The sequence below is a fragment of the Mastigoproctus giganteus genome, chromosome 4 (assembly GCF_048544385.1).
Source record: "Mastigoproctus giganteus isolate SK-2022 chromosome 4, ASM4854438v1, whole genome shotgun sequence".
NCBI classification, from domain to species: domain Eukaryota; kingdom Metazoa; phylum Arthropoda; class Arachnida; order Uropygi; family Thelyphonidae; genus Mastigoproctus; species Mastigoproctus giganteus.
The window spans coordinates 47,586,285-47,658,373 of NC_143578.1; the positions used below are offsets into that span (position 1 = coordinate 47,586,285).

Sequence of the window (72,089 nt, forward strand, 5' to 3'; positions counted from 1 at the left end):
AGCTTACACCTCCGCAAAACAGGATGCTAATGATCGTGCACACCCTTCCAACGCCGTATTTTTATTATTAAAATCAGTTTATAGAAACGGTACCTTGCAATTACTGTCTGATGCAATAGACGCGTTATCTGAAGCAATATCTTTGCTTTGTGACAAACAAAATGACTAAAATCAAACAATATCTTATACGTTTCACTATAAACGTTACTTTTTTTAAGGCGACGCAGTTTTTTGTCCGCCACTGTATTAGCGAGTAAGTCTCCTTTTACCTTTAAGAATAACTTGTATTCTTCATCGAATGCACTCAATGGGGTGCGAAAAGCATACCACACGGTTGCTAGTCCATGTTGATTTAACTGCTTTCCGTAGTTTTGCGCTTCCTGTCTTAGCATTGAAGGAATGAGACAGATCGGAAGAAATTTCCAGGTAACTATGGCATCCAAAGGTTGCTCCACTGGCATGAGACTCAATGAGCACCCATTTCGACCGTTGATGATCCTGCTCAGATAGCAAATAAACTGAATGTGTATTTTGCATCTACATTCACACATGAGGAGTTATTAAGGTTTGAAAATGGCAGAAGGTTATCAAATTATAGCAGGGTGCTTAATGATTTTGTAATAACTGAGAGCAAAGTGGAGAAGAAATTGTTGAAGTTAAACATAAGAAAGGCACCTGGGGTGGATGGGATCTATCCAGTTATATTAAAGGAGGCAGCAAAGCAACTAAGCAAACCTTTAGCCATAATTATGAGAGCATCCTTGGTGTCAACTGAACTCCCCTGTTGGACTCAGGGGAGGTCCCCACGGACTGGAGATGTGCAAATGTATCCCCAATTCACAAAGGGGGATCGAAGGTGGTGACACGACTAATTACAGACCAGTTAGTTTAACTTCTGTTCCGGGTAAAATAATGGAGTCACTGATTAAAGATGCATTGCAAGATCATCTTGACAAGACTGCAGCAATAATTCAGACACAGCATGAGTTTATTAAGGGAAAGCCTTGACTGACAAATTTGATAGGATATTATGATGTGGTTACAAAGGAACTGGATGCAAAAAATAATTTTGATATCATATATTTGGATTTCAGGAAAGCTTTTGACACTGTTGCGCATGGAAGACTATTATACAAATTGGAGCAGAATGGTATTAAAGGTAAGTTGCTACAATGGATAAAAGGATGGTTGAATGAGAGAAGACAGAGGGTGGTAATCAATGGGTGCTGCTCTTCTTGGGCTAATGTTATTAATGGAGTCCCACAGGGTTCGGTGTTGGGTCCACTGTTGTTTTGTATATTTATCAATGATATTGATGAAGCTATATCAGACTTAGTGTCGAAGTTTGCAGATGATAAAGGTTGGCAGGGTTGTTAATGACAGTAATGGCAGTGTGCTACTGCAACAAGACCTAAAAAATTTGGGCAGATGGGCTAAGAAGTGACAACTGAAGTTTAACCCTGACAAATGCAAAGTACTGCATATGGGTAGAAGTAACCCCAGAGAAACGTACCAACTGTGTGGTACTACACTTAAGGTGGTAGAAAATGAAAAAGACCTGGGAGTAATTGTGCAGTTAGATATGAAGTTTTCTGAGCAATGCAGACAGGCTGCCAGTTCAGGTCATGGGGTTTTGTCAGCGATATATAGGAATTTTGCTAGCAGGGAAAAGGAGGAGATTGTCCCTCTGTATAAGGCAATGGTCAGGCCACGCCTTGAGTACTGCGTACAGGTCTGGAGGCCTCATTTTAGGAAGGATGTAGATTTGCTTGAGCGTGTACAGAGAAGGGCAACAAGATTGGTGAGGGGAATGAAGGGATCCTCTTACCAAGAAAGGCTTAAGTTCTGCAAATTGCAGTGGCTGGAGACTTGGCACCTGCGCGGTGATCTGATTGAGGTGTATTGCTCGAACAAACTTCCATCTGTCGTTGTGGAAATTGATAGGTTAAATAAATTTAAGGAGGAACTGGACAGGCATTTGGAGGGAATGGTGTGATTTTTTTTTTTTTTTGGTTGACGCTGCATAAGCTCATATACTTGCTTTATTGCATTACATGCCACTGCTACTACTACTACTACCAAGAAAACACTGCACACACCATTACACTGCCACTTCCAGTCTGCAGAGGATCGCATTTGGATAGATGTTATTTGACTATTGGAGCAATCTCGATTCACCCAAACACTGTCGTATGTAAAAACCTAGAAGCACCCAATTTTCGACATACTTGTAACTCATGCCGGCGCCTCTGCGCTGATTTCAAAATCACTTAAATTTTTCGTCCTACTTGTTCTGTCATTAAACTGCATATATGCAGCATCCCAACGTATCCACTCTCCTGCTTGATAACGTATCGTAGGAACATGCTATTACTGAAGGCACGCTCCATTTCATGAGAAGGGTAGGTGTACCTAATGCACGTGTGACACATCACTTGAAGTGTCATATACTGCATCTAGTAGAATCATTCCAAGAGACCATAATAGTATGAACAAGTCGAAATCAAAGCCATCCGCTTATTAGAGAATTGAGCCTGTGACTTGTTAAAAATAATTGTTTGTATTTTATATTTTTGTAGAACACAAACCCTGGCCCAAAGATAGAATTCGGAAATTTATTTAAAAAACGCCATCATTTTAAATTGGGACTGATTGGGTTAAAATTTTGTACAAAATTTTTCTGACTTACCAATTAATTTGATTCAAGAGTTGTCACATGGAAAAGCATATTTTCTTAAAACTAATTTGTAATTTTACCAGGTAATACCCTTCTCAAATCCAAATACACGGTTTTTCAACAAAAGAATAGCTCCAGAATTTATAAAAACAAAAAACAGCTTGCTTTTCAAATATTTCACAGTAATCAGTAGCGTAATCAGGGGATGCAGGGGTGCATTTGTACCTACAAGAAATTCTTATATTTTACTATTATCAGTTAAAATAATTATTATAAATGTCCAACTGTAGTTTTATTACTGTCCACTCTAAGATGCTATCAAGCAACAACACGAAACTACACTTAGTTTTCTAAGTTAAAATACAAGTTGATTCTTTCGTATGTGCAATAACAGATACACTGAGTGGACAGAAATCATGGGATACCTATGATTTCTGTCCACTCAGTAGGTCCACATTTCGCTCTGATAAGGGCAGTCACACGCGAGGCATTGAGTCCACTAGTTCACGAAAGCGTTCCACAGAAATTTCCATCCAAGCTTGCTGCACAGCTGTCCATAATTCCGTCGCATTCCTGGGTGGAAGATCCAAAGCTCGAGCGGACCATTCCGCATCCCAAAGATGCTCCACAGGGTTCATGTCCGGTGAACGGGGAAGGCCATTCCATAGTAGTAAAATATGCAGAATGCTCTTCGAACCATGTTCTAGTCACCACGGCTCTGTGGGGAGGCTCATTGTCCTGCTGGAAGAGTTCATTGCCTCATCAGACCAGGAAACCCGTCTCCAATCATTCAATGTCCAGTACCGATGCTCTTTAGCCCAGTTGAGGCATAGAGTCATGTGTCGTGGTGTTAACAATGGGATTCTGATGGATCGGCGGCTCCCATATCCTATTGCGGCCAATGATCGCCTGATGGCCTTAGTGGATACGTTTCTGGCACCTCCTTCGTTAAAGTTGGCGGTGATTTGTGCCACTGTTGCTTTCCAGTTGGCTGAAACAATGCGAGACAGATGTCCACGGCCACGTTCATTCACCACCTTTCTCCGCCCACAGCGCTGTCTACGATGAGACGTTATTCTGTAAATGGCATATTCCCGATACACTTTTGATACACGTCGAACGGGGCTAGTGCAATTTCTGTACCACCTCCACGCGGGTAGCACAGTGGTATCGTCACCGCCTCCCCACACCGGGTGGAAAAGGCCTGGGTTCGAATCCCGTCGATGACGCGAGGAACTTTAATGGGCTTTTTTCACTCCGTGGCTCAGTTAGTCGGTCTCAGGCGTAGATAGCAAGGTTTTTCTCCCCAGTAACTGGGGTTTTTTCGTCCAGCAAAAACAGGCAAATCGACCATAGAACGCAATTTACAGACACAAATACGGGTTAATGTATTTAATTACGGGCAACCCTAAAATAATAATTTGATTTTTTTTTGTACCACCTCCACGATAGAGTGACCTATGCGTCGGGCATCCACTATCATCCTCTTTCAAAGTTGGTTAACTCACGACGTTTATCCATATTAACATCGAATTATCGTGTACGTGAATGCAGTGATGTAGTGTACCTATATACCTGCCAAGCAAGCGGTTGGTTCTTCCAATGGCGAGAGGAATGACAGCATCGTGTTTCCCCAAATAAAACAACCAGGTGTCCCATGAATTCTGTCCTTTCAGGGTATATTAATACACCAAATATCCACACTGCGTCCCCAAATATGAGTTTATGCCCAATATGAATTCCTATTTGCACTTCCCCAACTTCCCCAACAGTAACAGTCCAACGTAATTTCTTGCCTTCTGTATAACTCGATCCCAAACTTGACGGAGATGTCTGATACTATCCGCAATCTATTTATTGCAGAGTAGCGAAGGAGAGATCAACTGTAGGTGCGTTGGGGGAGGATTCGGAGAGGAAAGAGGAACTGGAAGGGAATGATAGGCCTGGTAATGCTATTTTCACGTGACCCATGTTGGATCTCAATACTCCTGGTCAGCTGTTCGCAGTATGCCTTTATGTTGTCTAAAAATCATGGACCTTTGTGTGGCTCCTTCATCTTATTGAAAAAATCAAAGCCTCAATGATTCATGTTTGGAGAATAGGAGGTCTTCTCTTTACTGCTCTTGTAGTAACACGTTTACCTCAACAGCCACGTTACAATTTGCATTGTTCGAGCAAAATAATTAGTGCTGCCTCTAGGAATTGGCTGCGCTTCCTTCGCATTGCTGGGTCCACCCTATGCAACTTCGACCATTATCCAAGAGTGGTATCTTGCTTCATATACATTGTAACTCAGAGCACTTAAGTCACTCACTTACTCTTCTTTGTGCAGCAAAACAACTTTTCCCCCTTTACGTACAATTATGAATTTACCGCTATTTTACAACTGTGTGTAATTTGGTAGGCTGAAGGTTGTGAGAGGAAATCATATAATCTGACACAAGATTCCTGACTCCCCAACAGCTTTCAAGTATTAGTTTGTTTTTTAATACTTAATAATATCATTAAAGGCTCTTTTTTTTTAAATTTGATGTTCTGTTAACGTTAAATCGTTTCATATTTTTGCTTCAATTTTCTGAACTTGATATTGCACAAAATGGAGTATTCTATAATTAATTTCATATGTTTTCTCTTACGTCCGATAGATGGCACTGATGATCGGAATGCTATTTCATTTCCTGTAAAATATCTGTTCACTGCAGGTTTCTGAAGCCTAAATAAGTTTATAGACATTGCTAGAATTCCAGTTTATTAGATGAAAACAGATAGTTATTTGATAAATTAAAAATTGTTTCAAAGTTACGTTATATTGGTTTTAATATTAAGTTAAGAATTCTTTCAAAAGGCTATACAAATATGACACACACACACATATCCAGACAAAATCCAGTAAAAATTCTAAAATCAAAAATAAAAAAAAATTCCTGATTTAAATTTATATAACTTTTACTGCTTATATTTCAATTATCCGCATTTTCACGATTCGATTAGCTGTGTTTTCACCTTGTCAAACAGTTCAAATATTTTGTTCTCAGAAAAATTAAAATAAAAGTAATAATCGTTTTGAATTGTTTCTCATAAGAAAATGTAGTGTTTGTAGAGTGCATTAAAGTGCAAAAATATACCTGAAGTGACAAGCTGATTTATTAATCTAATAATCTGTGCTGTAGTCCTAAAAACATAGTACCCCAGGGCTTGAAAGGCTGGAGGAAAAGAATTTGTTTTATTAGACATTTACTAATTAAAAATAATAATAATAAAGCACATTTTAATTAATTCGAAACTGTTAATTAAGATTCTAATGCCACGTTCATCGTGATCGTCAATAATGTTGTAATTAGATCTAGGATTAAGGCTAGCTGTGGTTCTTGGGTTACTTACCTGGTCACTAATACGCACTTAAGCTATGTTATCTGAGCCCTGTTCAAATTAGCATTCATAACAATGACACTGTAAACGCCTCTGGCTTTAAAAAGCATTTTTAACTTGAAAAGTATAAAAATAAGGAAACGATTTTTTTCTGCTTAATTGACTTCATCACTATTATAATGAAAAATGTCAGTTAAAAACTGTTTTAAAAAGGCACTGTCACGAAAAAACTCTGTACAAATAAGTACAAGATTTGCCCGTATTTTTATTTATGTAACTACATTGGTTCGTTTTATTTTTTTTATTTCAGCTATTACATTATTCATATTTTTTTATACGAGTGGCAGGCCATAACTGTTTACCCTCACCCTGAAATATTTTATTTAGGGGTTTTAAATTATGTATATACATTATTAGTAAGTCTCATAACTTAATGTATATTCATTTGTTTTTCTAGATACATCGATTACTGAATTAGAGCCACGAATATAGCGAAAGGTGGTATGCTGGAGGAAGTCCAATCCGTTTTAAAATTTCTTTTGATTTACAAGGCAAAGAAGCATAAATCCATAAGGAGTTGGAAACTGTGTTATGGGGAGGATTGCCCCTCATATGAGACTGTGAAAAATTGGAAAAGACAGTTCGGATTTCTGCAAAGCAATGTGCACGATGATCCAAGTGAAGGTAGACATATCTCAGCCACAGCACTTGCTAAACAGAACAGCTAGTCCTTGAAGACAGAGGCATAACTATAAATTATACAGAAAATGAAGTAAGTATTAGCCATAGGTCTGTTTGCTCCATAATGCATGAGTTCCTGCACATGTCTAAGGTGGTAGCCGAGATTGTTGACATCTCAAAAGCTCCATAGGAAAGAGTGTTCCTGCCATTGTTGGAGCTTTGTAGAAAGAATTTTGAAGATTTTTTGACCGAATTGTGATGATGGATACAAGAATGCGTACAGATAAGTAAAGAATGGACGCACTCATCTTACCTAACCCCACTAAAAGCCAAGCTTCAGTTGTCTGCAATAAAGTCATGTACTGTAGTCAGTCTTCTGAAGCTCTAAAGGTATCATCTTTAGAGATTACTTCCCAAAAGGCAACAGTTTCACTGGGGAATAATACAGAAATCTCCTGAGAAAGTTAAGAGAGGCTATCAAGTTGAAGAGATGCAAGAAGCTATACAAAGGTGTTCGCCTCCTAGCTGAAAATATCCCTGATCACAAGGCTGCTCTCACAGTGGACTTTGTAATCAAGTGTGGCTTTGAAAATTTGGAGTAACCACCTTATTGTCCTAATATATCACCTTCAGACTTCGTCTTCTTTCCTAAAATTAAGGAACCGTTACGGAGCCGCAGATTTCAAACTGATGAGGAGGTGATTCATTAAGTGGAAGCCTAGTTTTCTGCTCAAAGGGAGAAGTTCTATTCAAGGGGCCTAGAAGAGCTTATTCAAAGATAGGAGAAATGTATAACTTTAGAAGGTAGTACGTAGAGAAGGATGAAATTGCCAGCCAAATTTCAAATGTCTAACTCAAATATTTTTAGGTGAAGGTAAATACTTATTGATCTCCCTCGTATTTCTTCTGAAACGGATATTTCCTAACTTGTATCTGCAAACTACCTTATAAAATATGCAATTTACAGTCGGGACCTATTGTACAATACTACATACCATTGGACCTTGATTGCTTTATCGCTTACGTTAAACACAACAAAAACAAAAATGAAGGATAAAAGGCAGGGTGTGTCTTTTTTGTTTAAAAAAAAAAATCTGACAATATTCTGGCATTCCCTAGCTCAATTACACTCCTGCCAATTAAATTAGAAAATGTTCAAATCTCCTATAAATAAAATTAATGTGAGTAGTAGAAGTAATGTCAAACGTTGCACCATCACTTTCTGTTATTGGTTATAATTACCATTAAGGTGATGTAGTGTAAATCGAAAGAAACGCAAATTAGGGAGTTGAAGCCATTTTTTTCTTATTAAACACGAAGTATTCCTCACAGCCATTAATGTATGCCCTATATTGGGATGTAGGTGAACTTCGCCTTGAGCACCCACCCTGACTGCAACACATGAAGAACCAAGTTCAATGGGTGTGGTGGTGGTTACCCTACAGGAGAGTACTACTATTACATTAAACCTGTATCCTTGAAGTTTCGTCACGTTTTCCCTTTCGCCAACTCCCCTACTACAATAGATGTCCTTACAAGAACGGTGTTATCTTTAATGTACAGCTGAAGTCTGTCTAATGATACCAGGGCGGCAAAGCCACAAGAATGTTCATTATGAATGTCTGTTGGTTTCTTAAAAGCTTCGGGCGGGCATTTGGTATTTCGAGGATCGACCGCTTTTACCAAATCTCTTCCAGAATACATTTGATCAACTATGGTCAAGATAACATTTTGTTTAAAAGGCCATCGTAACAGTTTGTCATGTTTACCCCGATATAAAGTGAGATACAGTCCGACCACATATTCCTCTTTATGGTTTGCCAGTGAATGGAAAGGAGGTGTTACTAAATTTAATGCCAAACTCACCCGCATTGCATAACCCTGATTACTAGTATAAAACGTAGAGCTCTCCACTTTGTTGAGTTCTTGGTTCTTCAAAAGAGTAATTTTGTCCATGGCCCTTTCAATAAGCCATGAATATTCGGAAGCAACCATATTTTGATGGAAGTTCATGGTAGCTATACGTGTGGCCAGTTCCTCCAGAAATACAGTGATCTTGACTTTGATGTGGCCATCTTTCTTATATCCTTGGGTATTTAGTGTGTCATGACTAACCATTCTGCCTTCACCACAACTCCATTCAGCAAGTTCTTGCTCTGGCTTCTTAAAGGCTACATCAGGACATCCACTGGTTGATGTAGAAGGGTAAGTAGTCCGAGATATATCCGATCTGGGTCCCTTGTCAAGCTGATCCATAACAGTCAACTGGTATTTATATCTAAACGGCCATTCTAAATCTTTATCGTAAACCCCTTTAGTAAGCACAGCATACAGCCCAATGTAGCCCGCTGTTTTTTCTGGATATAACCTTAACATCATTCGGTAGCCATTATTACACAGATAAAACTTCTCGCTGTCAATAAACTGAACCTCTCCTCGCTTTGCTTGTAGTATTTTGTCTTCTATGTCTGGTATTAACCAATCGTAGACAGCTGAAAGATTATCCTCTTCGACTGATAATGTAGCAAAGCGTGGTGGTTGAATTTCATCCATAAATACTGTTACTTTAACTAACATGGCTCCATAACGAATATATTTTCTGCTATACAGACTATCGTAACCGATGGTGCTTGAAGAACCGCATGCATCGTTCCTACCAACTGGCCTCCAGAATGATCCAACACATGCTTCATTAGTAATGTAGGGATTACGAGGATCAATTGACACCACTATATCTCTACCATTACCTGATGGCTGTTGATCAATAATTACCAGCTCGAATTTTTTGACAAAGGGCCAGTCGAGTAGGGCATCATATTCTCCTTCTAGTAAGGTCAAATAAAGACCAATATAACCTTTTGTTTGATTCTGGAATTTTAATTGTAGTTGCATCAGATATCCTTGGTCGGTGGTGTAGAAACGCTCGCTTAATAAATTATTCAGTCTTCCTGTTCTAGCCAGTTGTACTTTGCGTTCTATGTTTGGAATGCGCCAGGAGTATTCGGCAACTAAGTGATTGTCCTTCACGGACATGGAAGCAAAGTTGGGCATTTTATCCAGTATGGCTGTGAACTTCACTAGAATGTTACCATTTTTCTTGAAGTTTTTGCTGTCTAAGAGATTGAAACTAATAAGTCTTCGAAAACCACATGGAACATTAGGTTGATACTGAGGTTTTGTGAAAGAATTCAAAGAGCATATACCAGAAGTTGGATCCACAATTCCTTTCCGATCAAGAGTTAAGTAACCAGGAGATTGATCGACAATAGATAGTTCAAAGGTGTATGCAAAAGGCCATTCTAACGTATCGTCGAAATCGCCGGGAACAAGGGTAGCAAATAGTCCGAGATGTTCGTCCTCCGAATTAATAGTCATCTGTAGAACCATCAAGTAGCTTTCACTATTTACATAAAAGAGGTCGCTAGTCACATAATTGAGAACTCCTTCACGAGCTTGCTGTAGTTTGTTTTCTACATCCTGGATCTCCCAAAGAAATTCTGATACTAACTGGTGCCCTCTCATGTATGCTTTGGCTCTTTTTGGAATGGATCCTCGGTCCTCCAGGAAGATAGTTACTCGGACTAGGATGCTGTTATTCACAACATAGCGGCTATGGTTTAAAAGTTTGTTGTGCGAAACAAAGAAGGCTTTCCCACAACCATCTCCTTCACGTTTTTCTGTCCGAGGTCGAAGAAATTGCTTTAAGAGACGACATATGGCAGTCATAGGGTTCATGGACAAGTGCACATGCTCTAGTTCAGGATCGAACGACTGGTCCACAAGTGTTAAATTGAACTTGTATTGAAATGGCCACTCAACTACATCGTCGAATTTGCCCTGTACAAGAGTGAACCATACTCCGACGTATGGTAATTGATCGGCAGGATTGATTCTTCCAGCTGTTAGACTTAGTCGAACCTTGTAACCGGGTTGGCCCGTATAGAACTCAGGTCCAGGTATGGTGTCGCCATGAGGTGAACGGGATAACTCCAAAAGATGGTATATGTTTGCAATCCTCCATTCATATTCTGCAACCAAAGACTCGTTATTCATTTCCTTTAGATGGGCAAAATGATCAGTCTCATCTGAAAGAGAAAAACATAAATAAAAAAAACAAATTCAAACTCGCTGGTTTTGCTAATTAATACAATGCAGGGCAGCTGCAAGGGTATTAGGCATTCTAGTCGAATATCCTTGCCACTACTAATATTAATACTAATAGCCAACGTCTTCAACAATCAACTTGTGAAGATCAATATCGTTTACTTTGTTGTACAATTTTCAAGACTACAAGAAATTCTCATTAGAAGTTCACTTTGCGCTTTCAGTTGAGCAAATGTTAAAACGTGTCTCTTTAGGTTAGTTTTTTGTGCAATATCATGTATTTTGACGAGAATAACGGAACTAATTTTAATTTAAACGTCTGAACTTTTTCAATATTGCCATTCCTGCTTGGCAATGGAGACCATTAAAAACGAGAACCTCTTGTGTTGTGTATGACCGGAGAAATATATGATTTAGTATCCACTTGGCAGAAGTATAGCCGATTCGTCGCTTTAGGAAATTCTCCACTTCACAGAATGGAGAAATTTCTAAAAGTCTCTTCACTTCAACCTCTTGCGAAGGTAACAGAGAACCCTCCAGTAAATTAGACCATACCAACTTGCTAGGCCTTGTTGTAGCTTCGCTACAACAAGGCCTAGCAAGTTGGTATGGTCTAATTGCCAGGCCAGGAGTGACATGAGAACGAACGGATAAAGATATAATAAATGTTGGATTTCTATTGTTCCGATTTTAATGAAATTTGGAACAGCTGAACAAATCTTTCCAGAAGGCTCAAATACAAAATTTTATGAAAATCCATCTACTGAGAGTCCAATTTTTACATGACGACGGATGGATGGACATAGTAAAGACAACAGGCGCATTATGCATATAATGGTCTTAATAAGCTCTTGCCTCAAAAAAGTCCAGGTTAATTACTTCCTGACTAAAGGCAAATTTTCTTACATCCAATCTACAGTTATCTTTCCTTAATTTGAAATTTTGTCCTATGCAAAGTATTCATTAAGTTAATTATTATCTAAATTACCACGCATTTCTAATATATTCTAGAAATATATTAGAAAATAGTTAAGTAAATAAAAGTAACCGTGTAAGTTACCTGGAAAACTGTACTTGATCAAATTTGACTATGTACTTTAAATAAATTTCTCTCCATAGACTCCAAAAGATCTGGTTTCGAGATCGGCTTGGATAGTTTGAGAAGAATAATTGGATTGGTGCATACTTGAAAATATACACTTCTATACCTTTTCCCTTCGATCAAATGAAGGATAATAGCTCAAATAATAATTTTGGCATATTATCAGTTTAAAAAAAAAGCAATAAATCCACAAATTACAAAATTTCAGGAGATTTTGGTCTCCCAACAAGCCTACCAAGAATCCCTGAATTGATTCCAGGAGAATTCCTGAACTTCGGGAGAGGAGGCAATCCTAGTCTTTATATTTCATAAGCCAGAGTGAAAAAATGCAACAACTTAGACATTCAACAATTTAACTTGATATTAAGCTCATTGAAGTTTTTTCTTTTTATCTCAATAATACTTTAGAACTGTAACGGATAAACACATTGCCTCTTGGTACTGCCCTCTATGTTATAAATCATTTTCATAATGATAATGTGCAATGCACAAACATCCGAAAGAGCCTTCTTTAGTGAAACAGTTACTGATACTTAGCTGTCAAGATAAGCAAAAGAAATTTGAAAAGCGAGCCAGGTGTCAGTCGGAGTGTGATTTTCAGATCAAAACAAGTTATTGACACTGATTATTGTTTGATGCAGGTGACTGATTTTCTCAACTATGGTCGAAAAAAGGGCAAAAAACAGGTTACGGGGTCGAAAAGCCGTGTAATCTGAGAATAAGAATAAAGGTCGAGAACCTGACACTCGACAAATTCACATTATAGGTTGCATTTAAGTTTATTTTTTAATAAAAGAAAAAAAACACAAGGTGTCGCTAAATAACTTGGAAAAATTTTGACTATTTCGTATTCAATTCTAACGTTAGGCTTATTTACCAATACGAACAGTTTATTCTGAAGGATTTACGAAAAAATTAACTTCTGAAATTTTCTAAACTCATACGTTTTTATTGATCTCTCTATATATTATTTTTTTACTCACTTATTTATTCATTATTGCTTCGTGGATAGATTTTAAAACTAAACTTTATTTCCTAGGCCACTAACTCCTTATACTTTGATTTATCGCTAAAGTTTGATAAGCTCGCGTGTCGAAATCGGCCCTCTGGTGTCGTAAACTGTCTGATTATTATTTGTAATGTTTAAAAGCGTGATTTATTTTCTAAGATTATACGTGTGAGATTTCCCTTCGATACATATTATGCAAACTGTGATCACGAGGCATGAAATGGCGAGCAGGTACGCCCCAAAACAAAAGCAAGTACAGTTTGGTTTCGTACAATGAAGGTAATAATAGAAGCATTAATCTTTATATCTATTTATGTGTGATATATGTGGGTTAATGGTGCATGGCCAAAAGTTGTATCACAGATTCGCATGTAGGATTATAATAATAGTCCTGGAAAAAAGTGTAGTTGGTCATCCTGAGCACCAGTTATAAAGAAATAATATCAGTCTATTCTTGATTATTGTATATACTGCATAAAGGTTATCTGCCATTCATACAGGGATATAATCTACTGCGGGAAGGTTTCATTTATGCTTATCTTTAAGTGGTAAGGCAGCATAACGTTCAATGGAAGAGGAAATGCCCTAATTTGAAATAAATCTGTGGCTTTCTCAAGCATTACAGGTTTCGTGAAAACTTGTCTACTTCAATAGCTTTTTATTTAACCTCAGTAAATCAATAAAGAACTTGACAGGCGCTTTTAGCGTAATGAAATTATAAATTTAATTAAAGTCTGACCAACAGAAACTCGGAAATTATAATTTCATTTTTTTTCTTTTTTTATCCTCATGTATTAATAATTCGTCTACCAGTGGATATATTTAGGTCTTTTAGAAAGATATACCTAGCCATCCGAAATTTCATTAAAATTGGACCAATCTGGCTATTATTATTATTATTATTATTTATTATTTTTTTTGTATAATTTCTAATTTTTCATAGTTCTGTTATACTATACTTTCTATTGTTAATTTTCTACTCACTATGTATCCTTCTTGTATACATTGTAATTTTGGTTATTCGTGTAATGTATGTAATGAACAATAAATTATTTTATTTGCTTGCATATATGTCTGTTGAATGATATCAAAAATAATTTTTAATATCACATACTTGGATTTCAGGAAAGCTTTTGATACCGTTGCGCATGGAACACTACTGTACAAATTGGAGCAGTATGGTATTAAGGGCAAGTTGCTATAATGGATAAAAGGATGGTTGGGTGGGAGAGAATTTAGGTAATTTAGCTAATAGAAAGTGGTAATCAATGGACGTTGCTATTCTTGGACGGGCTCCACTAATAACATCTTCCCAAAATGAGCCACGAAGTGGCTCATTTTGGGAAGATGTTATTAGTGGAGTCCCCCAGGGTTCGGTGTTGTGCCCACTGTTGTTATGTATATTTATCAATGATATTGATGAATCATTGTATATCAGGCTTAATGTATGCAGATAATAATACGAAGGTTGGCAGGGTTGTTAGTGACAGTAATGGCAGTGTGCTACTGCAACCGGATTTAGAAAAGTTGGGCAGATGGGCTGAGAAGTGGCGACTGAAGTTTAACATTGACAAAGTACTTCATATGGGTAGAAGTAACTCCAGAGAAACGTACCAACTGTGTGGTACTACACTTAGGCTGGTAGAAAACGAAAAGACCTGGGAGTAATTGTGCAGTCAAATATGAAGTTTTCTGAACAGTGCAGACAGGCTGCCAGAGCAGGTCATGAAGTATTGTCAATGATATACAGGAATTTCGCTAGTAGGGAAAACGAGGTGTTATCCCTTTGTATAACGCAGTACTCAACGTGTGGCCTGACCACGCCTTGAGTCAGTACAGGTCTGGAGGCCTCATTTTGGGAAGATGTAGAGTTGCTTGAGCGAATACACAGAAGAGCAACGAGATTGGTGAGGGGAACGAAGGGGTGGTCTTACTAAGAAAGGCTTAAGTTCTGCAAATTGCAGCGGTTGGAGATTAGCCACCTGCGAGATGATCTGATTGAGGTGTATAAGGCCTTGAATGGGTTGAGCACGCTGAATTCTGATGGGATTCTTCCGCTTGCTCAGATTACGAACTTGAGGTGACATACATTCAAATTGAGGAAAGACAGTTGTAGAATAGATGTGCGGAAATTTGCGTTTAGCCAGGGTTAGTTGATTGCTCGAACAAACTTCCATCTGTCGTTGTGGAAGCTTAAATAAAGTCAAACTTTTATAGGGAATGGATGTGTGAAATTGTTTTTATTTATTTATTTATTTTATTATTTATTATTATTATTTTTTGGCTGATACTACATAAGCTTGGTGCTATTACTACTACTGCTTCTGCGTCACGCGTCATGCGTTTCGGGAGGGTAAGCAGTAAATACCAGCCAAGCTGTGTATATTTATCCTCAAAATTAGGAAGCATTGTCTGTCGTCATAGGCGGTAATAAACGCTAATTTTGTCTTGTGTTTTTAAAAATTAAGAACAATACGCATCCTATTGACTGACGAACAATGTGTAAAGTCCGATTTTAATAAAAGGTATGCATGCTTGCTTTCATTATGTGACTTTTTTTTTTTTTTTATTAAAGGTTTAGTGTTAGTATTATCTTAAAGCGGATAGGAATAAAAACTAACAGTGGGACGTATGTTATAATTTGAATCGATAACAGTGAAATATTTTTAAATTTCACGGACAGGGTAAAATGCACCCTTATACCCTAGATAAAATGAGTTTTATTATAATAATATTGTGATAATATTTAAATTTTCATGAAATAAACAACTCCTATGGAAGTTTTGTTAGTTTAATATAGAATAATTTTAATTAAAATATATTTAAATATATATTAATTTTAATATTCTAATATAATATTTTAATTTCATTATTTAAATGATAAATTTTAATGATAAATGATAAATAATAAATAAATTTTATTATTAAAATTATATTTTAATTTTATAATATATTTAAATATATTATAAATTTTAAAAAACACTACAAGACAACACGAAAATCGCACGATCAATACATTACAGGAAGTTACGAAAGTTAATTTTAATTAAACATCAAAAACCGGAAAAGTTCGTAAATTTTTTACATCTCGAATAATCATTTATTAAATGACAAATCAAAATAATAAGAATCACATATTATCCGGCTTGTTTGATAACAGCCTGCCCTAAGTGAGATTGTTACCTAAATATACAGTCGAGTGTTTAATTTAATTATCTTAAATAGTTTCCTTGTAGTACTTCCACAGTATGCAATCATAACTGTCTACAACTTCTACCAAGTATAAACAAACAAGTTTTTATTTAAAGGAGATAATTAGCTACTTGTGCAACAAATTTTATTTATTTTTCGTAAGTACTACTGCTGGATAGACAATTTGTCGCCATTTGTCAATGAAAAAAATTTTTTTTTTCTTTAGGGGAACCTCTGATCTATATATTATCACGCAGCTTTCCATCCCCTCTTGAAGTTTTAGAAGGATTGAAAAGGATTCATTTTTTTTGTATTATGTGCCGTCATCGATCCCGAAACGGGATTATCGTGAAGTTTATGGACTTCCTGATCACCCTCAGTCCCAGGAGAAATACTGCATTTATCTTTGAAAGTTTTCTAATTCTGTTTTTAAATTTTCCTATTTGATAGGTGCAAGTTAAGATAATATTGATGCACTTTAAATACTTTAAGTGCAGTAAGCAAAACTCAGAGTACTACAGTACATTACCAAAAGTATTGGGACACTGGGAGTAAGAAAACAACTCCCTACAGATCAAATTTCTTCCATGTTAGGTTTTTTTTTTAAATTGATAATCAAATTACATGAGCTGTGCATTATCGATAAGGATAATAGTAATAATTTTCGAGCTATACGGGAAAAAAAACATAATCGATTACGAAAAATTCTAAAAACTCTATTCAAAACTCTAACACTGCGAGAGAGAGAAAACTTAACCGATTGCAACGAAACAAAAACTGATCTGTACAGGAAAAATCAAGGAACAGCACGATATGAATGCTGTTGACATGCGCAGTAGAAAGGCGTTGGCATTCATTTTAGCCGCACTTTGTATTTGTGTATATAAGACTTTTATTACTATTATTAACTCTTTTATTATTATTATTATTATTATTATTATTGTTAACAGCTACAAAACAGCAAACAAACGTGCCTGAGGGTGCAGCTACAAAGCATTATTACACAGCTTCAAAGCAGAAGCTTGGAGTATACATTTCCCAGTAAAGAGAAAAATAAATGTACAGATAAAATAAAACTAAATAAATAAAAGTAGGACTCATCCGTCCTATTTAAGTGAACAGGTAGGAGTAAGGCAGAGCACTGGTATTTCTTCACACACATTACACAATCAGAGTCTTAGAACTTGCAAGAAGAGTCCATTTTAAGTCAGGTAACGGATGAGGTTAGCAATTTTAGTTGCCTTTTGAAGTGTCCGGGGGTGTCAAATATCTCCATATTTGCTTTGTTCATTGATCTTGCAGTCCTGTTGTAGAAGTTGTAGTATCCATAATTTGTTCTCGCATAGGATGGTTTCAGCAGTGGATGGTTTCTTGATGCTTTTGTCGGTGCGTTGAAATTTATTTGTGAGACGAGATGAGGGCAATTCAGGGTACCATTTAACGGCTGGTTAAGAAGGAGTAAGTCGGCTTTATCTCTTCTTTTTTCCAGCGTTTCGAGTCCAAAGAATACACACCACTCTTGGTAGGATTTTTCATTGTATTCAAGGCCACTTTTAAAGCAAACGTACTGGATTGCTCTTTTTTGAATATTTTCAATTTCTACTTTTTGGTAAGCAACATGTGGGGACCAGACCTGTGAGGCAAATTCTAGGGCTGGCCTAACATAGATTTTGTAAAGAAAGATGAAAAGTGCCAACTGATTGAAGTGTCGGTTAATTCTTTTCAGGAAACCTAGTTTTTTGCTAGCTGCCTTCACAATGTTAGAGACATGAACATCAAAGGAAAATGATTTTTTAATAAAGATACCTAAATTTTTGGCTGTACTAACTTTTTTGATTGCCTTGTTGTTGATACAATAAGAAAAATTAAGTTTGTTTTTCTTGTGTGCATTAGCAAAGCTCATCAGCTCACACTTGTTTTCATTGACTGCCATTTTGTTCTCCTTCAGCCACTGAATAACTCGTTGAAGAGCTTCGTTTAGGATGATGCAGTCATTGGTACTGCGGATTGCTTTATAGATTTTTATGTCGTCTGCAAATATGTTGAGTTTGATTTGGTAGTCTCCATGGGTGCTTGGCAGGTCGTTGATGTAGATAAGAAATAATAGCGGGCCTAAGGATGAACCCTGTGGGACACCAATTTCAAGCTTGAATGGATATGAGGTTTTACCTTTAAATGTCACGGACATTTCTCTACCTTCCAAGTAGTTTTCAATCCAGTTTAGTGCCTGTCCTCTGAGATCATAGTGATGCAGTTTGTTGATTAGTCTCTGATGGACTACCTTGTCGAAGGCTTTGCTTAAATCAAGGCAGATGGAGTCGACTTGTTTTCCTTCTTCAAGCGCCTGGGATATATTCGAAACAAACGAAATCATATCTGTGCAGGTGGAACGACCCTTGATAAATCCGTGAGAGTAATCTGACAAATTAAGTTTCATAAAGTTAAATAGCTGCTTCATTACAATGGATTCAATTATCTTTGACAGTGTATTCAGTTGACAAACTGGTCTGTAATTGTTGGGTGAGGATGGGTCTCCGGGTCTCCTTTTTTTGTAAAGAGGGGTAACAAAGGCCTTTTTCAGTTGAGCTGGATAGATTCCACTCTCAAATACCAATTTTATTAAGTGGAGTAATGGCTTTACAAGTGTGGTTCCACATTTTTTCCATAAGACAGTAGGGATACCGTCCGGGCCTTGTGTGAGGTCCTTTTTCATACTGTGCATTGTGCTCAAAAATTCTGCTTGGTTGATTTCAAATGCTGTTAGTGTATCAATGTAGTTGAGAGGAAAATTTTCGTTACCTTCCATCCCGTCATCTGCTGTATCTGTTTTGTAAATTTCTTCAAAGCTGCTAGCAAAGTAGTCTGCCTCAGACAAAGATGACAATTCACTGGGAATATCTAGCGTGTTTACAGCCGCATTTTGATTTTTTTGCTTTGAAATAGCTGAATATAGGCTTCATATCTTTTGCCTCGAAGACTCTTCTTTCGACAAAGCACAAGTATTTGTTGTAGTCCTGTTTTAATGTCATTTTAACCTGTCTTCTTAAGGAAGAATATTTATTGTAAAGGCATATTTCTTTATTTGTCTTAAACCTACTATGCATTTTTCGTTTTTTTGCCAGTAAGGATTTTAGTTCCTTAGAGAACCAGTGTGGGTAATTTGGATCAGGAACACTATAGCATGGAACAAGGTTGTTAGTTACTTCATTAATGGTTTGGATTAATTTGGATTGGTAAAAGCCGTCCAGTGCTTCTTGAAGATCATTGATTTTTAATAGTAATTCCCAATTACAGTTTTTAAATGCATAATTCATATCAGGCCATTTCACTTTATTGAAATTGAGCTTCTGTTTTTGTTACAAAAGGTACACAATACCCTTCACGGCTACAAGCCAGGGGTTAAAAAAAATCCGTCGAGCCGGAATCGAACCAGCGACCTATGGATATCCGCATCACACAAACTACAGTCCACCGCTCTGCCAACTGAGCTATCGACGGATATATATATATATATCCATTACTAAAATTTGATGAAATAAGTTTCACAGGAATAGTTCATTCTGCCCATTTAAATTGGGCTTTTTTACAGTGGCCTGAGAAAGTGGAATCAAATTCATATTTAAATTTAATACTGTATTATTCCGAACTTTACAATAATAATTAATTCAAATATACGTAAATAATTTTTAGCTAGAGAAAGTACAATCATCGTACTGATCAGGTTAACATTTTTTTTTTTATTTTGTAAAATATTTCCAGGAATAAAATTTCTTCCTTAAATGGCCCTTGACTTAGATTTCCCAGCTGCTGCTGCTGCTGTATCATAATGTGATGATTATACTTGTGGTACAACAAAGAACAACTCTTTGTTGAATGGAACTCTTAGTGAATGGAACAAAGGGTTGTTCTTACGAAGAAAGGCTTAAGTTTTGCAAATTACAGTGTTTGGAGACTAGGCACCGGCGAGGTGATCTGAAGAGGTGTATAAAGCCTTTAATGGTTTGAGCATGCTCAATGCTGATGGGATTCTGCCTCTTGCTCAGAATAATCACCTGAGAGGGCATAAATTCAAATTGAGGAAAGACAGATGTAGGATTGATGTGCGAAAGTTTGCCTTTAGCCAGCGGGTAGTTGGTTGGTGGAACAGGCTTCCATCCCTTGTTGTGAAAGTTAATAGCCTAAATAAATTTAAGGCTCAGCTGGACAGGTATTTCGAACGAACAGAGGGGTAAAGTGAAGGGTTTTTTTTTTTTTTTTTTTTTTTGGCTGATGCTGCATAAGCTTGCTTTCTTGCATCATATGCCTCTACTAATGTTAATGCTAACTCCAGTTTCACTCCTTTGGACCTTTTCTACAAGCCACTGCTTTCCGCATTATTCAAAATTTCTGCTCTTTGCACTTAACTATTTTCCAAAGACAGACGTCCAATTTATTTATAACTACTCCGTATATAACGAGAGATAGTATATTTTAGTTTGGAAAGAAAGGCCTAATTTAGTCATTAGATTAATCCAGCTTTGTCAATAACACCAGACAGTAACTTTTCGCAGATGCTAATGCTTTTCTTGAAGTTGCTGTCGTGATTTTCCAACGTCCCAAAGTGGTAGAATATGCTTAAATGAAATTGTGCTTTGCCGGTCGTGTCAATGCAAGCTGGATCGTTGCCACAAAGAGATTGAATTCCAATTTGATTGGCTGATTCAGTAAAAATGACAGGTTTTTTAGAAAAATACACAATTAGAGTTGTATGGACTAACAATTCCCGTGGAACTATATTTTTAAAATCAAACCACACGGAAGTGTGGTTTGATTTTAAAAACAAGCGGCCAGAATGTTCTGCAAAGTAGAGACTGGAACTTGGTAGGCATGAAGCAAAACATTTTAAAGGAAACTAGACTGACACTCACGAACATCAATATGAGCAGACTATTACGAGTTTTTCTTGCGTCATTTTTCTGGATTGTATCAAACACTAATTAAAATTCTTAATTTCAGTTTTATCTTGGGTACAATCTTGACCCTTTGACGCAGCCTATTGGAATGTCAGACATATTATGCATACCGACTCTATTCCCTTTGGTAAAGCAGTCGTACTTGAGAGAGAGTACCACCAGGTTTTACCTGTTGAACTACACGGTTCAAGGGTATCAACAATAGAAAATTTAATGGAAGGTTTAACAAAAAGGATACAAAAAATATATTGTACTTTGCATCAACTGAATAGCTACTTTTTTGAAGGTACAGTACTGTGTTTTGCGCATTTTATAGAAATACTGTTAAGCTCAGTATAATTATCAAATTCTTCTTTGATTAAACTCGAATTTTACAGTTTTTGTCAATTGTTCATTTAACTTTTTCGAACTTTGGGAGATGGATTCTCCCAAGTTAAATGAAACAATTGTAGCATCAAGTATCCACCCTCTCCTCCCTAAAAAGAGTGACATAAACAAATGTATGTTGACACTTACCAACCTCGTCTACTTCAAAAACATGTGACCAGAAAACACGACTGAATACTTAACCACTCTGCAAATTAACCACAACAAGCTAACCGATTACAAGAAATATAGGAAGCTGTAAGACTTACATCTTAGCATCGTCTTACAGCGAGTCTTGGCTAACATTATGAAGAAAACTTATCTACGATTTGATCAGATGAAGTTCGAAGGATGAAGAAGATCCTAAACTGTTTAATAAGAAACAACGGAAGCAATTCGTGCACTATTAAGGTACATAGTCTGTTTTCTGGTTGATGTCGCCATTTGAAAGGACCTCCAGAAATATTTTTTTCAAGACCAGCCTACGTTTGCACTTTCCAATAAGGACTACATTGTCGAAAACTATTATCTTGTGTTATTTGAAGATAATAAAGCACTCAAACCAACGTTGGTATTAATGTTTGATTCCATTATGTACATATTGTCACTGAAGAAATGGTAAGAAAATACCAGAAAACGTTTGACTCCATTACGTACATATTTCCAAATAGGAAATAAACGTAATAATACCAAAGCTGGCTTGAGTGCATGATTATCTTCAAACAACACGGTTTACATATAAACCTACTCACTATGCCGCTCAAAGAATGCCTTAGATTATCTTGTGTTAATTTTCTATTATGTTGAACTGAGTCATTTCCTCTTAAACAGATGCTAAACTTAATTTGTATTGTCTTGTAAATCCAAACTTAAAGTTTATTGTGAATATATGTGCAAACTTAGCAGTTATTTTCTTATAAAAATATGTTAAACTAAACCTAATTATTTCCTTATAAATATGTAATCTGTTATACTTTTGATGTACACCTCTCTGTCCAGGGGTGAAACCAAGATTAATAAACAGAAACAATAATAAGATGTCGGCATCAAAAAAGTTTGGAAAGCAATGGCCTATCGTTAATTAACTGGGCGCTGTTGTATTGGCTGCCGTAACAATGAAATTGTAAACGTCACATGCTACTGGATGGCTGTTCCGGAGTATATAAATAAACTTTTTCAAACTCTAAAACAATTGGGATAATACACATGGAACATCGTGGCCTACAAAGAGAAGGGATTTTCATCCCTGTGTGCATACCATTGGATAGGTCACTGGAGATATGTTTTTAGTCTGGTTCAACTTACAATTCATATTGACCGTCTCGAACGTACAGCAATACACGTAGTTTTTCTGGTTTTTTTTCTTCTGTTTTTTTTTTTTTTATAAGAGCGAGAAAGACATGCATGTCCTAATTCTTAAACGAGGGGGAAAAATCCAATAAATGCTCTACGGAGTATAGAAAGTGAAGGACACTGTGTGTGTGTGTGCACTTAGAAAGATCGTGAAGCTGTGGATGAAAAGAAAATTAAAGAAAAAAAAAACATAGTGGTACACAGGAAACCAGTCTTTCTTGATTAGCCATCTGGGAAATCAAAAACAATTTTAACCTAATAAGGAAGCTTGAATTGCTTGAGGCGTAAGAACAAGTGTTTTAAAGGTGTGTACTTAAGATGGAGCCATTTCTTGAATCGTAACGACATTTGAAACTTGCCGAAAATATTTTAAGGAAGTCTCCGAGGAAGACACGAAGTTAATAGAAGTGGGCGGAGGGTGTGGATGGAAACCATAGCAACTGTAGTTAGCATTCTCCACGTGTACGAAGGGTAGCAATAGGTTTGGTAAGATGACGCGCAACTAGTCGTGAATACGTTGCTCTGATTTCATTAGAAGAGGGGACTGGGCGTGATACTTCAGGAGGAATACACTGCGTAGAAAAAGTTAGGTTGCACGTTCAGATGCTCTCTTATCTCAGATGGAGTGTTCGAGATAAGAACATCTCCTTAAATCTGGATTGTCCAGAAACCATTAGCTGCTTAAAGATGCGTGAAGTTGGGGTCAGAAGCGAGCTTATCTCATAGTTGGACTACTGTTCTTAAGATGATAAACGTCCTATTCACAGATCGACGAGAAGAATCCTGCTATTGTTTAACTGTCTGTAATTACTTCCTTAAGATGCCGTTATCTGATCTAGAAGTAGGCAGAAGAGTCAATGAAGTCACAGTTCACCGATCGGTACTTTATCATACACGCAAAAGCAAGATATGGTTGCGGGTCAGCTAATCCCTTCAGTACGCCCAGTGAATGTGTCACCTACTTTCTCTCCACCTTCATTTTACTGATGGGTTTGAGATTTCTAATCCGCATTGGTCAATAAAAGAACTTTCACGCACGCTTTGGAGTTGACTGTAGTTCGAACCTACGTGATTGCTAATATTATTGTATTCTCTATCTTGTCAGGTCCTTTAATCCTATTCCTGTCCCGGAATGTAACAGGAAATTAAATTTTTATTTTAAAAGAACTTTCAGTAGGCTTCTGGAAAAAAAAAAAATAATATATGTGATGTACGACAATTTCAGGAATAAGTCTGCAAATGTTGAAACCAAATAATAAATATTTGGTTTCAACATTTGCAGACATTTCCAAAAATTAAACCTAACAATAAGGTCATATTCATGTTGATTATGAAATGTAGATGACCGAATGAGATGTAGCGTTAAACAAGCTAGACGTACAGTGATACCAAAACTGGTCATTTTTGCGCCACTTCTCACCCACTCTTGGAATATAACTGGAGCACTCCCACTTTGAATGCTTCAGCTAACGATGCATTACAACAGTAGCTGGTCAAACTCACAATTCAGTCTAGAGCCGGAATCTCACAATCAGGTAAACCCATAACGAATTACAGCCTACTAGTACCTCTTGTTAGATCGGACTAGTTAGCAAAAGAAGTACATAATGAATTCTTATTATCACTAGCCTCCAATCAGAGTCGGTCCTACGGTTCAGGAGTCCCAAATACAAGAATTAATGTTGGGCTATCCTGTCCTCGCTGAGAAGGTGGCCCCCTTCTAGTTGGGGATCTGGTGTTCAATTTTCCGCACCTCTCCTAAGGACCAGTATCCTGCCAACAATTGAAAAGAAATGGCAGAATAGCATTTCAACGATGATACAAAAAAAATTACATTATTTAGCATCTATGTGAGCTTTATCACAGTTAACTCAAATACGTGTACTACTGTGTCCCTCGCGCTTGCCCAATCAGTTTCGGCCAACAACAGAATAATTAACCAATGCGTTTAATATGAAAAATATCAGAAGACGTCAGCACGATGAGTCTCGATTTATTATTTAGGCTTTACGACATAATAGGATAGAACCATTATGTTATGTACCGACAGTACAGGCTGCTGAAGGAAGAGGTCTAGTGGTGTGGGACATGTTCTTGTGGTGTTCTTTTGCGCCTCTGATCCACTGAAGGGCACTGTAAACACCAGATCATGTCAGAACATCATGGTGGATCAGGTAAACCCTAAATGTTGCATATTAATCCTTATGGACAGGGGTACTTTCAAGATGATAATGCAACCATTCATTGCGCGAAATGTGTGAAAGAGTAGCTTGAATAGCACAAGGAAAACTAGACTTCAAGCGTCTACCCTAGCCCGATCAATCCCTGAATCTCAATCCCATTGAGCATCTGCGGGAAGAACTGGAAAAGCACGTTCGTTAACACAATCCTTTGCTCACGTCATTTCAGGAATCGAGGACAGTTTTGTAACATGAATGGTTCAATATTCCCATGTCTCTTTTCGACATCTCGAAAAATGACACCTTCAACAACTTGACGTCAATCATTGCAGTGTTACTGGGATATACCTTGACATGAGTTGATATGTCTCATTTGGCTACAGAAGGTCTGTTATGGTTAATATTTTATATCGTAAAAGGACGTCGAATTCTGAGCAACAAACATATTCTGTGTGCAATCTGAGAAGCATTACAGAACAGTGAGAGTGGATCAAAAAGCCGTTGGAACATGGAGATGAAACCATCTGAAGAACTCACCTAGGACAAAAGAGCATCCATTTGTTGTTTCTACGCAAGAAAAACTGTCCCATCATTTATGGCATACGTATGTGCTGGAGTTCGGAAACATTTTCATTCTGTCTATCTTTATGCTATTTCTAATTAAAATATGAATTAAAATTCATATTTTAATTATGAATTAAAATTAATGCATAATTAAAATATGAATGAATAAAAAATGAATCCATAAAAATGAATTTTCCAAAGAAATATGAATTGTTTTTTTATGAGATTAGAGACGGAATATAAATTACAAAATATTTTAAATGAATTAGGGATTTTTCGGAAATATAATTTCCAAACTATATTACGATGTGGTAGAGGTGTAGACAATTATAATAATATTGAATAATGATTCATTAATATACAAAAATATTCTTTCAGTTTTTATATTACTTGTGGGAATGGCAAACAAAAAGCCAGATAACTTCTCAATTTTCAAGGTCTGTACTTGAAATACAAAATTCGAAAAAACAACATCAATTATAACAAGATACACTGCTCTACCATTAATATCCGGACACCTGCTTTTAGAAAAAAAAAAAAAAAAAAAGCTTTTACTGTCATTTAATATTTTTGTGCGGAAACCTTTTGCTTTTATGACGGTTCTCAATTTTCGCGGCATACTCTCAACCAGCTTTTTTAAAAATGTCAGATGATATGTTTCTTCACTCGGCATTTAACGCAGCCACCATTTCGGCCTTGTTCTTTGGGCAATCTCTACATGCACGTACCCGACGATCCAATACATTCCAAAGATGCTCGATAGCGTTCAGATCAGTACTCTAGGGTGGCCAATCCAACTTTACACACCCATGTCTTCAAACCACTCTGTTACGACCAGAGAAGTATGGCATGTCGCATTGTCCTGCTGATACAGGTATGGGCCGTCCCCGAAGTATTGCCATAAAGTTGGAAGTGCATAATCGTCCAAGTTGTCCTGGTATTGCACAGCATTCATGGTTTTGTCGATAACGATTAAAGGCCCAAGCCAAACCATGAAAGGAGCCCCATACCATGACACTGCCTCCACCAAACGTATTGTTGGGAGGATACAATCATATTTGATGCGTCCTCCCAAACGTTTTTTTTTACTGTCCATTTTAATGTATTTTTTTTAAAATAATTGTCATATTGGATATGCCAAACACATTATGCATAACATGAAAGTACATTTAATTTAATTCAAAGAATATTACAATAATTTCAGCGACTTTTCTTCAGAAAGTAAAACTGCCTTCAATACCTCGAATATTTTTTAATTATCTATCAACATTTAGTCCCATGGGCTCACATCTGATGAGTATGGGCTTGGCACCCAGGGTTCTGAGCTGGATATCATAATTTCTCTCTCTCTCTCACAGGGTCTCACAGTATTACATACAGCCCTCGTGGGCTGTATGAATAATCTGTTAAACGGTACCTCTTCTAACGAACAAAATTCAAAATTGCAAAGTTCGACGAACTAGTAATGAAAATAACATTGCGTCCTTGAGCAAGATCAATGGCGATTGCAAGGCAGATTTTTCCATCACATAACGCAGACTATCCGACCGCTGTTTAAGTGGAATTCCGCCTTTTAGCCACAGGAAGGTGCTCTGCTGGATGCACTCAAATCAACGTCACTAAGACTTCTTACAGATAGAAAAGAAGGAAGGAGAAACACAACTGTGCCTAGATGCATCTTTTTGGGGTTTTTTTTCTTTCTTTCTTTCTTTTTTTTTTTTTTTTTTTTGTTGGAATCACCTCTTAGTGAATTTACGCGCATAAGTGGTTTTTCCGGCATTATAAATGCGAATGCCTTTTATAATCCCTCGTGGATAACACAATTGGTAAAATCGCCGTCCTCCCCACCCCGAGTGGAAAAGACTTGAGTTCAAGACCCGTCGATGATGAGAGGAACTTTTATGGGTCTTTTTCACAACGTGGCTGAGTTATTCGGTCTCAGACGAGGGTATCACGGTTTTTTTTTTACCGGAAACTCGGTTTTTTTCTTCCAGAAAACAGAAAATCAACGACAGAACACACGCAATTTACAGAGAGTATACACAGAGCAATATGGCCTTGGTTGCTGATGCTCCTAAACCCCTACTACAACAACAACAGCCTTTTATAAAATTGTATAGAGTGTATCTAGTTTGAAATTGATAATGAAAACAGAGATATATAAAAACTGCTGGGAAACCATTATGTCTACAAGGAAAATCGAGACATTTATGCATTCCGAAAAAGAAACTTTCAGGACACTTGAACAAAACATTGAAAACCGAGAGACGTCTGATCACCCTACCCTTGTAATACAGTATATAGGGAACTTCGTCTAAGCTAAAATTTGATGCTTAAACATTATCATGGTCATGTCTCGGTCATATTTCTTCTTGCGAAGGAAAACCTTGGCAGAAAAAAATTAAGGATAAACTTTCATTTCTGGAGACCTTTTAGTCACGTCTTCTCGTACATGACCCGTTTAAACGAGAGGCCGGAATACAGTTGTAAACATCATAATCAGCATTATAAAGACTGAAGCAGTTTCAAAAATAACCACAATGACAGTAGTATGGGTTGGAGCACATATTTAGGTAAAAAATAGTCGCTCGGGAAAATCATAGAGAACAAACGAAGTGGTCTAAATTGGGTCGACCGAAAGAGCTGTCATCTGGTGAGAGTGGGTGAAGCAGGAAGCAACGCAGTTACATAAGTGGAGGCGTAAATCTCCTGCCTCGTGTCAGGTCTGAGTTGTACTTGACGTGATTCAGAAGCTTTTCAATCCAAAAATTTTATAATAAATATACATCGATTATAATAAACGTGGGGCTTACAGTGAATAAATTGCCTCAGTAGGAGAATTCATACGTCTCCGAGAATATAAAAGTGCATATACAGTACATCTAATAATAATAATAAAAGAATTGAGTGACTACAGTGGTCTCAGAGAGTTTTTAAATTCTATACAGTGCGACCAACTGATGATGTTACCAACGGTGAATTCTAAATGGGAGGCCTTAAGGGACTTAATCTTAGAGGGTACTAGGCTTTTCATACCAACCAAGAAATACTGTTCAAGATTTGGGCCTAAATAGATATCAGATGAACTAATGAGACATATGACAGAGAAGAAAAATGCATGGGACGCACATGAATTATCAGGCGACAGGGGCCATAAGGCATCAGCATTTCTCTAAATTGAGTGCATTCTAGTAATATTTTATTTTAGCCTTGCAATATCGCTTGATTAAAGTATCCCTCGCGATAGGCTATCCGATCAAAAAGTAATCGGATACTTGTAGTTATGAACCAAACATGTCTTTACTCGAAGAAATTAATAATATTTTGGCCCACCTATTGACCGTACGACTGATTTAGTGCATTGTGGAAGACTTTCTAATAATTTCTGGCAGAAACTTGGAGGAATTGTGCTCCACTCCTCTTTTAAAACATTCATGTGTGCTCCACAAGCGAAGATGGCTGTTTTGGCTTTGTCATAATTCCGAATTAAAATTCATGTAGCACGTTCAGTTGGATTAAGTTCAGTTCTGTGCTCATCACTGCAACGTTCTGATGTCATTATCTTCAAACTGCATTCACAATTCTTGCTTTGTCATATGGAGCATTGTCTTACTAGAATGTTTGAGATTCCTCCATAAAATTACCACAAATTAGGCACGCAATTATAGACAACATCAAGAATGAATCGCAGAGTTTCTCATGAATTTTGGTAGAATAATGCATAAACAACTGGAGGAATAATTATTCTGCGACAGTCATGGTGAGATCCTAATGTCCACGAACGAAGAAGGCTGTTTAATCAATTTCTTTAAAAATTCTCGTTTAGCACAAATAATCTGTAATTATGGCACTGAAAATAGTCTGTAATTTTTCGAGAATTAATGAACGAAATTAAGTACTATTATTTTTGGTAAAAATTATCAGTGTATAGTGATAAAACTTCACGCGCTCATTTCAGTGTCCTAGAACTAAGCTAACGTTTTGTTATAACAGGAGTTCAAGTCAATACAATGATGAATAAGGTATCATCAAAAAACTTAGCAATCTCTTTATTTTGTTCATATAAATGTTAATCTACTTTACTCTAAATTGTAATAACATTCAATTTAGAGAAAATTTCGAAAGAACCTCGTGAAAAGAAAAATCGCATCTCCCAACAGACTTGCTTAGAAGCCAATATGGAGTACAATTGTTTGGGAGGATTAAACAAATATCGCGCTATCCTATGCTAAATTTGACATTGTTCAACCATGGGCAATACGAGAAATTTCGTTGCTTCACAAGAACCAATTTTAGTCAATGCAAAGTTCTTTAGAGTTTGCTGACAGGTGAAATTCTCTATCCTCCTGTATTCTTGTCATGTTTAATGGGATTTTAGTTGGTGACCTTACTGACTATACCTTTTGGATACTCTTGTCATCAGCTCAGTTCCTATATCAACTGAGCTCTACAGAGAAATGCGTTTTCATCCATAAAAAGAAAATTGAGATCAATATACCCATAAAAATGTCACTTCGGCTGATCGATCTCGTGCATTCCTCTGTATAGCCAGGAAACCTCCATTAAACATATGAACATATCGAATACATATCACTAGGGACTATCATCACTTTGTTATCAGACCAGACAATAACTGGAATCTTACTGAAAGCTCAATTGATACTCATCAAAGAAGAGTCAGTGTGACCGTCAACATACCTTCAAATAACGTTGGTAATATCAAGAACCCGTTTTTCTCCTGAAAACGGGTTGTATGTCCGGAAACAGCAATCCGACCGAAGGATACACTCAATTACAGACATAACGTACTAATACCTCCTAGTATTATGTTGCTTTGGCGTTTAAAAAACGCACCTAATCCTGGGTAAAACTCCTTACTTGGTCATATGGCAACGATTCTCTTCTCTTAAAGTTTCAAAAATGTCGCCACCACCTTTTTGATGTGAAACATCCTTGGGGGGAACCTACAACCGAGTCTGATCGGTAAAGAAAAATGCGCGGCTTCCGTCAGAGGCGCTTCCCACGCTGCCGCCACTAGTCTGTGCTGCCAAGCACTTACTAATAGTGTGATTAGATCGCGTGACGCATTTTTCGTGACAGGTACGATATCTCGAGTTCTAGTGAATCGATTTACAATAGGATGATTGCAACAATACAAGTATTTGTCATATGACAAATACTTGTATTGTTGCGATCAAATGGGTAATTAGGCTAAATAAATACTTTTAAATAAATATTTTGCTGAAATTATGGAAATTTGAGAATGATCATGGGTATTTTACGTAAATCTTCGCGTGTGCTGAGCAGGCGCAAAGGGTGTTTCACATATAACCATCTACCGCGCGTGCTCGGCACACGCGCCACTTTTTTTTGACTTGTTCATCAATCTTACCACCTTATACTGAATCCTCCCTCTTCAAGTTATTCTTACAGATATCCAGATCGTAGAGAATCTCCTAAAGCAGCGTTTCCCTAACTAGGGTCTGCGGATCCTTGGGGGTCGTAGACCAGTTCCATGGGGTCCGCAAACTTTTTTTGATTTTTGAAAGTGTTTGTAGATCTCAGTAGTTTGAGAACCACTGTCCTAAAGGATGATTGCTTGTACGAAACTGTGAGCATGATGCCCTTACGAAGTAATAGCGTTATTACATATTTCAATGATTTGCATTTGCAATTCTCGTAGATCAATTTAGTATCAGTAAGTCCAAATGAGGCAAGGAAGTGAACTTTTCCGCATCAACCAAATAATAATAATAATAATAATAATAATAATAATTAAATAAGACAATCTCCATGCTTTTCCCATTCCCTCACAAGATAATCATTCAAATCTGCTTTGAAGTTAACTAGTCTCACTGCCACTGGAAAGCAACTTATTCGAGTGTTCGACAAACCGGCTGCCGACATGTGAACTTCATGTGATGCAATCCTCTGTTATTCCCTGAGATTTTATATTTCTGTCCTATAGTTCGTGTCTCACCCACAAGGGAAAACAAACCATTCTCATTCATTTTACTCAATCCCTTCAGTTCCTTATACACCTTAATCAGATTTTCCCTTGTCTGGTTGTCAAACTCTGTAGTCCACACGTTTTAAGCAGCTCTTCATATGTGCATTGCTTTGCACTCATCGCTAATCTGGTCGCCTTTCTCTGAATCCTCTCTAGCTATTCGAAATTTTCTTGGATAATTACACGTACAAATGTCAAATGTGATCATATCTAGTGCTCATGCAATCACATCTGGTTTCATAAATTTTATTCCAATTTTACTAGTTCATTTTAAATCACATTGCATTCAGGAATCTGTAAAGATTTGCCATTTTTCATCGACTAACATATTCTAAGATTTTAAATTCTGTTCACATTGACCATACTTCTCTCTCTCTCTCTTTTAACCATCGTGGTTAATTTCTTTTCTAATTCACATTTCGGAAACGAACTCTCGAAATCGAAAATCGATTTCTATACCAGCACACAGAGTTGATATTTCAGTGCATTCAAAGGACCTCGTATGTCATCAACAAAACGTGTTACTGCAATAACTGAAATGTTAAAGGGGACAAGTGAAATAAATTCCATAAGCCAAGAACCACATGAAGCACTTAACAGTGATTTCCATTCTTCTCTTGTTCCTCGTGACATTACTTAAGGCTAGGTAAAAGCTTCCGGATTCTTCACTTCAACGCTCACGGCGTCTTACCAAACAGTCACGTGATTATTTTCTCTTGTCCAGTGGCCTCTTTCTTAGCTTGTTTTCTCCTCCCTCTCCCCTCTTTCCTTTCTTTCTTTTTCTTTTTGCTGCGGTTACTGTCGTTTTCATGTGGGTCATAGAGCAACTTTTGTATCAATAACTGCATAAAACTTCTCATTGCTTTTGCCCGGAAGCAAAATCCTAATCCATTATAATCCTCAGGTTCATAACAAAAACTTGGAATGGAGAATGACTATAGGAATTGTTATTCTTTCTTACCTTTAAGATTGGTTGAATGGGCACCTGTTAATAGCGAACAGTGAATGGTTAAGTACTGAATAGGGGGACACAATGGATATCCCCAATCTTTGAAATCTAGATAATAATTCTTTCGTCATCGTTTTAAAAACATGAATTACAGATTACAGACAGATATATTAGGGGACAAACACAAGATAAGAGAATATTTCAATTAAAAAATAAAAAATAGAGCAACGAACACCTTGCGAATACGTTTACTATTATGTTATTATTGAAAACAGTAATTACAGTACTTGTCATTGGCAACGAACTAACAAACCGGAAGGCATAGAAAAACTGGTTACAGGAAGGTTTAGTTTCCTACAATATGTCATCATCCATCGATCACTTTCTGGAAGAACCGGTGTGGACAGGTACCTGTTCTTCCGGTGAGTTGAGTTCAAATAATCCTCGCAAAACTTGAGACAGCTTTCCAAAGATTAAATACGCATATGAGGGATTAATTTATACTTTTAAGGGTGATAAACAACAAATAATCTCCTCTTCTAACTGTGGATTTAAGAATTGCAACATACAGTCGTTATATTTATTCTCTGGCCTCAATCTCCAATGTTGACTTACCCCGTTATTTGCATTTTAAGACAGGAATTTACGGTCAAATACCCAGAAGTCTGCAAGTCTTAAATGTTCCGTTTTGGTAACACACAAAGTTACTCTGGCTGGAACGAAATAAAATAAATAAATAATATCTATAGATTTGTTTCGCAAATAGGTGAATTACTACATCAGTTGGAACAGGTTTTTTTTTTTGGTGTAGGGAGAATACCGATCTCCCACTTGATATGTTTCGTCATATGAATCCAGGTCAATGTTTTTTTACTTATTTTCCTTGTGTTTGCTAAAAATAAAACTACTAAGTTGTAAAAAGCATATAAAAACATATAAACGGAGAGGCCACCAGACTTGCGTGAAAAACTTCTGTTCGCTACTGTCTTGAATTCAACTGGGCTTTATGGTGCTGTTCATTGTTTGCTACAGAATTTACATTTAACCACATAAGTGCTCAAAAATAAAGCAATAAATCAAATTTCATTGATAATTTCGTAAGTTTTTAAAAAAAGATGAATATAAACATCACTATTGCCGAAAAAATGATTTATTGGCCCGTGTTATAACTGGGAACCAAATGGATTGTTAGATAAAATTCCTGAGTTCAGTCCCTCTTTTGGACTTGTGCGATAGCACAGCTGTGTGATATTTTGCAAACGGCTCCAGGACACAGAAAATCTCACAATGGGCAGTTAAAATACTATGAAATCTCATATGATATTTTGCAAACGGCTCCAGGACACAGAAAATCTCACAATGGGCAGTTAAAATACTATGAAATCTCATATGTCACATTGAACAGTCCAAATAAATACGATGAAATCTCATATGCCACATTGAACAGTCCAAATAAATACAATGAAATACTATTTTAGGATTTTGGAATTATTGGAAACAAAATATTCTAATATTTTTCTTTTATTAATGGTTTGGCTTGGTTTTAATTGCATTAAGGCATAAAGGCGTCGGTATACTATATGTAAATTGTGTGTATCCTATAGATGGTTTGCTTGTTTTGCTGGATGAAAACTCCGAGTTTCTGGAAGTAAAAACATGCAACCTTCGCCTGGATAGCGATTATGACCACTTCTTTAGCCACGAGTACCCCTTTTACTAATGGTTTTGCATCATAAAAAAATCACATTTTTGTTAAAACCGTATTCCGGAAAAGAAATGCAATTTTTCCCTGTTGCCATAATTGTATGATGCCATAGGATACCATTTAAAATGGACGACTCAGAAATAGGGAGAATGGCTATCGGGCTTCAGATCGTTCCAAAGAGACAAGATAAAGATAAAAAAAAAAAAGAAGAAGAGTAACCTTCTCTAGGCCAAAGCAGCGTCTGTAATCCAGGTCACTCCTTAAAACTCAAAATTAGCTGCTTGTGATATCAACATAACATTAGGCTGTCAAAGTTTATTCAATAATCACCAGAGGAATACGGTTGTTGTATGTGATGGCTTCTATACTATGATATCCGCCTTTGGCATAATAAGTTTTGCTCTTCGCAAACAGAATTGAGACTCGTTAAATAATCTTTATTGCATGACTGTAAACTTCAAGTTGTAATCCAATACACTGCAATACCAACCATCACAGCCAATGGCCAGGAATTAAGGCTGTTCAATGTCGTTCATCACGCCATTGTTTTCCGTGATAGTGCAGTGGTTTCTCCACTTGTTATTCGTTTGGAGATAGGCGTCGGTTCGAATCCCTTTGGAGACCAGAGCTAGTCTTAAAGGCCTTTCAATAGACACAGCAGTTAGCAGATTTCGGGAGAATGGAGTAGGGTTTTAGCCTGTAAATTATTCCGGGTTTTTCAAACCGCACAACTCTGTTTTAATACTACTAAAAAATTACAGTGGTGTTCCTCGATACAGGGACGTCATCACGATGATTGAAACTGATTGGCTAAAGAGCAGATATTCACGCCGGATCTCTGCCTTTCAGCCAATTGAGGGATCCGTTGAATATCTGATATTCATGTCAGTCTGTCGGCCCAGGAACTCAGGAGAAAAGTATGTATGCGTTGCACAAAGGTACTCACGCTAAAAGAACTGTACGAAGCCCTTGGCACCTTCCTACAGTTCTTATAGCACGACCCGAACGAGCAACGATTTGCCATACTGAGCCCCAGTATGGCAAATCGCTGAATTTTATGAAGCTTCATAAAACTGAATAATCTGTTATCATTGAAATTCGCTCAGGTGTACATAAAATCTTCAAAGACGTATGGAAAGTATTCTACTCTCTTAGCCAATAACATTTCGCGTTTTCTTGGATACATCACTGCCCAAACGTGTGACAAGCACTAAAACATCCGCACAAAGAATATAAGTGGTCATGTACCCCAACAGTACTGCACTTGACTGTCACCAAACGCTAAAGTTTTATTTTATACATAGAACCATAAATTTCCGAGAAAATAAAATAAATGGCCTTACCTGAATTATCCAATGGTGAATGTCCTGCTGATACGTTTTTGAAAAGAAAAACGGATACAAGTAGAGCCATAGAGAACATCTTCAGTCCTGTGTAAGGAAAAAAAACAATAATAGAACTTGTTTTCTTTTATTGTCGAGTACCTTTAACAAGGCACCTTTTCTACGATAGATATGACCTTAGTTTGTGTTTTGAAACACCTCTGTGCCAACTACTCTTCTTTTTAGGACTAAATATGCACTAATACCCAAAAGTTAAGGAACTAACCGAAAAAAAAAAAACGTAAATAAATCAAAAACCTTTTCACTTTAAACAAATCAAAAAAACTTTTTTTAAAACAAATCAAGTTTATCATTGTAACAAAAGTAAATAAATCAAAACATTTTTACTTTGTAAATAAACCAAATCCATCACTGTAGCAAAAACGTGAATAAATCAGATCTGTCATTGTAACAAAAACGGAAATAATTAAAAAAGTGATTCTGTAAATAAATCAAATTTACCATTATTAAAAACCATAAATAAATAAAATAATTTACTTCGTAAATAAATAAAATTATCATTGTAAAAATAAATCATTTTGATGTCTTAATAGCGTACAGAAACTAGGCAAATTTCGATCTGAAATTATAGAGTTATTAATATTATTTATTTATTTATTTTGGCTTATGAACAAATAGCAGTAATTACTAATATAATATACATAATTAAAATAACACGCTTTTCCAAGTGGAAAAGCTATATTTTATTGGATAGCAAAGAAAAATTTGTTTTAAGAAATTTCCTAACCCTGTACAGTACCAAACTAAAATAATATGACAACGTTTCTGAATTCATCTATGGACTTTTGTCTTCGGGCCGAGATAAGAATGCCTCGTTAACTTAAAGTTTTATATTTTATCAACTACTTTCGAATTTCTCAAATTCCTTTTTAAATCTACGTTAGCTCTTCAACTCTACAAGGAAGGCTAGTGGCAATTTGTTCCAATAGTTGAATACTATTTGATTAAAGATAAATTGTGTACATTCAGTGTGCGATTTATCTTTCCTTAATCGGAATTTTTGACCTTTGTTTGCATCTTTCTAGAAAAAAAAAATGCCTCCATCATTAAGTTTATTCAACATTTGAAATTAAATTAATGAAATTTGTGGAAATTCTAAATAATTTCCACAAATTTCATAGCTATTCTAGAATTCTCTTACAGCATGGCGGATTCACAGCCAAACCTCATTAATATAAGAGCTATTGTCTTAGTGCTACACTCACTATCCAAAAAATTAACACCTTTATTCAACATCAAGTAGGGCCACCGTTTGCCTGAATTACAGCCTGTACGCGTCGTGGCTTGGATTCCACTAGGTGTCTCATGAAGACTGTCTCCGGATTTGATCATTCTTACTAGGATATTTGCCAGCTGCCATATTGTAGTCGGCAGAGAACTGCGAAGCCGAACTGCCCTTTCCAACATATCCCAGGATTTCTTAATCGTATTCAGATCTGGAGGTTAGGCGGCCAGAGTAGATGTTGGAAATCTTAGGAATGTTCCTCGAACCATTCAAATAAAATCTTTTGCACGGTGGATAGTTGTCGTCTTGAAAGAATTCATCGCAATCCAGCCGCTTGAATGGTGGACACAAGACAGTCTGGATGCATGGCTTCATGAGTTTCACGCCACACTTTCACCCGACCATTCGTGCAAAAAGGTGTAAATCGAGACTCGTTGGACCACGTGATCTTTTTCCACTGTTCAGCATTCCAGAGATGGCGTTGGCAGCACCGCTCCAGTCGAATCTTTCATTATTTGAGTGCCAACTTTCTGTCGCATTTGTTCCTTTTAAAGGTGCATTGTGCCATCATCTTCCACTTATAGCATACTTTTGAGATGGCTGCTTCCGAAGCACCAGTGATTTCCTTTTTTTTTCTCAATTGTGGCTCCTGCTAAGCGTGTTCCAACACACATTTCCGAAAATTGGACAGCTCACCTGTCTTCGCCATGACCGGGTCAACTAAGAAGTACCAGGAAAGCGTATATCTGATATCAAGAAACTTCTGATCAAAGCATATGACACTTACATTTGCATACCGTACGTTTAATTATCTGTTGACTGCAATTCCAAAGGGTTTCTAATTTTTTATCTAGTAAGCCTAGTTGCAGTTTATTTTTTTTTCCCCAGACGTTCCCTTTGAAACTCGTTTTCCATTCCAGCAAAACAGAAGCCGGTCCTAGAATACGCGCAATTTTAGGCTCAATACAAAAAAGCTTCATTAATTGTTTTGATGCAAAAATAAACAACAGCAATTTGCAGACATGATACTAACTCCCCGTGTCCTTAACTGCCTAGATTCCTCGTGAAGTTAGTCTAATCACAGTTATCACAGTTGGCATTAATTTTTATGCCAACTGTGATTAGACCAATGGACAATTTCGAGAAATTTTTATGGGCCTTTTTCACTTTGGCTGAGTTAGTTGGTCTCGAGTGAGAGTAGCATGATTTTCTCTCGGAAACTTGGGTTTTTCGCTACATTTTACCAGAAAGAACATTTTAACAAATTTTAAAATGTTCTTTCTGGTAGTAGTTATAATAAGAAATCATTATTAGTACTTTTACAACGTTGTAACAATAAAACCACATTTAAATATTTATTATGTGTTTTAGTTAATACATTGAAACACGTTTCGTTATACAAATTAGTTGTTTTATTAACCTACAATTTTTTTTTCCAAAGTAACTAACCTCGAGGTAGTAACCCTATCTTTGAAACTGTCTATATGTACAGCAATCAGTGCAGTATTTGCACAGATAAAACATAAAAAGGAGAGAAAAAAGAAAGAAAAGAAATCAGGGCTGGATTCTGCGCAAGCAAGTTACAAGGTGAGTGAACTTATAATTTACAGATTACGTATTATGCTGCTTTTTATTACGCATTCGCATGAAAGCATAACAGCATTCTTTAATAAAATTCCGATTTTATCCAATAAAGTGCGTTGACCAGAACTAAAACTGTAAGATAAAAAAAAAATTAAATGGAGAACGTTTCTCAGGTGGCTATCCTCTTTCCTCTTTTTGTGTGTGTGTGTGCACGCGCGAATAATGAAGAAGCGTTTATTTTAACTTGTGGTAGTTGTCAAAAACAAGTTTTGGTGACGCCTTGAAAAACGAAAGGTATTCATATGCTGATTAGGGTTACAACGATGATTACGGAAATGAAATGATGCTTACTTGGGTTAATGTACGGGCACACAAAATAACTTTACTTCCATTTACAATAAAATAGTTAATTTTAGGTCATCATGACAATTAAATTACACTAAAGGAAAGCGAAACACTTTTTGAAGACCAGCTATCCAATTAACCAAGCGGTTGTTCTATTAAATATTCATAGAAAAGCCAGAAATTGGCCATTACTTATTAATAAAGCTGGTTTAAGTTAAAGTGGAAAAAATATATATACATATTATTCACCAATTTTTCCTCTTCAAGTAGACACCATTTTTGTTTTTTTTCTTTTTGTTTTAATAGCAGACGCTTTCCTGTCTTCGTGCGGTCACGAGAACACGTGTTTGAGAAATAAGCACGAGCTCTTATCTAACAGACGACATTAAGAAAATAATATATATTTTGAAATTTTTTTTGTAAATAAAAAACAAAAGTTTTTTAGTAATCTGATAACAGATCTTTAGAGGTAGTATTTTACATTTTTTTTACGATGATATTGTTTATATTATTTTTCTTTCTTTTTTTTTTGCCACCCAACACCACACCAATTACCCGATCACTTTTCTAACAGTATAAAAGAAGTTAACCTAGTGAAGTTTTCCAAATAACCTTAAAGAGCTAATTTTGTATTCTGCAGGAAGAAAAGTTAGACAAGCTTCATCTTTAAGGGCAAGAAGGCAGGAAGGAAGGAAGGAAAGACTACACTGTGCAGGTACTTCGTATGTACGCGCACAGAGCTAATTCATCACAGTTGCGTTTCATGACAGGAACTTATGATTACGTGTAAGAATGTAAATATTGAAAGTAAGATTATTTTATAATTCCAGGATATAAACGGAAATACGGAAAAAACAAGCTACACGACCTTGGTTTAAATGGGATAGCGGTGGCGCATAAGCCAAATATTACCAACCCAACCAGCGGTCTCGCCTTCCTTGATGCAACACCACAAGTGGTCCATGAGGCAGTAAAAATCGGTTATATGAATTGACGAATCTCATTACACTCTATTCTGATCAGATGGGCAGTTGTGGGTGTGGAGGATGTCTATTGCCAGAATGCACTATGCCAACAGTGAAGTTTTGAGAGGAAAACGTTATGGTATGGGACTGTAGCTCATGATATGGCCTAGAACTTTTGGTGGTTGGTGGGGAACTATGAACGATGATGTCTGCTTTAATAATTTGGACATTTCTGTACGCTCTCCAATGTGGTTGTTCTTAGGCAGAGACCCATGTTTCTTTAAATAGGATAATGCCCCACGACATACTGCCAATGCTGTTCGAGAATGATACATGGATATGATTGGTCAAAAGTTGAAATGGTTGGTGCAGAGTCCCAAATTGAAGCCTATAGAACACTTATGGAATGAAGCGGATCTTCAGGGGACAGATCAACCAGTGCCGGATTTACATATAAGCTAAACAGGATATAGCTTAGGGCCTCACATTACAAGGGATCTCGCTCCATCTTAAAAAATCCTTGTTTAATATTTTCAAATGTAAACATTATACAAAATTATGATAATTTCTGTTATGGTTTTGGCTATCACTGATAATCGCTAACTTGCCTTTTTATAATACATATTACATGCCTATTGAAGCATGTTTAATTGTACAGCCCATTTAATTTATTTTCAATTTAAAAATTTTTAATTTATTATTATTTCGTGAAGGGGGGATGGGCCTCATACATGCATAGGGTCACAAGTTTAAATTCGACCCTGAGGCAAACACATCGGTAGCTCGAACGAACACTGTTCTGCAGAAGAAATGGAGGACAATACTCGCTGCAATCCATCGTTCGTTGGTGGAAAGCCTTTGAAAAATACGCGTGCATTTTACTAAAATATTTCTTTGGTGGCACTAATGATGTTCGTTTTCATTGTTCTCGAAGTTTTTCATATTTCCCCTCGTGGGTAAGTAGCACTATGGTTAATACGTCTGTAAATTGCCTATGTTCTGTGGTCCATTGTCGATGACATCAGGAATTTTTATGGGCCTTTTTCATAACGTAGTTGAGTTAGTTGGTCTCAGGCGAGCGTAGCATGATTTTTCTCCTGGAAACTCGGGTTCTTCGTCCTGCAAACAGAAAACTGACTGCAGGACACAAGGAGTTTACGGACAATATGGCCTGAGTTGCTGATGCACCTAAAACCCTACAACAAACTAAACAAAAACCAAACTTAGTTTACAAGAGATAAAGCCATGCTACGCTTGTTCGAGCCCAACTAACTGTGCAACGTTTTACAAAGGACCATAAAAACTGATCGCGTCACTGACGGAATTCGAGCTCAGGTCTTTCACACCCGATGTGGGGAGGACGGCGATTTTACCCACAGGGCTTTTCATCTAGCAAACAGCAAACCGACCAAAGAATACACACAATTAAAACCATAATACATTGAATCCTCATATCCTCAGACACACACACACACACACACCTAACCTAATACTATCTATTTTTATATTAATCACATCCTGATTTATAAAAAAGTTAATGAAACAGATTGATCTGTGAAGATTTCTTGTATTACTCATTAATCGATCTTCATTACTGATTTTAAATATTAATACACTTTGAATTACTACTGAAAATAACGTTTTGTTGCTCTTGTTTTAATCTTTTATTGTTCAATGATATGTTATTAAGAAGTATTCGTAGCTGTGGCTAAAAATGGGAAACTCGTAAAAACAAAAGTTAAAGGAAGCAGTAACTCTTTAAGTGATACCTAATACAGCGTCCCGGAACAGATGCTCCAGATTACCTTGGCTCTTTTAACCCGGCATCGTTAGCATATGTTGATAAACCACCTGATTGGCCTTGTAATCACGTTTAGTCGACTTGTTTTGCATCAGATGAATACGAGATTCTCAAGGAAATCTTCACGTCCAAAGACTGGTGGAATCAACACTTCAAAAATTTATCGAAGAATGAACAAACAGTACGTGACACTTGGACCGGATGAAACAAACGGGCTACCACCAATTACTGGACGGCAATTTGAATTTGTATGGGAGAAAAAGTATTAAATCGGTATTACTCATAAGACAAAAAACAAGCTATTCTCAGAAGCTGCACGGATTACAATCCCAAACTAGGGTTTTATTTAATCCACGTGACTTCATCACTTCTGCATTTCCAGTCGCACGTTTCATTATATCCTATATTCACTATGATAGAAGCGCAATATGGCCTGAGTTGCTGATGCACCTAAAAACCCAACAACAACTTTAAGAGCAAATCAGATATTTACCCCATGTGCTGCGAACAACACCTCGTTTTTTATTAAATCTCCAAATATCTGATAATTTTAAAATCTCGATTTGGGGATTCAAATTGCCACTAATAGCTCAATGGACAAAAATTCTGTTCAGAACATTCTACCATTTGTACGAAAATAAGTAATGCCTTTTGGTGCCTAAACCAATATGTTCGTGTAGGCTTGCCGTTCACTATCTGCAAATATGTTAAAAAATTCATAAATTTGCAAGTTTTCTTTCATTTTGCCAATTATTTGGAGTTTCGATTATTCGTGGAAATTTGTTTCCCATCTACTCTGCATAATTGAGAGTCTACCTTACTGGCTCTTTAAACCAGATAGAGAGGATCTAATCTTGCACTTCTTTCACTAGGAGGTTTCTGTTTCCAAAGATTCAGTTTTGTCATCTATACTGGTGTGCAAAACTTAAGGACCAACACTATTTCTAAAGGTTACAACCATAAAATCTTTACTTAAGGTACTCTTTACTGATGAGAGTAGATTCAGTCTCAGCAGCGAGTCTGGACGTCAGCTAATCTGGCTAGAGGTTGGCAAATGGTATCACCCCGCAAACATCACTGAAAGGGATCGATATGGCGATCGAGGTGTTCTCGTTTGGTGAGGCGTTATCTTGGATGTGCGGACACAGCTCCAGATACTGGAAGGCGGTACTGTAACCAGTGAACGCTACTGTACTGAGTTAATCCTTCCCCGTGTGCGTCTGTTCCGAGGTGCCATTGGCCACGAGTTCGTGTTTATGGATGATAACGCCACACCCCATTACACGGCAGCTGTTGATATGCTTTTGGAAAATGAGGACATTGTTCGTATGGATTGGCCTACCCGTTCCATCAATCTAAATCCCATCGAACACATATGGGACGCTCTGGGTAGACGCCTAGCGGCACGTCCACACCCACCAGAAAATGTTCACTAGCTGAAAATGGCGCTGACAGAGGAATGGACGATGTTACTGCAAGAACAACATTGTTCAAAGTATGGACAGGCGGTGCAAAGCCTGCATCGCCATTAGGGGTGGCCATATCTCCTACTGAGGGCCACCACCTCTTCCCTTTACTCCATCTTTGGCAGCGATGCATCTGTATCATGGCAGCCAGTGCTATGTTGCCATTTTTGAATAAAGTCCCTCTGTACCGTTTTGTTTTCGTTGTTTTGTCGGTGTTGTTTCCTTCATCATTTCTGTACCTCACGAGGTTCCTTTGGTAAGCTTTTCCCATATCCAGGCCACTCCTATAAGAAGCTACAGGTGAAAACCTGACTGGTTCTTAAATTTTGCACACCAGTTTATGTGAATAAAATCAAACTGCAGAACACTCTGGTGTTCTTGTATCTATCCAAGAATAAAATTGTAAAGTTGGCTTCGCGAACCTCCTATATTTAATATTTTGCATATACCAATGAATTGAATCAACACTATGAAATCATTACAATGCCAAAAGATACCCTTATTTTATATAGTAATTAACGTGGCCTGCCTATACAGTGATATGGAATATCGATCATTTCCAATTTATACGGAATTTAGCCAGGAAAGCGAACTTATTCCTCATTCAGTGAATCAGACAATCAAGTCGGGGTTGCCATTAGTTAAGCATGTTAGAAAGGAACCATAAATGTTGGCGTTGGCTATCCACTGGAAGACGTTGGGGTTGATCATTCTCAAGCAGGTGCAACCATATCGCCAAATATTGATCGTGTGATTGTCCAAAGACTTTGGAGTCGGTTACCAAGTGCCCACAACTAGTACCAGAAGACTAAGTGGAGGTACACCGATTAACTGCTGTAATGTAGTCTTTATATGTAGTTGAATATTAATAAATATATTATTAACAGTAAGTTTTGGGTGTCATTTACTACTCTAGTTAATGGTTGGCCGCTATCTGACGATGAATACCTTGCGATTAATGCTCTTGTAGGCTACTGTATGCATCAGTACCCAAATCTCTACTAGAGAATTAATCGAAAACAGGTTAGGCCATATTGCGCAATATATAATATAACTGTAAATTTCGTGTGTTCTGTGGTCGATTTGTTGTTTTCTAGACGAAAAACTCTATTTTCTTGGAGAAAAACCAAGCTACCTTCGCCTGAGACCGACTAACTCAGCTACGTTGTGAAAAAGACCCAGAAAAATTCCTCGCGTCACTGAAGGGATTCGAACCCGAGCCTTTTCCACCCAGTGTGGGTAGGATTGTGATTATACCAACTGTGCTACCCACGTATAGTGTGGCTATCGCGATCTCCAGACTTTGACTTAAAGCATATTCGGATGTATAAGGATGTTGGCTGTTCTGGATTTAGGCAAAAGCCATGGCTTCGGGCCTCTCTATCGGATGGTCTCCTAGTCATTTCCTTTTGTGAAGATAAAAATCCATAATGACATATTTTTAAGCCTCTTCATATACTTTAGCCTAGTGCTTCATCATGTCTAAATGTGGTCCTGCGTACTGGAACCTTCTATCACTTCCACTCTCCAGGAATTTAGAGGTGCTGCCGTGGACCATTTGGCAACATTGACACCTGGGTTTCTTGAATTCCTCATCAACAACATGCAAAGTTGGGAGTGGGGACGCAGTATCGTAATTGGGAGTGGGGACGCAATCCCAATTGAGCAGCAATTCACATATCATCTACAACCTCGCTCCTAACTGTGTCTGTGTTAATCCACAGTATTGACTTAATTTTACCGTCTTACCAAACTGCAGTAGAATATTTTCATGGATTATCGCGATATATTAAGTTTCGGAAACAAATTTAATTGTGTAAGAATAGCAAGCAGTTAGTTGATTCCTGACCTTACAGATGGGATGTACTGGAAATCCATTACAGAGTCTAGACCTATTCCAGTAGAACTAGCATCTATTGATCCTCTGAAGAATTATTAAGGAAACATTTCTCAATAGATGAGAATGAAAGTTACTGTGGAACCGTGATTGAACGCATTATTTTATGTGAGAAACAGTGAACAAATCACACTTATTTCTGCCCAGTTCTGTTTTGGTACATAAGGATAAGTCAAAATAAAAAGAATTACTTTGCTTAGAGTGATATATTTTTCAGTACTTAAACAATTAGGTGTTGAGCCCATTTTTGTTTTCTATATTTATCAATGAAATTGATTAAAGCCTATCACGTTTAATGTCCAAGTTTGCAGATGATACAAAGGTTGGCGGGGTGGTTAATGACAGGAATGATGGTATGCTACTGCAACAGAATCAAGAAAAGTTAGGCAGATGGGCTGAGAAATGGCAATTGAAGTTTAATATTGACAAATGCAAACTAAAGCATATAGGTAGCAGTAACATACCAACTGTATGGTACTGCACTCAGGGTAGGGGAAAATGAAAGAGATCTGGGGATAATTGTGCAGTAGATATGAAGTTAGTTCTCTGAGCAATGCAGACAGGCTGCCAAGACAGCTCATGGCGTTTTGTCAATGAAATACAGGAATTTCGCTAGTAAGGATAAGGAGATAGTTATCCCTTTGTATAAGGCAATGGTCAGGTCACACCTTGAGTACTGCGCACAGGTCTGAAAGTCTCATTTTAGGAAAGATGTAGGGCTTCTGAAACGAGCACTGAGAAGGCAGCAAGACTGGTGAGGGGAACAAAGGGGTGCGCTTACCAAGAAAGGCTTAAGTTCTGCAAATTGCAGCGTCTGGAGACCAGGCACCTGCGAGGTGATCTGACTGAGGCGTTTAAGTCTTTGAATAGATTGAGCAAGCTCAATGCTGATAGGATTCTTCCTCTTGCTCAGACCACACACATGAGGGGGCACAGATTCAAATTGAGGAAGGAACAGATGTGAGAAAGTTTGCGTTTAGCGAGTGGATGGTTGATTACTGGAATAAATTTCCATCTGTTGTAATGGAAGTTGATAGCTTAAATAAATTTAAAGAAGAACTAGGCAACCTATTAGATGGAATGAATAGGCGAAATGGAAAGTGTCGGTTTTATGCTAATGCTAATTAACCAAAATGCAGTTACTTAATTTCGAATCTGATAACCGTTTTTGTGCTACAGTGAACTAATAATGGGTACAGTGGTGTCATCTAGTGTGTTGGAACCAGTTTGGTCTAACCTGTTGTTAAATATTAATGTAACGATTTTATAACTTTTTTTGCAGCAATTAGAACAATTGCATTCAAGTTTTTAATATTGTTGTTGTCTTAAGAAATTTGAGTTATAATTCTGGAACATCATACGATTTCGTATGACATTCTGAATTAATCTGACACAATTGACAAAATGTTCATTTGAAAATGAAAATGAGGAAAAAATTAAAAGAAATTTAGGTAAAAATAAATTTTATCCAATTAATCAATTAAACGTTATTATTCTAACTGCACTAGAGTTGTTACTGATATCCGTTTTGTGAATTATAGTGGCGTGGCTTCAGCAGCCACTTTGCGTGTTGTACGGGCTGAAAAACCCGGCATAACCCAAGGGAAAACTCAATCCTTTCGCCTGAGATCGGCTAACTACAGCCTCGATTGAAGAGGCTTTTAAGAATTCTTTCAATCTCCGACGGGATTCGAACCTAGACCTTTCCAAACGGAGTGGCAAACGACAACATATCGTTCAAAGAGGATTTTCTACAGTCGTCGAAACAATTATAAGATCACTGGACAATCCCTACGGAATCGAATGATACAGTAGATTGTCCAGTGATTCTGGAAAATCTATGGTATCGATATGCATTTCAGCAGCAATGACAGCACACGTTCATGAACCGATATATTCATATGCAAATTACTAAGTTCTGCAACAAATAAAGGCCAAAACTTGCAAAAAAAATTCAAATTCAAATTATTATATTAGGGCCACCCGGAATCACACCAGGCGAAGCAGATTGCCTCAAGGTGGCGGCTATATGGTTGGCCGCCACTTTGAGGCAATCTTTCGATTATCGTAGTGAAAAATCTGAAAATTTTCTTGAATCTATCGCTTGGAGAATTATCGGGAGACTGAAGACAGGACAGTGACAATGCCAAGTTGCGGCAGAGCTGAGTGAGGCACAAAGTGTCATCAGCAGACCGTTTTGAGATGTCCTGGTCAGAGTCGTAGACCATCAACAACACCGAGGTAAAGTTGCTATGTCTCTTTCTCTTTTACCTGTAGCAATCGACGCTTAAACACTATCTAGCTATTCTGATACTTTTCGGCATTGACAGGAACAGAGGTATTAATACAAACCATTCGAAATCGTTTGCATAGATATCGACATTAATGCGACAAGACGTATGATGTGTGTTTCACTGAGCACCAGACTTCGTACAGCCAGTAGAATGGGCTTTCGAACATTGTAATTGAACAGACGAGGAACAGTGCCTTATGCTCTTCACAGGTGAGTCCGAATATATCTCTTTACACTTAGATCAAGTATTCTCCTCTGGTCCTCGTGCGGCGTGAAAAAGGAACCCGAAACAACTCGGTATACGTACAGGAACACAGTCAGCTCGGTGTAGCTAGATTGCTGGTGTCGGATGGGAAGATGAGATCTTGCAACCCATGGTTCTTTCTATGACGGTGCTGTAGATGAAGAGTACATTTTATGAAAGACAACGCTCAATCCCATAGAGCACAACTGGTTAACAATAAGTTGGAAGATGAGGGTGTCATTTGCATGGATTGGCCTGCCTTCTCCCCTGACCTGATTCCCATTGACCATGTCTAGGACACCGCTGGAAGACCTAATAACTCTTCCGGTGTGTCCAGTGACTCTGAATCAGCTGGAAACAGCATTTGCAGAAGATTACGCAACAACTCAACGATGCCTTGATTTTATCGATGCATTGCAGGTGCAAAACACGTCCGACAGTTGCTGAAGGCCGTACACCATACTAAAGTCCGTGCATATGCCGACCACAATGGCGACAAAAACTGTTCCTACAAGCTTAGAGTACTACTGTTCTTCTGATGTCCTATGTTCCAATAAAGCCGCAATTATTGTACACTCTGGATTGCCTTTAACGTTTTCGACATATACCAATCGGAACTTAGCTTCGACTACATGATTGTGTACGTACATCATCATATTTATATTAACATCCTTTGTACATGTTTGCAGTGTTTCTGTAATTGTTTTGATCAGTGTATTTCAAACTAGCAAAGGTACTCCAAATATTCTCCATGAACCACAAAGTAGTGCTTTAAATCATTTATCATTTAATTCCTCACGAATATGTGATTGGGCAAAGTTTATTACATTTTATCAAGATATTTTTAGATATTTCTAAATTTTTTAGATATTTTTTAGATATTTTAGATATTTTATCTAGATATTTCTTAAAAAAATAAAAAAATAATTAGAAATTAAGCTATTCGACTTCGTGATATGATTCTGGACTACCAAGGGTATTGAGTATTTTATTTCTCCCAATAACGCAGAATACCTCATATTGCTTATCAGGAAAGTGAAATACAAACTAATGAGACAGTACAGTAATTATAAAAATCATAATAATAAAAATGAACTTACCTATGAGAAATATGAAACTGTTTCAGTCACCTGAACGCCATTACACTATACATATGGGGTCTGATATAACATAATGGGAAACTTGAAACCGTTTCTATTACCTGAGACTTTGCAATACGAGGCACGAAGCACAGCGGCCTGAATGTTCATATATTCATTAATCATTATCGATCGGTATTTACATTTGTATTTCATATTTGAAAGAGTATTTGCAAATATATTTCGAAGCAAAAATCATTATAACTTCTATGTAATCTTTCAATTTTGTCAACTTTTCCTTGTTCAGGGCTGTATAGAAATGTAATAGTGGTATTGATTAAAATTCTCTTTAAGGGCAAATCGATGGCTCCATATGAGTCGAAAGAGGGTGTTCGTGAAAGAAAAACGAGATAAATTTTCTTAAAATTTTAAGATTTTAAAATTTTCTTAAATCTACAACGAAATTCTTTGTATAAATTTGAAAATATAAATAGACTTTACACACTGTTTGTCAATGATGCTTGCTCTTAGAAAAGTAAAAAGAGTAAGGGATCAGGAGGATAAATCTCCCTACTGTTTCCACTATGAGGCTATACCGGGTATTAAACGAAACTTCTTTAATAGTAAAAAAAATGTAAAAATTTTGTCATCGAGGACTAACTGTACTTAAGGGGGAAAAAAGTCTCGGTATAACAGGTTTCTTTCAAACTTTTTTTCTCATGGTCAAACAGCCACCAAAGCTCTATTCAGTTACTTGTATAACCTTCTAAAAGAAGGCTGCGACGTCAAATGTTCAAATGCTCTGATTCGAGGCTGAGAGAAAGAGCTATGCTTGAAACGCTAGCACCAGATGAGAAAGGCCAGATATCAAGGTTATCCAGTTTCAATTAATATTCATATAATGTCTTGGATGCGTATTAGATCAGCCGTATCTCTGCTGACGGAAAGTATTCCTGAAAGACGAATAGCACAAGGTCATTTGGAATGAACTGTCTTATTTTTAATGTCGAAGTTTACTTTGATGTTGTTTTTGCGACAAAAGACCTAAGGCGTCATAGTATTCTGTCTGTAAATTGCCATTATTCTATGTTCAACTTAGTCGTGTTACTGGATGAAAAACCCTTCCAGGAAGGGGTTTTTCATCCAACATAACCGACAGATTTATTTATCTGCGAGGGCTAGCCACTCTAAAGGAATCTTCTCTGTACAATGGGCACATAAATATTTGAAAAGTAAATAAAAAACTACTATAAATACATTTTTTAGGGTATGCGCACGAATCTTACGAGATTCGATTGTTGTTGCATTACAATTCAATTACTTGTACCAATCAGAGAGCAATGATTACGATTGCATCGTGTGGAAAAGTTCCTATGCGCAATTCCCACCGAACTGGGAACAAGGACCTCTTTCATACGATGATCGATCTCAGGCGAGAGTGGTTATAATCATCGTCCTGCCACACCTGGTAGGAAAGACTAAATCTGAATTCCGTCAATGACGTAAGATTTTTTTAAATTGTTTCACAACGTAGCTGAGTTAGTTAGTCTCGGGAGATGGTTGCATCGTTCGTTTCTTCTCCCAGAAACTTGTTTTTTCATTCAGAAAAACAGTAATGAAACAAAATAATTCATACAATTACAGTTAAAAACTGCTCCTCAATAGCCTTAGTTGCTTTGGCGATTAACACACACACACACACACACACATCAAACACTCCCTAACAGAGAGAGTTGCATTGTATTTTCTTTCAGAAACGGAGGTTTTCATCCCGAAAAATATGCAAACTCTAATTAATACATGGCGTGGCAATATTCTAAAATAACACAGGTTTAAATAATTTTACAGAATCGGTTCTTACTTTTAAAAACAATTAACTGAACTTTCAACAGAATTCGGGCGCGTTAAAATCGTGTCATTAATGCAAATTCTTTTCGAATCTCTAACACTGACAGAAAAGTAATTAATAATTAAAATAATCAAAAGCTACTTACCGTTTTTAAAAACTATAAATATTCCTTCGTTTCTCACATGTTTTGCCATAACTATTCGTGCGCGTGCATTGTACATTAAAATTGACTAGACCATCGCATCCTCCAATATAATTGCCTGAAGGGTAAAAACGGTTTCTTCCTGCTACAGTCTAAGCATTAAATCAAAGTCACGAATAACCCAAATTCAGTCGGCCCATTTCATTAAAAGATGCTACTTCATTGATTTGTCTCTAAGTAAATGATGAACAGTTTGGCAATAGAAGAAACACTGTTTTTCCTCCTGAGGAACCTAAGTTCACCGATGGTCATAAGTGGCTTGTATAACACCAGACAAACATTTCCTTCAGAGCTTCCTGAATTTGCTCCAATGGAACCCATAGTGGTAAGTGGATGGCCAAATATTCATACCGGTGTTAAAAACACTACGCAAATAGGACTTAGCAACATTCTCCAAACACGTGAAATGCTTCGCAATCATACGGGAATATACAGCTCCAGCGTTAGCAACAGAAAATAAAGTTTTCTAAATGTCGGTCACAAACACTTGATTTCAGCTAACTGATCGCCAGCTTTGGGGATTGAAGTAAAACGAGTTTGCTTTTCCCCTAGCTACTCTACCCCTAGTTACACTGGTCTTGGTCAATTAAAGGCGGCCCATAGCCTCAGGCCAGTTGAGGGCCAGTCATATAACCGGTCTGTACAGACATTCTGAACATACACACACATACTGTCCCAGTAGACGGTCCGTGCATGGCATACTAACTTTCATATCTCTGCAAAGGAAAGTAGACTGCTGTCACATTGACTTAGTAACACTTCGGAGTTTTCGGGGGAGATCACTTTCCTTTCGAATTAAAGCTTAACCGAGGGGAAACAGGACGCTGCTGGCTATAGGGAAACTAATCCGATTTACTTCCGAATTAAGCGACTGGTATGTCGCCCTGCGGATGAAAATGGCTGGCCAGCTGTCGGAAATATTATTTTCAGTGTGCGACTTCCTTAATTAAGTTACCCTAATAACAGGATATCATTAACTTTCTTGGCTAATAGCGTGCTAGGTCGTTAGCTGCCTTATTTCTGTTTTCGGCCTTTCAGATGTTAAGTTGAAAAATGTTCTATATGTCTTTAACAGAATTTACTATTTTGAATGATTAGCAGTGTATTTATACTCTGCTTTGATTTGACTAGCAGAGAAAAAGAAATGTTGACTCAGAGTGTTGACACATAGAAAACAATTTACTGAGCATATTTTTTTCGGAACAAAGAAAAACTGTTCTGTTCAGCCTATAATTTTAAAGGTCTTTTCCACAAGGAAAGTGATTAGCTGTTCAAGGATTTTCGCGTTGGCTATAACTGAACCTGATCTTGTTTCGCCAATAACTTCAAGTAACAGATTACTAGAGACATTAAATTTACAAGTAATGCTCTTTATTCACTGACATTACATAATTTTTAACGAAAGACGTCGAAAGTGATCACGATCACAACAGAACTGAGCATGATGAAGCATGTTCTAAAATACTATTCTCGGCGTGTCGGGAGTGATGTCGGAGATATTGTTTTTTCATAAGTGGATGAATTATTTTTTTTGAGGCATTTTCCTGGACACAACTGTTTTTCTTCTATAAAAAGAACTCTAATGGCAACAAATTCGGCGCGAAAGGTGGCCAGACTTGTTCAGCTATCTTGCTGAAATCACTCTTGAACAATCTCCTACTCGGTGAGGTCAGGAATTCATGGATTATGTGAAAGTACCGCTGAGAGTTTATGGTTTCTCTGAAAAACATGAGCCCAATAATGCTCCCATTTTCAGAGGTCGTATGGGAGTTTCTCGTGCTGCATGGGGATTTCCGCACAGCATAGACGACTATTCCGAGAATTTACATACCCAGTCAGATGAAACTTGTCCTCATCAGAGAATAAAGTGTAGTCTAACGTCTGAGGGTCTTCATACACCTTTCCAGTACATTCGCAATAATGACTTTGTTTTCTACAGTCTGGGAGTAAAAGTTATTTCATGAAGTATACTTCGTATGGAAGTATCTTTCATTTCCTCCCCGTAACATGACAACTGATATAAAACATTTCTTCTTTTTGTTATGATACAAGCCTCCATAGCGACTTATGTGGACTTTCACAACTGTCAATGTGCAAATCCGACTTACAACATTCACCTGTCTACTTTCCCTAAACATTTACACAAACTTACACAAAACATGTTCAATAGTTTTAAACAACTCTGTTTTGCGGTACACACACGAACTGGGATGGGGTCCATCGGCGTGTTGCACAAGGTATTTGAACTCATCCTACCAACACATACGTTTCCAGTCCTCCAGTAGTCAAGCAGGGTCTTGTTGACACCACAGCATTCGCTGTCAAGGAGAATTGACCGTTGAATGACGTTAGCATTCGCTATCGACAATGAGCAGCAGTAAAGGGAACGTTTGTTTTGGGTCGTCTGCTGTGGCATACTATACGTCTGAAACGCGGTTTTGGGGGAAACCACTGGCACTGCCTAACAACGACACTATGTCCACTATATACGTCTGAGTGTGCGATGCATCATCATTTGGGATATTGTCCTTACATTCACCGTTGAGCCCGTATAACGCGCTGCACCCTTTTGCTTTCCAAACATCCACTTTGCGTAATCCTTTACAGTACAGTTGTCTGCGAGAGGTACTGTACTTAGTATTAACAGTGGCCACATGGTGCAAGGAAGCCTTGCACCATGTGGCCTCATCTCTACAAGCAATTGTTCGATAAAACGTCGATAGGACACCATGAGCCTTCTTTGCAACCTGTCTACAATGCTCAGAGAGCGTCATGTCTGACTGTATTGTCTGAAAGTCCCTTTCCTCCACTACTGTCTTTTGTTCAACTCCACCAAGTGTATAAGTTATCTTGGGATTACTGTTCCCAAGGTGTAATACCTTACACTTTGCTGGATTAAATCATAGCTGCCATTTTCTGACCATCCCTGGAGTCTATCTAGGTCACTCTAAAGAAGCCCTGCTTGGCGGTGATCATTAACTACTCTACCAATCTTTACATCATCTGAAAATTTAGACATTATGCCTTCTATCCCTTCATCGATGTCATTTATGAAGATCAAAAACAATAGTGGTCCTAATACTGATGCCTTTGATCCTTTCGACACCGTTTTTTGTACACCTTAACCACAGTGGGCCGTGAACAACTGACAAGACTTGTCGTTTCTGATATGGAAGCACCCGACGTACGAGGTCCTACAATCATGCCCTTTTGAAACTCCGTGATATCTTTAACTGTCCCATAACTGCTGCTTTATAACTTTGACTTGCTTGTACGACCAGATGCAAATTATCACTGCACTAGCGTACGATGCGGTTCTATTTTTTATGCTGCAAGCTATGCGGTCCATTACGGATGGGGTAGTAATAATTCAGTGATCACTGATTGTGTATATACATACAGTATAGAACGCATGATTTAAGTAGGAATATTGAGAGCACCACAGACGCTCAGACATATCATAATCGTGCTGCGATAGATGATCTCGCTTTTACCTGACCTAAGAATAGGATAATATCAAACTCCACAGAAATCTCGTTTAACTGTTGAAAAAAGTTTGTAAATACAAGAAATGTGCGAAATTATATTGATCAATTATATCCAGAAGGTAATTCATGGGACATAAACAGTCACCAAATGTTGGCACTGTCAGTTGTGTTCGCCCACGAGACACTTTGCGTAGCAATACATTCATTGGCCCTCAACCACCTGTCAATCAATCACTTTTCCTGTGGTTATATTGCCTGTAAAGTACACTTGTCAATCAATAAGTCTGCTGTACTCTCTCTCTTATCATTTGAACTCATGGTCGCTGTTTCGGGTATAAACAAAAAAATTATCTTTATTTGCCATTACAATATCTGAGGTTAGATTTGAAGGTGTAAGGATTATTCGGTAAATTGCTGATATTAATATTATTCTTCCTTCCGAGCTTTTTTTTTGGGCATACTTTTGTTTTAATACTATCTGGAGTAACTGAATTCTACTTCCATGTTCTGAAATACGTACTAAAAAACTCTTTTATAATACTTCACTATAGAATACGTTGACTATCTTACCACATTGAGAAAGAATGCGTAACTCACTTCGGTTACTGACTTTTGAACAAGCTACGTAAAGGTGACCATGACAAAAGCTTTGCGTACGTGAATCAACAACAACAAATTTTAGTGATTAACCTTGGGTCATACTAATAGTCATTGCAAAACAAACCGCTTCAGGAAATTAAAGACATTGTAATTCAAAAGGGTGATCACAGGAAATTACTTAAATCACGTTTCCTGTTTGGAGTTTCCATTAAAGAAAACATTTGACCGTAAAACTGAAACGTTTTGGGGCTACTTAATTCAGAAATCTTAGTTGAGTAACCCAGATTCATCGAAATGAATATCGAATAAATTAGGTTGGATTAGATTGAGTTGTTTTAGAATATGGGCATCAGTAGATTGAATATGTAAATTCTTTGTTTGTAAATTGCGCGTCTGCATGATGTAGTACGATTGGCTTTTGAGGGATGAAAAACCCGGATTTATGGGAAATTAAACTATGAAATGTTCATTTGAGACGGACTGACATATCCAGAGTATAGCAACAGACCATAAATTACTGTGTATTTTTGCATTCCAATTAATGAGCTCTATAGACAGCAGAATAGTGTAGAATTTATTTTCTAAACCAGCTATATACTTGTTAAAAGTTGAACAGGGATAGTGAAAGTCAAGTTTCTTTACTTTTTCACATAGATAAACTACTTTGAATAACAATATAGAATTATTTAAATTTTATCATATTAAAAACAAGTCACTCGGTTCTCAGGTCATAAAAGGTTGCGTTTCAGGTCAATTTACATGACTGGAAGCGTCATAGGTTAGTTATATCCGGTTGCAAGGCTTAGTGAAAAGCGAATGGAATAGTTAACAAGATCAGAACGAGATTTGTGAGTATGAGAGAATGAAAAGGAACTTCTAGACACGGCATAGGTTCAACACAACTTTGCAGATGTAACCTAGAAAGTACAGATGTGGGTGTCCAGCAATACAATATGCATTTTCTTCTACATCTTGTTTCTGTTCTTTCGTCTCGGTGTCTAAAGGTTACCAGAGTGTCCTTGTAATTACTCTTTGTGAGGGCGGACGTGAAGTAGAGCCGAAGCAGAGAATTAACATGAGATGCGAAGGTGCGGTCTTTTATATTCTTTCCAACAATGGGTGTGTTAAAGCAACTACTCCATTTTCTTGAGATTGTGGGTTGCTACAAGAGATTCTCTTTGTTCTTTGGTTGTTTTTAAAGGGTGTGGTTCACGCATTATGCCTTAGATTTTTGACACGAAAATTATTGCGTATTTTGGTACTTATGCAACGACCTCGCAAACTAATTCGTGTTCCTTTCTGAGGAAGTGTTTGAATGGCAGATAAGAAAACAGAAACACACGACACAGACTGGGATTACTTCCTGTATAGGGAATTGGCTGCTAAGGAAACTTAGAAAACAATACTGACTATGGACCACAGACTACCAGAAAACTAAAATGGCTGTGGTAAGCAATGCACGAAATGTGCTTAAAGCAGAGCATTCGACATTCTCATGCAAGTCTCTCCTGTCTATTTTAAACAGGACAGGCTCCCACGTTGTAATGTACGGAAATAGTCTTATCCACAGGTGGAGCTATATAATTTTGGTGTCTTCACTAATGTTTTACTCTAGGAAAGACACGATTTCATGTAAGTCCTGATTGTGACTGTCCGTGAAAGCATCTTTAAGATTAAACATGTGTCAAAGGAGATGACATATGTACATTACATTAAGGGTTAATCAGTGGCTGTCTACCTGAAGTACGCCCTCTTCACACCGGGCGGAAAAGACCTGAATGCGAGTTCCATCGATGAAGTGAGGTATTTTTATGGGTCTTTTCACATTGTGGTTGAGTTAGTCGATCTCAGACGAGGGTAGCATGGATTTTTCTTCAGGAAACTTGGGTTTTATGTCCAGCAAACAGAAAATCGATCACAGAAAATAAGCAATTTACAGACAGTATACACGGAGCAATATAGCCTTAGTCGCTGATTCTCCTAAAACCTTATTACAACCCGACAAATCCACTGAGAAAAGCGCCAAACAGGCAGGAAGAAGGTACCCATCGGGGTTGAAAACGTGTTTACTGTAATGTAATAAAAAATCGAAACTGAGCAAAATCACGGACACCAGCTAATGCTGGAGGGAAGAAATCTATGTAAATTAGATCCGCGCCTTTACAACTTTGCAAATTCGGTCAATGTGCAGTATTGCACACCACAAGCTTCTCATATGGCATTGTGAGCGGCAATAGTAGTTGTTTTGGAAATGAAACGCAATGTTGTCTGACGAATCCCTTTTTTTTTTTTTTTTTCACAATATTTGGCACCAATAAATACACAAAACTGTCAAGGAAGGCATAAAAAACAAGATCCATAACGTACCACGCTTTCCGTTTGGATAGGAGCCAAAGATGAACTTATGAGCCCGGCTATAAATTCACGTTGGGGGATTGCCTCTCCAAGATAGTTTTTATTAAGTTTTGCTTTCAAGCCGGATTCTTCAACCACCTCAGGTACATGAAAACTTCCTTCTTTTCCAAGCCTGGATTTAGTCATGATAAGGTCCTCTAATACATCATTAGAGGACCTTAAAAGAAACGAAGAGGGGTCCCTCGGATAGCGAGACTACAAGCCATAGCTTATTTGGCTCACTCCTAAATCCCGTACTATTCCTTTCTCACCTATAGCTGTCCTGAGTGTCTCTGCGCGGGTAGCACGGTGGTATCGTCACCGTCCTCCCCACACCGGGTGGAAAAGGCACAGGTTCTAATCCCGTCGATGATGTGAGGAACTTTAATGGGCTTTTTTTCACTCCGTGGCTGAGTTAGTCGGTCTAGCGCGTAGATAGCAAGGTTTTTCTCCCCGGAAACTGGGGGTTTTCATCAAAACAGGCAAATCGATCAGAAAACACACGCAATTTACAGACACAAACACGGGTATATCTAAGAAATTGCCGGATGACCCTAATATAATAGTTTTGTGTTTTTTTGAGTCCTGAGTGTGGATGGTGTTTAGTTATCAAAGCGCTAGTCCTCTCATTATGTTTGAGAGGACTGCTCAGAGAGAGGTTTCAGTTGACGTAGCCAAGTGGTCAGGAGCGAGAGTGCATAGCACGCGTTCCTTGAATGGACCGGAGTTCCAACCCGAGACTACTAAATACGATAAATATTTGTATTGACGATTCATTGTAAACTCTACTGACTTGGTTGTCGTGCCAGAGTATAAACAGAAAATTTTTAGAGAGAGAGAGGCTCTCTCGCCACCCTCAGTATTATTGAGAACCAAGTTCCTGCATTATCGACTTATCCACAGGGTGAAGAAATTCTGTTGTTGTAGGGTTTTAGGCACATCAATAACTTAGGCCGTATTGCCTCAACTCGTATATTATATCTGTAAATTGTGTGTGTTCTGTGGTCGATTTGCTAGGCGAAAAACCCGAGTTTTCGGAAGAAAAATCATGCTACCCTTGCCTGTGACAAAATTAGCCACATTGTGAAAAAAGGACCATAAAATACCCCGCATCATTGACTAGATTCGAACTCAGGTCTTTTCTACCCAGTTTGGGGAGAAAGTTGGAAAAAGACTTGAATTATACTAACTGTGGTACCCACAACGGCAAGAACTTAATAATCTAGGCCTAAGAAGCTCCTTGATGTTCGAAACTGCTGAATTGAAGATTTTCGATGCAATGGGTAGGAATTGGGAGAAGGCATTTCTTGATGTACTGAATCAGTACATCAAGTAGTGTTGTGAAACTACTATCTCCTGTCTTATGTAGTAGTAGTAGTATCTCCTGTCTTATGTAGTAGTAGTAGAATCTCCTGTCTTATGTAGTAGTAGTAGTAATAGTAGTACACTGGTGTGCAAAACTTTAGGACCAGTCAGGTTTTCACCTGTAGCTTCTCATAGGAGTGGCTGGATATGGGAAAAACATACCAAAGGAACCTCGTGAGGTACAGAAATGATGAAGGAAACAACACCGACATAACAACGAAACAAAACGGTACGAAGGGATTTTATTCAAAAATGGCAACATAGCACTGACTGCCATGATACAGATGCCTCACTGCCAAAGATGGAACAAAGGGAAGAGGTGGTCCGCAGTAGGAGATATGGTCCCCCTAATGTCGATGCAGGCTTTGCACCGCCTGTCCATACGTAGAACAATGTTGTTGATAAGTTCTTGCAGTAACATCGCCCGTTCCTCTGTCAGCACTATCTTCAGCTGGTGAACATTTTCTGGTGGGTGTGGACGTGTCGTTAGGCGTCTCCCCAGAGGGTCTTATATGTGTTCGATGGGATTTGCATCGGTGGAATGGGCAGGCAATCCATATGAACAATGTCCTCACTTTCCAAAAGCATATCAACAGCTGCAGTGCGATGGGGTATGGCGTTATCATCCATAAACATGAACTCGGGCCAATGGCACCTCGGAACAGATGCACAAGGAGACGGATTACCTCATTACAGTAGCGTGCACCGGTTACAGTACCGCCTTCCTGTATCTCGAGTTGTGTACGTCCATACAAGATAACGCCTGCCCAGACGAGAACATCTCGACCGCCATATCGATCCCTTTCAGTGATGTTTTCGGGGTGATACCGCGTGCCAACCTCTCGTCAGATTAGCTGACGTCCAGAATGGCTGCGAGACTGAATCTACTCTCATCAGTAAAACGAATCTTATCCCATTGCGCTGCTGTCCAGTTCTTGTGTTCGATGCACCACTGTAAACGGTGTTTCTGATGGGCATGTGATAAAGAGACACAGCGTACTGGCCGTCGGGCAAGCAGTCCACCTTTGTGGAGTCGCCTGGCCACAGTAAACCGCCATACCCTGCGTCCTGTGCAGCTGTTTTGCAATGAATCCCGCTGTCTGGTGTCGGTCCCTCTTGGCCTGTAGGAGTATATAGCGGTCATCATTGGGCGTTGTTTTTCGTGGACGACCACCACTGGTCCTTCGAACAGCTGTACGGTTTGTTCTGAAAGCCCACCACGCACATGAGACGATGCTATGGGCGATACTAAACCGTGCAGCCACACTCCTCGCACTTCGAACTTCCTCGAGCTTCCCAATTATTCGACTCACGGTAAATTCATCCAGATGTTGTCTATTGGCCATTTCGTTGTCTTTAGCACTGTATGACACCAATCGAACGTCTGTAACAATATTGCTCATCATTCGGTAATTTGCACTTAACTGCTGAACCGCTGCTTTTATATGTTTATGTGAACCCTCTCATCACGATTCAAATTTTTGCATGTGCACCAGCGTTCTACTGAACGGCCACATTATGCAAATCGCTACAGGCTGTTTCGTTTGATTTTGTGGTTGTAACCTTTGGAAATAGTGTTGGTCCTTAAGTTTTGCACACCAGTGTAGTAGTAATGGACGCATGTGATGCAAGAAAGCAAGTGTATGAGCTTACGTAGCATCAGCCAAAAAAAAAACCCAATTTCACACATCCATTCCCTCTAAACGTTTGTCCAGTTCCTCCTTAAATTTATTTAAGCTACCAACTTCCACAACGAAAGATGGAAGTTTGTTCCTGCAATTAACCACCCGCTGGATAAAGGAAAATTTCCGCACATCTATTCTACAACTGTTTTTCCTCAATTTGAATTTATGCCCCCTCAAGTTCGTAAACTGAGAAGTGGAAGAATCCCATCGCAATTCAGCGTGTTCAACGCATTCATGCGTTATACACCTCAATCAGATCACCTCGCAGGTGCCTAGTCTCCAGCCGCTGCAATTTGCAGAACTTAAGCCTTTCTTGGTAAGAGGACCCCTTCGTCCCCCTCACCAATCTTGTTGCCCTTCTCTGTACACGCTGAAGCATCTCTGCATCCTTCTTAAAATCAGGCTTCCAAACCTGTACGTGGTACTCAAGGCGTCGGCCTGACCATTGCCTTATACAAAGGGATAATCATCTCCTTTTCCCTACTAGCAATATTCCTGTATATCATTGACAATACCCCATGACCTGCTCTGGCAGCTTGTCTGCATTGCTCACAAAACTTCATATCTGATAGCACAATTACTCCCAGATCTTTTTCATTTTCTACCACCTTAAGTGTAGTACCACACAGTTGGTACATTTTCTCTGCATTTGTGAATGTTAAACTTCAGTTGCCTCTTCTCAGCCCATCTGTCCAAATTTTATAGATCCTGTTGCAGTAGCACACTGCCATTATTGTCATTAACAATCCTATCAGCCTTTGTATCATCTGCAAACTTCGACATTAAGCCTGATATACCTTCATCAATATCATTGATAAATATACAAAACAACAGTGGGACCAACACTGAGCCTTAGGTGACTCCACTAATAACATTAGTCCACAAAGAGCAGCGTTCATTGATTAACACTCTCTGTCTTCTCCCACTCAACCACCCTTTTATCCATTGTAGTCTTCCATGTGCAACAGTGTCAAAATCTTTCATAAAATTCAAGTATATGATATCAAAATTATTTTTTGCATCCAGTTCCTTTGTAACCACATCATAGTATTCAATCAAATTTGTCAGACAAGACTTTCCCTTAACAAACCCATGCTGTGTCTGAATTATTGCAGCAGTCTTGTCTAGATGATCCTGCAATGCATCTTTAACCAGTGGCTCCATTATTTTCCACGGAACGGAAGTTAAACTAACTGGTCTGTAATTACTCGTGTCACCCTTAGATCCAACTTTGTGAATTTGAGATACATTTGCACATCTGCAGTCCGTGGAGATTTCCCCAAGGAAGCTCTCATAATTATGGTTAAGAGTTTGTTTACTTTCTTTACCGCCTCCTTTAATATAAATGGATAGATCCCATCCACTCCAGGTGCCATTCTTATATTTAACTTCAACAATTTCTCCTCCACTGTGCTCTCAGTATGGCTCATTTTGCAGCATTTGTTTTATTGTGGCTTGGGAAGTGGGATTGAAAGCTGAATTCTTGGAACAAAGCAGAGATCGATGTGAGATTATCTTTTTAATATGGTTTTCACTTACCTTTATTTGAACGTTATTTTATTTTATTGAGAATAACAGTTCTACAGTATTTTATGCCTGCTTTCAGATGCCATCTCCATGCAAAACCATAATGTACTTTATAAACATTTAAACTCATGAAAGTGAATTTAAACAGATTGTAAACTTACAAAGGCAGCATGGACAACAAATTAACTGAAGATCATCACAGTACACAAATCTGAGTGTATATTAGTGAAGAAGAAGAAGCAGCAGAAGAAGAAGAAGAAGAAGAAGAAGGGACTCTATAATTCACAAGTACAAATGAATAAAATTGATAAAATTCCATAGGTTAAATAGATAATTTTTAAGATATTAATGATAACCAATATAAATAACAAATAATAATTGACTCATAAACCTAATCTTTATAGTCTGAATAATAAAAATTAGTCCTAACAACCAGTAATACACAAGTGCTGGATCCTTTTTTTCTTTTAAATTATATTTCTCTTATTATTCGATGGCATCATTATGGCATGCTGTGGACCAGGTTCTACCGGTTTATAATATTCCAGTTGGTTCTAAGAACTAATAATAATCTGTTTCATGTATATATAACCTGTAAAATGAGTTTTTTTTTGTTCCCTTCTCATCTGATACATACTTATCAGTTTTAATTTACTTTTCTGACAAGACTAAAATGTTGTTTTCATGGGAAAGATAAAAGAAATTATAACAAGATATATCTTAAATAATCCAGATATATTTATTATAACTAAAACAGTTCGTGTGATTCCTGAATAAGATGATTATGCTCCAAACGTACAAAAAACTAGCCACCATTATTGGGTAGGTTACGTGTTGACCTTAGAGCTACCTGTTCGCCCTCTGTGGGGCAGATAACATCGAAATCGTGTTGTCTAATCTAAATATTTTAGCATCAAATGTTATAATTATGTTGTTAACTGAATATTCATAAATTAATTTTTAAATACGCTTCGGTCAATATAATTTGTTACAGAGATGCTTTTCAAAATTATTTACCATTCAGCATTATTTTCTATAGTGAAATATTATCTACTGTGTTCATGTAATTTTTCTATTTAAAGCTACAAATTAATGTCATTGCCCAAATTTTGATTTCTTTTCCTGATCAAAACGAAAAGGGTATAAGAAAAAAAAAAATAATAATATAGATTATTATAATTGAACCTCACGATCGCTTGGTCAAAAATTATATCTTTTTTAACAAATAATAATAATAATAAAGTTATAAGGAAACGCTGAGGAAACTACAGGAAGACTTCAAGCCTTCCTGCCATCAAAAGATTTATGACTCTATGGAAACTTGTTTTCATTGCGATATGCAATTATATGAAGCAATTACGATGAAACTTGATAGTTCTTCCTATAATAAATTACTCAAATTATCAGGTTGGCTTAGAAATAGTATACAGTATGAATACAGATAACAGAACGTCTGAAAAGGACATATGTTTTGCTCTATACACTCACAAAAAATAGCATAAATAAATATGATTTATTTTCCAAGTCATGTATGAAAGCTTCTTTTGAAAACGACTTGATCTGTATGTTGAGTAGAGTTGACTATACAGGAGCGGCATTAAATGAAAGGTCTTTGGCGTTTCGTGGAGGGAAGAACAAAATCAGCCTTTTATTTTTAACTTACACTAGGGAGGTATAAATCTATAAGGCTTGTTTAATTAAAATATAGAATCATGGAAAGTTGGAAAATCCTATGGACTATACAGACGTTCTACGTGCATGCTCTAGAGATAAAGTAGGAAGTTTTTTATCTCTAGAGCATGCACGAAAAGTCCCGAAAATAAATAACAGCGCTACCATTAATAGTATGAATTTTTCCCGCAAGCTGATAAAGTATACTTTAGTAGTTCACTTCGTTGTATTCTATTCCATGTTGCATTAGTCATGCATGTGAAACTATGTAGTCAACACGCGTGTAACGTGCTGCTCTGCGGTTTTTTCAATAAGCAGTGAAAGAGTTTGGTAAAACAGTTCAGAAATATGTAACACGTTACGAACAGCCTTTTGAGAAGATACTTTCTGAAATGCACAAATATTTCATTAACTGTTATGGATAAGGAAGTGATTATCTCATTGTATAAGGCATGTTGGGTCTCGTTTTAGGAAGCATATGGTACGTTGGAACGAATGCAGAGGAGAGCAATGAGATTAGTGGGAAGAACAAAAGAGTGCTCCTACCAGGAAAGGCTTCAGCTCTAAAAATTGCAGCCTCTGGAAACTAGGCAGAGGAGACTGCAAGATCTGATTAAAATGTTTAAGGGTTTTGAATGAATTAAGTAAGCTCAATGCTGATGAAATCCTTCCTCTTCCTTTTTTTTTTTTTTTTTTTTTTTTTTTGTAGGTTTGCCTTCTTGCATCGTTTGCTATTAATAATATTAATACTAATTATTAGCTGTTTGTCTGACAGTTTCTGAGGAGAAACCAAATTTCACTGTTTCCAAACCGTTGCTCTCCAGGCTTTTTCTCTATGCGTAACTACTCCTGGTTTCCAAAGGTGAAATTGAAGCTCAGAGGCGAGAGATTTAACGATGTCTTGAAGATTCAGCAAAATGCCAAATATTGCTATAGAATGTATGAAGATTCTTAAAGGATGAATGAGGCCCATAATTTTCAGTTCCGCTCCTATGCATACAGTTAATGGAGAGTCATCAGTCGACTGCAGATCTGTCATGAGAAAACATGGAGAAGCACATCTTTCTACTGACTAGGGCCACTTGTTTGCACTGTACGGAAATTTCATGTCTGAACAGTAATCCCTCAGTCTTTTTTCGTACTGAACCACTTTTAACTCTACTCCCTGCCAGCTTGTAAATAATTCCTGTTCCCTAAGTGCAAACTCTTGCATTAGGAGCATTAAACTTCAGTTGCCATTTTCTCCAAAATGATTTATGTCGTTTAATGTTCTGAAAAATGCTAACTGAATTTTTCAGAACATTTGTGCAACCGATCTAAGTCATTTTTAAGCAAAAATGGCTTTTTTTTTTTATGAAAACCCCAAACACGAAAGGTATCAAAACCTATAGTACTTAGTACCGTGCATGGGTTGAAGGAGAAGTATGGGGGGAGGGGGATGCCGGAAACTTTACTCTAGAGACTAAACATGGGTTTCACCACTTCAAGCCTCCAATAAGCAAAGTGGTGGTATTTCACCGGTTGATGAAAGTCATCTACCACCTAACTTGGTTGTGAACGCTTTTTTTGGGGAAGGGGTTTGGGCTTTTCTTTTCAACGTGGATGAGTTAATCGGTCTCAGGCGACGGTACTATGGTTTTATTCCAGTAACCCAGGTTTGTCTTCAGCAAACAGAAAAGCGACCACGGAACACATGCAATTTAGACATATTATATAGCGCAATATGGCTTAAGTTGCTGATGCACACCTCATGCAACAACCGCAGGATTGTAATGCCCACTTGAGACCACAAATGAGATGTATGACGTTGGGCATAGACCAACATGTACAGGAATGCTAATTGGTTGTCAGCCGAAAAAGGTCTCTGTAGAAGAATGGTCAACCGCGAGGGCACAAGATGGCATGCGCTTTGATCGACTGGGGTTCAAGCCAGTGTGACTACTAAATACGGTATAATGTACTTGTATTCTCTCTTTCTTGTCAACTCCTCTGACCTTATGTGGTTGTCCTAGTGTATAAGCAGAAAATTAATTATATAGAGAGCAAGGTTGCTGCTACAGTACGCTAGCTGTAAATCTGGACAGTTTGACAATTGTTTTATACTTCGATATGATCATTAAAGATTAGAGCAGTTTACAATTAATGGTTGATCGTTAATCAAACAATCGATAGTTAAGCAAAGTGCTGTTAACCGTATTTAACAGTCGCGCGAGCTTGAACCACTGTCCACTCAAACGCCCATGCTAATGCATTCTCGCATTTGACCATGCAAACATATACTTTGTAATGCTTTCTCCGGTTACGTAAACACAGGATTTAGTTATTTTAAAAATTACTAAATTAAGTAACTGTTGATCCGATTGAAAAATGTAAATGGCTTCGTGAAACCCCTCTGGTTCTATAATACGACTCGTATTTTCTTTTGTTTTTATTAAAGAATATTGTTGTAATTCCAGTTGATTTCACCTGACCCAGTGAATTCACTGTACAAGAGGAGTTAAGGTGAGGAGGAATCGAAATGCATAACGTGAAAAGCGAATGTAGCCCAATTTCTGTCAGTCATCTACTAATCGTAGATCCTGACATTGGTTATTATTCAATAGCGTTGTATCCTGCTTATTTTCTTTGCTAACTTAGAGCCTATTGGGTATATTTTATGTAAACTCAAGTTTTCTTTTTAGCTATATATATTTATTTTTAATAATTTGTAATTGTATTGAAAGTTTATCCACCTATGTAGTTGTGCTTTAAAGAATATATATGAATAATAGTCCTTTTTATATTTTATATTTAAACAATCAAAACTCGACTATCTTTAATTATTAAGAAATATTCTTTCTAATTGACTTCAGAATTAAGACAATGCATACTCCATTGCACATTTTGCGTATCCATCGTAATGTGTTGGCAGGGTAGTTAACGACAGCATGCTACTGCATTAGGATAAAGAAAAATTAGGCAGATGTGTTAATTCTTAATTACTAGTTCCTACATAATGTCATTAAGAACTTATAAAAGACTTGTGGAAAGGCAATTACTCTGCCTCCCGACAACAGATTGGAACATTCTTTGGATTTGGCGTTTATGGTCTGATGAGAACTACTGTTCACCGCAGTTACTTATTATTATTATTATTATTAGCCATATGGTACATACAAGGAAGCCTGAGGCTTATGCTGCACCAGCCAAAAAAAAATTCTGAATTACCCTGAGAGAGAGAGAGAGAGAGAGAGAGAAGGGAATCACCAAGAAAGGGAAGAATGATGATATCCAGTCGAAGGAGATTTGATCCTCAAATCTCCTTCGACTTTCGTTCACGCCACTGGTTCACTGACAAGTGAGCTTTCGCAAAAATATCTGTATCATAATTGTACAAGTATTGTGTATATAAAGTAAATTTAGCATGCGCTTTATGATCTACATTTTACAGAAATCCTGTAAAAATTCTTAGTGCAAATGAATAATTAAGCGTTAATTATTTTGATTAATCTTGCGATCAAGCAGTACACATTTGTAAATACAAATTCTCGCGCTGCATAGGTGTCACTGGCAAAATAGAAGCAATTGGATCAGTTCCTGTCTTCCTTACAGTTATAAATAAATTAGTTAAATATTAAGATATGACTAACATACAAAATAAAACATCTGATGAGAATGTTCTTAAGATTTTAACTAAGGAGGAAGTACTTCGAAATTATCAAGAATTAAGGGACAGGCAAAACAGCATAATATCAAAAATTACCGAACAAGAACTTGCGCTAAATGATCACAAGTAAGTAATGTTAAAATGGAAATATATATTTGTTTAATATGAAAAGTAACATAAAATGAAAAATATGGGTAATAATTTAAAGAAATTTTAGAATTTATTTAAATTGTTACTCACATTTTTTTTTTGAATATTTTTCGCACTTTTTTTTTTTATAATTCCTAAAACAATATTAAAATTAGCATTTTGTTCGATGCTTATTTTGTACCAGGGGCTCACATCTGGTGAGTATGGGCTTGAACAAGCCCAGGGTCCTGAGCTGGATATTATCATTCCTCTCTTTCTTGGTGATTCCCTTCTACTTCTGACTCTCTCTCTCTCTGTCTCTGAGGGTAACGCTGGAATTTTTTTTTTTTTTTTTTTTTTTCGCCGGTGCAGCATAAGTCTCAGGCTTCCTTGCACCGTATGGCTAATAATAATAATACCATTTGATTTTGATTAACATAAAGGATCAATGATAATATAAAAAACTACATACCAGGCTTGATTTTACAAGTATTTGTCACCTAAATTGATAGTTATGAAATTTGCTTAATTAGTTCTTTACATAGCCTGATGACAGGATTCTGTCATTCCAATAAACTGAAAATAAACGCCTATTTCTGCATGGTATTTTATTTTAAGGGGAGAAATATAGGTTCTGTTAATCAAACGTTTCCTTTTCAGTTCAGTGACCGCTCTATTATTGCACTTTTACAACTATGACCAAAATACTTGTAATTTCATTTTTTAAATAAAAAGTATTGTTTCTATGTTTTAAAACAATAATTCTAATGTATACTGAATACCATCGAACTTATATAACAGCATATATATATTTTTTTTTATATACATACATACATATATCTATTTTTATAAATATATATAATTTTTTTTTTTTTTTTTTTTGCTGATATAGTATAAAGCTTGCTTCTATCATTTGCCACTACTAATGCTATGCATGACCGTTCAAAAGGGGAGGGGATGAATTGGCCGCGAGGCACCTATGGAACCTCACAACAAACAGTGCATGCGGGTTTTCCGACACCATTGTACGGTCCTGCATAAATAACAGATTATAATATTTATATTATGAAATCTTAATGTATTTCCAAGAACTCACACCACTTTCAAGTAAATGTATAAGAAGACTAATTGATTGTTTTTATTTAAAGATTTTGCCAATAGGTTCGATAAAAAAATGAACCGATTTCTAAAAAATCGTATAAACTGCTGCAGAAAGACAAAAATGAAAAAAATCCATAATAATAATATTATTATTAAATTAATAAAATAAAATAAAATTAAATTAAATTATAAAATTAATATTATTAAACACCAATGGCCATCCCCTGAATATAGTCCATGGTTAGCTGTTGCATTTTCTGTCTGTCAACTTGCATAAAGCAGGCAACCTATGTTTACCACGACCCTCAATGACCTGGTGACTGCTCCACTATTCACTATCTGTCCACTCTTGAAACACCTTAACTGCAGTACTGTACTCTGCAAACAGCTCATAAGATTCCTGGTTTCTGTAATAAATAAATTTTCTGTTTATACTCTGGGACAACCAGTTTGAGGAGTTAAAGTAGAGAGAATACAAGAAACAGCACCTTATTTAGCAGTCGGGGGAAGAAATCCCAGTCACTCGAAGCACATGTACTAATGCACCTCCATGCCTGACCAGTTGGCTACATTTGCCACCCTTCAACCAGGACCCAACAATCATAATTTTTCATTCTATCGGATCATGTCCCTTGCCCATGTTTAGCAATTACTTCGTATGGACTGCATGCCATTAACCTGCAGTATCACATTTACCAGTTCTTACTGTGATGTGTGGCAGCAGGTGCAGAGGAACAACCGATTGCTAAAACACAGGGGAGGGTCATAATGTTTTGACTGGATGGTGTATATTTTAAGTGCTTTGATACGTATGACTAGACCAGATTCCCAAATTGTGTTCAGTGGCTTTGGAATGCCATAACTTTCTTCGCGTGTGGGTTGCAAGATTACGAAATGCTCCAATGAGTTCAATAGCAGTCACTCTTTAGGTGTGCCATGAATACAGTTTTTGAATTCTAAGTGTGACTCAAATGACAAATGTCTGGGAACAGCCACTCAACTAGAGAATCAGTGAATAATACGTGGCTTGCATATTACAAAATACCACTGCTGTTATAAAGGAACAAAACTAAACAAGTGGTTCATAGTAATTGTAAGGGTGAGGCTAAAGTACTATAAGGCAGAAGCTAAGGGGGCTATGCCCCCTCATTCATGATGAAAATAATGTGGAAATTTTTTGTTGCTGCATAATGAATAAAGTTTAATGATTCCCCAGAATATTGCTTTTGCTCCTCCCTTTGGAAAATCCTGGGATTGCCCCTGGATGTAATCATATACTATTTATATTACTTGGTTTGAAAAAAATTTTTACTTTATTTGATACTTTTCTTTCTCTTTTACCTTTAGGGCTGTTCTCAATATTCTCTATATTCCTATTAGTTAATATTATATTTGGTTCATTATTATTCTGTTATTTCCATATATGTCCTGCTATAATATCAAGACCCCACCTTATGGGTCGGGCAGTACAAGTACTATTGGCATGTGCTGTGTTCTTCTCTTCGTGCATTTTTGCTTTCTTATTCTAATTTTTACACTCCGTGATCCTTAGAGAAATTCAAAGACAATTGGAATGCTATTATTATCCTATTTCTTCCCTTCACTTTGCCAAATCTAGCCTCAACGTATTGCATACCTTTCTGTATTCCACTGCTGTATGTATATAATTTGTATATAATTGTCTGATCTGCTATCTTTTGGGCTAGCTGTTATTCTACCAGTAAGCTACTAAGTTGTTGATAAATTATTAACATTTTTTCACAATATGGTCTCTGGACTATTTTTAGTTCCTGTGGTAATTGGTAAGCAGCAATGAGAAACAGATAGCATCTGCTAATTATTACTTGGATATACTGAATGGTACTAACTCTTGATGATGTAATATTCAACATATCATTTTACTAATAATTGACAATAATTTCATTAGTGTTTTTTTTTAGGGCTTTCGCTTTGATTTTAGCCCACGTCACTTTTACCATTTCCCCAATATCACTAACCAGCCTATTTCTTTAGCTGGGTCTTTTACTGCCAGTCTTGGTTCACATCATTTCTACTACCCAGGTAGTAGAAATGATTGAAGTGAATTACCCATTCATAAACAACCTTTTTCATGTATAACAATGTTTTAAACCCAGCGGCCAAGCATACTTTCCCACCATATTAGCTACTAAAATAAACAAGTTTACACGATCAACTCATCGCAGTCTTTTACAGATGTATCTCTATTTTAAATAAAATACATCAGCTGTAGAAGTATTATATTTTTTATTATTAAAAACGTATTAGAAAATTTTAAATAAACTTAAAATCGGGCAAATTATAAAATTTTTAGCATTGATGTTCTCTGGAAAATTATATTAATTTTTATTATGCATTTTGAAATTGAACATTTCTAACCCATTTTAAACTGTGGTGTTGACAAGGAAATATCATATTCCGATGTATAAGTCAATTTCTACTTTCATAATATTTGGCCATATAAGTTGATTCTCATTTTTTTTCAGTCATCTTTTTCATTTTGTGTGGTGGAATATTACAGCAAAATCTACACTAAGAATCACTGTTTACACACAATTTCTGTTCTTTAAAAGTTCACATTGTGACATTCATTACACTGCACAGTAAACCAAAAAGAAAGTGATACACATATACTGTATTCCCCTATGAAGGTTGCAAAACCAAAACCAACAGAAATAATGACATTGCTCTTATTGATGCCACATGTGTACACAGGAGGCTTTGATTTATGTAACCATGCTGTACCTTGTTGCCTGTTTTGTACCGCACCATACTATGATGTGATCACAAAGGAACTGGATGCAAAAATTAATTTTGATATCATATACTTTGATTTCAGGAAAGCTCTTGATAATGTTGCATATGGAAGACTTATATACAAACTGGAGCAGTGTGGCATTAGGGGCAAGTTGCTACAATGGATAAAAGGATGGTGGTCGAGTGGGAGAAGACAGAGAGTGGTAATCAATGGACACTGCTCTTCGTGGACTGTTGAAGTTTGCAGATGATACAAAGGCTGGCAGGGTTATAAATGACAGTATGCTACTGCAACAGGATCTAGAAAATTTGGGCAGATGGGCTGAGAAGTGTCAATCGAAGTTAAAGGTGGGTGGGCACTGCCCACTCACTCACCAATGAAAAGCCAACAAGCTTTGAAACGGTGCCATCTGGGTGGTGGTGGTGGTATCCACCGAGAATAAGTAACAGTAGTCTTCTCCATTGGTGAAGTGTTACTTATTCGAGGTAGTACAATACCATTGCAACTCGTTGTGAAGGTATTCACAATATGAGATATAATCAAAATGGTGCCAATTTAACTTAACTGCTTTGGTAGATAGCTATGTTAATGGATGCTTTCACACTTACCCATACGCTAGTCATTCTATCTCGTAGCATGAGGCTTTTGCCCTTAAATATTTTATAGAATAAAGTTGAGTTGTTTTAAACATATAACTGAATTTTATTTTCAAAAAACCCAGTGTTCATACAAAGATACACCCAACAGAGAAATATATATATACACAGTAGGCCCGTGATTTAACGGACTAATTGGGGGAAGGGGTGTCCACTATTGCCGAAAGTCTGTTAAATCAAATGTATTTTAAAAACATATATTAATAACAAACTTACAATGTACAGGATGTATTATAATATATAAGTATAAATAAAATACTATTATAATGTACATTGAGTAATTTATACACGCCACTAAAACATCTTTTAAAAATATAAAAATAAATTTATGACAGGAACCAAACTTTATTTTTATTAAACACCTCAAAAACTATACAATGTAACTAATGGAATGTTTCCACCACTTTTTTTTATTTTTTTTTCTTAAAGCTCACACAGTTGTTTTTAATGTGAACATTAGTTTTTTCATTTAAATCCATTTTAGA

At 37.1% G+C, this 72,089-nt stretch overlaps 1 protein-coding gene and 1 non-coding gene across 3 annotated transcripts; both read right to left on the bottom strand.

Annotated features, from left to right (window-relative positions):
• Positions 1–6,380: 6,380 nt before the first annotated feature.
• Positions 6,381–51,137, bottom strand: LOC150086694 (uncharacterized). 2 transcript variants are annotated; one of them, XM_090372699.1, is made up of 3 exons: positions 50,510–51,137; positions 35,557–35,643; positions 6,381–10,812 (listed from the first exon to the last, which is right to left on the bottom strand). In XM_090372699.1, exons 1-3 carry the CDS (start codon positions 50,583–50,585, stop codon positions 8,216–8,218), a joined length of 2,760 nt encoding a protein of 919 aa, XP_090228825.1. In that variant the 5' UTR covers positions 50,586–51,137; the 3' UTR covers positions 6,381–8,215. The 2 variants fall into 2 exon arrangements, with proteins under 2 accessions (XP_090228825.1, XP_090228826.1); XM_090372700.1 differs by lacking the exon at positions 50,510–51,137 and adding an exon at positions 48,537–48,598.
• On the bottom strand, positions 19,544–19,632 carry TRNAY-GUA (transfer RNA tyrosine (anticodon GUA)). Its single transcript is given in 2 exon segments — positions 19,544–19,579; positions 19,596–19,632. It is a non-coding gene; the product is annotated as a tRNA-Tyr (tRNA).
• Positions 51,138–72,089: the final 20,952 nt, after the last annotated feature.

Coding starts and splice junctions, on each gene's coding strand:
- LOC150086694 (XM_090372699.1), bottom strand. CDS start 50,585: ATGTACAATGCACGCGCACGAATAGTTATGGCAAAACATGTGAGAAAC. Junction 35,644..50,509: donor ATTTATAGTTTTTAAAAACG/GTAAGTAGCTTT, acceptor TTCCTTACACAG/GACTGAAGATGTTCTCTATG. Junction 10,813..35,556: donor TTCACCATTGGATAATTCAG/GTAAGGCCATTT, acceptor TTTCTCTTTCAG/ATGAGACTGATCATTTTGCC.